This window comes from Suricata suricatta, chromosome 7, assembly GCF_006229205.1.
Source record: "Suricata suricatta isolate VVHF042 chromosome 7, meerkat_22Aug2017_6uvM2_HiC, whole genome shotgun sequence".
NCBI lineage: Eukaryota > Metazoa > Chordata > Mammalia > Carnivora > Herpestidae > Suricata > Suricata suricatta.
Genome location: NC_043706.1, coordinates 45,424,547 through 45,496,635, shown reverse-complemented (window position 1 = coordinate 45,496,635; position 72,089 = coordinate 45,424,547). Strand labels below are relative to the sequence as shown.

Here is a 72,089-nt window from a genome sequence, read left to right as displayed (position 1 = left end):
TGGATGCTTAACTGACTGAGCCACCCAGGCACCTCTAACTGACTTGGAATTTAACGCTTTATAAATCTGTGCTTTCATCAATGTTGGAAATTGTCAGCTATTAGCTGGTCAGATTCTGCATCTCTACATTTCTCTGTTGTTACCTTCAGGCACTCCCATTTCATATATATTGAAGCATTTTATGTTATTTCCCTGTTCATAGCTTCTTATATCTGCTATTCACCTTTTTCAGTGACTCACGTTTGGTCATCTCATCAGGTCTAACTTCATATTCATTAATACCTTTCCATTTTTTTCCTCCCAACTGGTTTTTATTTATTGTGTCTTCAAATTCAGTATCAATTTTTAGTAATTATATTTCTTTCTTTTTTGGTATATCTGACAATTTTTTAGTTATATATTTCTCATTTATATTTATAGTTCTATCTCATTTCTTTAAATATATTTGACACATTTATTTTATGTCAAGTGGTAATGTGAATATCTGAAATTTTATAGATCTATTCTGTTTGTTATTTTCAGAAGTTCTTTTTCATGATATCCTGCTTCCTTATATGTTTTGATTTTTTTAAATTGTGGGTCTTTAGAATTTTATCAGGATAAGTTTTGAAGCTTTTTTGAAGATGAATTCCTACAGAGGACATTGATTTTTTTGGGGTGTGCCTATAGGCACTTCCATTTAGCATCTCTTTCAGATAAACAAAAATTATGGCTTTTTTGGGTGTGGTGGAAGGCTTGAGGGAGCAAAGAAGCACTACCATTCTAAACTACTTTATGAAAAATTCTGACTGAGGTTCATAAGACTATACAAGTAGTATAAATAATTTTAGGGTACAAATATGCATAGGCTCAAAGGAGAACCTACCTCTTATTACTCAGTTCTGGCAAAGTTTAAACATAATTTGGGGCACCTGGGTGGCTCAGTCGGTCAAGCAGCTGACTCAGGTCATGACCTCAGGTTGTGAGTTTGAGCCCCATGTCAGGTTTCATGCTGACAGTGTGGAGCCTGTTTGGAAAATCTCTCCATCTCTCTCTGCAACTCCACCACAAAATAAATAAATAAACTTAAAAAAATATTTAGGCTCTTTCCATGATTTGCCTAAAATTCCATCACCTGAAGAATGGATTAAGAAGATGTGGTATATATATACAATGGAGTATTACACGGCAATGAGGAAGAATGAAATCTGGCCATTTGTAGGAAAGTGGATGGACCTCGAGGGTGTCATGCTAAGCGAAATAAGTCAGGCAGAGAAGGACAGATACCTTATGTTTGCACTCATAGGTCTAACAGGAGAACAGGAGAAACCTAATGGAGGACCAGGGGGAGGGGAAGAGGGAAAGAGAGTTGGGGAGAGAGAGGGATGCAAAACCTGAGAGACCATTGAATACTGAAAACGAACCGAGGGTTGAAGAGGGAGGGGAGAGGGGGGAAAGAGGTGGTGGTAATGGAGGAGGGCACTTGTGAGGAAGAGCACTGGGTGTTATATGGAAACCAATTTGACAATAAACTCTTAAAAAAATAAAATTTTAAAACATAATTTACTTGATATCCCCATGTATATGTCAAGCTATTTCTAGTTACCCTTACTTACTCTTCACTGAGGCTAGCAACTTCATTACAGATTTTCAAATCAGTCTCACCATATTAGACACACACAGGCTTTATATATGGTTTTCCATGTATATGTGACTATCAAAAGAGAAACTTCAACTTGCTTGTTTTCTAACCCTTTGAATTCCATATTCATTGTTTGCACTTTTAGTTAGTTTCATGAGGAAGGTGTTCAAGATATCTAAACTTCTGCTCAGGGGGCTCCTGGGTGGCTCAGTCGATTAAGCATCCAACTTCTGCTTGGGTCATGATCTTATGGTTCATGGGTTCAAGCCCCGGGTTGGGCTCTGTGCTGACAGCTCAGAGTCTGGAGCCTGTTTCAGATTCTGCATCTCTCTCTCTCTCTCTCTCTCTCTCTCTCTCTCTCTCTTTCTCTGTCTTAAAAATAAATAAATATTTAAAAAATATTTTAACTTTTGCTTAGAATACAGTTTTCTCCATTTTTAATAGGTATTTTTGTAAAAGGAGTACCTCCTAAGTCACAGACCTACATTTCCAAAGTGAGAAAAATGTTTTAAAGCAGACTTTCATTTTCTTAAATTGTCAGTCTGATGGCAGAGAAATTTTCAGTGAGAATATTAATGAACATTTTTTACAAAACATTTTTTTTCCTCTGCTCTTGCTCTTTTCCTCATGGAAAATAATCTAGAGAAACAAGGGCAGAAAGAACAGAAAAATCAGTTAGGAGGCTACTGCACCTATCCAGAGGCATGGGCCAGAGTGGGAATGGTTGGCTAGAGGAATTGCAAACAGGATATTTTTTTAAAATAGAGCCAATGATATTTTCTGTGTATTAGATTCACCAGGTGTAAAAAAGAGAAGATTCAGGGATGACTCCAAGATTATATGTAAGAGAAAAAGAACATGTTAGACAACACAGCTGCAGGGAATCCTATGACCCTCCTACTAAACTGGCTCTAATCCTTTTTTTTTTTTTTAAGATTTTATTTTTAAGTAATTTCTACTCCCTAGGTAGGGCTCAAACTCACAACCCCAAGATCAAGAGTTGGCATATTTCACTGACTAAGCCAGCCAGATGCCCCAAAACTCACTCTAAATCTTTTAACTTGAAGAGCAAATATATTCATATTTGTTCACAACCATAATAATTTTCTAAGATACAGAGAGATTTTCTTCAAAAGTTCTTTAAAGGGGCACCTGGGTGGCTTAGTCTTAAGCATCTAACTTTGGCTCATCTCATGGTTGTGAGTTCAAGCCCCACATTGGGTTCTGTGCTGACAGCTCAGAGCCTGGAGTCTGCGTGGGAATCTGTGTCTCCCTCTTCTGTCCCTCTTCATCTTGCACATGCACACACACACACCCTCTCCCTCTCTCTCTCTCTCTCTCTCCCTCTCTCTTTAAAAAAAAAACATTAAAAATTTGTTAGAGTAAAAAATGTGCTTTCTGCTTCAGGTTCTCTTTTCCTGAACCTGGAACTAAGTAGAAGGTTAAAAAAAAATATCATGGTACATTTTCACGTCGTAAGTCCAGTACAATTCTTACCCTCAGGTTTCTCTGTTCTGTGATCTGCTTCCTTTAGCTCTTGCCATTTGAAGTACTATTTATCTTCCTACAGAGTTAAACCACATCATTGCAATGTTGTACAGTCTATTTCATAGTGAACTCACCTCCTTGTGTAAAATGGTCCCCCCCCCCCCACTTTTGAGCAGGACATACAAAGATTTTTAAAAACAGCTACATTTGTTTGAAAAAGTTTTGCCAGACACTCACTATGTGCATTGAGCTTGAGGGGATTATAAAAGACAGTCTCTGACTTCAGAATCAGAGAAATGATTTTGTCTAAAAATTCAAAGTGTAGGAAAATGCAAAAACTGGCACAGAGAAATTAATGAATTGTGATTAATACTAATGGCTAAATTATATTGAAACATTTGCTGTGTATTAGTCACTATTCCAATTTATCCCTCAGGACCCTCTTAGATAAATTATTATATTTATTTAACATTATTAAGGAACTAAGGCCCAGAAAGGTTAAATTCACAATTTTATAGCTGAGTTTCTAGAGCCAGGGACTTCTGTTCCCATGTCTGTGCTTTCTATTGCACTTCTGTCTCTGAAAGATAGGAAAAATGGATACTATGATTTACCAAAAATGACTGAGTCACAACAGACCTGGAATATTTAGTCATACCTGTCTGTTGAAGTTGGGGTTTGCCATATCTCTGAGATGAATAATTCTAAATGATAGTCTTCCTAAAATCTGATGTCTGAGACACTTTCTGACAAGAAAATGGTTTTAAGGATATCTTAAGGTTTTAAATTCTATACTTCTATGATCTTTCCCTTTGAAGTAGGAAGCAATTTTCCCTTTGTCATTCACATGCCAGAGACATAATGGATTTTTTTTCTTCTGGAATATCTCATGCATCTGCATAACCACAGGACGCTCTGACAGTATTAAATATTCCTTTCTGCAGCACACAAAATGCAGTAAAGTTTATTCTTCACATTTTTAGCCAAACAAAAATAAAGGATAGCAACGCACAGAGGTTTATATATTCTAGATAGTGATGGGTAATTAATGGCTCTGCCTGTTCTAATTGTACAATGCACAACAGAGACATCAATCTATATTACAAATGTTTTATCTTAATTATTCCTCAGAGAGTTTTAATAAAAATTGGAGCGTATCTTAAAACAATCAATTGGCGCTCTTAAAGCTCTTTGTTGAGAATAAATTAATAACACCTGATATGCTGGCTTTTTAGCAAACACAGGAAATTGTAGCCTTTATTTTTCTCTAATTTAATTTATTTTTGTACTGCAGTAATAAAAGGCTTAGTTAATGATTGTTCTTATACATTTATAATATATTTGATTCCATCCAATGTTAAAGAAAGAACACTTACTCTTTCATAAAAATTGTATGATAGCTTTGTTCCTATTTCCTGAAGCTTTCCTGCCAAGATTTCTTCATGTGTACACAATATTTTAATCTTCTATTTCGTATGCAGTTGGAAGAGAAAACATTTGGATAGGAGTGAAAGTAAGCCTACACTGTCACCAAATTTACAAACTACCTCTGGCTGTAATCATCTTTTCTTCTTCTTAGGTGAGAGGAAGGATCCCTCTTCTTTATCATGGCTAACTCCTCTTTCTCTGCTCTGGGTTCCAAACAGCAGCAGACCTCCAGTAAAGTAAGTTGGATGTATGTATGTAGTATGTATGAATGCATCCTTTATTGCCCTTGTAAAAGGAGGCTAATTTGGGACTGTGTAATTTCAGCCAAGACCCTACTTACCAAGAACCACACGACAGATGTCAAAAATTCTCACATTCAAAGCAAGACGCAGAACTACTAGAGCCTGCTTATCAAGGAAGTGGCTTAAGACCAAGGTTGAAAGTTTCCCTGGGAGAGTACAAAACGGTGTGATCCAAGAGATCAGTGCATTAAGGCAGCCCTGGAGCCATTTTAAAGAAGCTTTGTACAAGAGGGCTGCCTTGGGGGGCAGTGAGGTCCCGATGTAGTGTCTGTGCAGAAATGAGCCACCAAGAATCCAGGCACTATAAACGTTCACTTGGAGAACAAACCAACTCTTTGATTTATTTGCAGCGAGAAGGCACCAGCAATAGGATAGAAGATATTTCTGAAGGGGTCCCACAGATTGATAGCAGAAATAATACAGGAGTCGAAGCTCAGCCTTTGAGTTAACGCCCTATAACATGTTCTAGCAATCATCCTCCATTATGAAATAGTTTATGTGTGGGAGATGGTTAACCACTATGGTTGCAGTTGATGCAATGTTTGAAAGTTGTCTATATTTTCCTGATGTAGGGATTCAATTTTTAAACACTTTTTTTTTAACAAAGGCACATTTTTTTTTTCTGTAAGGATTCTGTAGGAACTGTATACTCTCTTAATGTAAATGAAAGTTAGTAGTTCTGTAGATCTGGTTAAGTCAATCTTTAATATATATAATATTTATAAATCTCTAACATTTGATGTTAAAATGTGTAAGCCTAAATGACATTTAAGCCTAGGGTAGGAATTTTAAAGAAAAAAAATTTTAATGTCTATTTATTTTTGAGAGAGATACAGAGTGTGAGCAGGAGGGCAGAGAGAGAGGGAGACACAGAATCTGAAGCAGGCTCCAGGCTGTGAGCTGTCAGCACAGAGCCTGACGTGGAGCTGGAACTCATTAACCATGAGATGGTGACCTGAGCCTGAACTGAAGTCTGATGCTTAACTGACTGAGCCACCCCGGTGCCCCTAGAGTAGGAATTTTATCATTGGACTTTTCTCACTGAAATACAGCATGTACTATGTGGAAACATATGATTTGTTCCTCATAAGCCTATGATTTAGATCCCTTCTAAATTCATCTGTTAGAATTCCTACCGAAATTTGTTATCCAAGAATCATCTATATGAGGAGATAACTTAATGACATTATACTTACTTTCTAACTAACCTAGCTTTTCTAGAGACAGAGAAAGTAAGAATCAAGCAGTTATCTGTACAATTACTAGGTCATCACTCATTTCTGTGTCACTATGATATCAAAATTGACAGAAACTAAGCATTTCAAGTGACTATTATACTCATAAAATCAAACATAGTGTTTAAAATCCTGCTATTTAACAATTACATAAAAATGATGCTATCAAAGAAAAACAGCATCAGGACAGGAATGGTGAGATTTCTACTCTCCCTTCTTTGACATATTGTCAGTTTATAATCCGTTATTATTATGCATAGAGTGTATTAAAAATATATTCACTGTTGAATATTCAGGCTTTTGTTTTTACAGATGACACTGTGTCTCAAAATAGCTGAGTAATTGTTACTGTGCAAATAAGCCAAAAGATATTATTACTCTTAATCTGACAGAATTTGCCGTACAGCATTAATCTCTTGCAGTTATAAAACCTGAAGAACTGCATTGTATGCAAAAAAATAGATAAGGAGAAGAAATCATTGAAATTTTATTTAAAAGACTCAATGTTTAAAGGACCTGTAAATTGCCCTATTTGATTTTACTGTGATGAAAGACTTTCTTATTTAGCATCTTAGCCGTAGTTACATCTTGAGAATTGGTGACTTTGCTCATGCATCATCACATTTAAACCTCACAATAATCCTAGGAGGTAGAAACTATTATTAACCATATGTACAAAGGAGGAAGTTGTAGCTCAAAAGAGGTTAAATAACATGCACAATGTTGCACAACTACAAATTGGCTAAGATAGATCAAACTCAGGTTTGTCTTCTACAAAACCCTTGTTATACCCACTGTATTGAATGGGAAAACAATATATGAAAACCACAGATTTATATCAGAGCACAGATTTTCAATAAATACATGTAGTTCTTTCCTTCGTACCTCATGCACAGACCTTAAGCATGTTTTAAGTTCGTAATCTGTATCCAGCAGAAAGTTTTTGATGTGTTTTCAATATGATGGTGAACAGTAAACATATATATGGACTGATATCAACTTGCATTCTGTATGATTTTCACACTCTTCTCCATTCTGCTTTGGAAGTAGATCCCCAAACTGACCTCATCTTGTACATGTAAAGAGTAATAAAACATTATTCCTTAATTCCCAGGAAAGTCATCTCCAAGGAAGGACATTTCTAATTCTGTACAACAGTGGTCTCAATCGAGGGTGATTTTGTACACACTCCTCCCTCAGAAGATATTGGCAGTATCTGAAGACATTTTTGGTTGTGAAAATTGGGGGTGTAGATGTGCTATTGGTGTCTGGTGGACAGAGGACAGAAAGGTGCTAAATCTTCTATAAGGCACAGAATAACCCCAAGCAATGGAGCTATATCCTGCCCAAAATGTCCATAGTGCCTAGATTGAGAGCCCTGTGTAGAGATAGGAGTGGAGAACAGCTGGAGAGTAGCAGCCTCTAAACTAGCCACACAACACATTTTGTTTGTCAAAAACACCTTGGCTATAAACATAATATTGCGTCATTTTCTTAAACCTTCCACTCATTAAAAAAATGTTTTAGAATGGCTTACGTCAAAGATACGTGTGTGCATGTATATTTTTATTCAGTATCATTATTAAAATATAAGTAGGAACCCAGTTATGAATAATTAGGCCAGGTCTAGGCTTTTTGTAGTCAGGGAAGATGGGGAAACAAATGTTGCCCTTTCCCATGGCGATCTTAATGCAAATCTTTATGTGGAAACATTTTGCTGATGTATTCATTTTATGTTCACATTATCCCTGCGAAAGTTGACAGGGATGATAAAACTGAGACACGGAAACACAATTACATCTGATAAAACAGCTGCTGCTACACAAGGGCAGAAATAAACTTTGTGACTTCCATTGTGTTTTCCACCTTCTTACTCTGAGATAGACACAGACTTTGTATGCACATTGTATCTTATAAATCAGAGCTGACAGCTCTATAATTTGGAACATGAAAAAAAGAATGAAAAACGAGCATCCAGGAAGTAAGTGCAATTTAGAACTCAGAAAAACCAAAACCAAGAAATTATAATTTTGTATTTAGTGTATCATTTTTGCGGTGACACCACCACCCCTCCTATCACCCAACAACACCCCAAACAATCTGGAAATAAAGTGAATACCCATTAAATTGTGAATAAAATAAAAGAGAGAGACAGAGAGAGAGAGAGAGAGAGAGAGAGAGAGAGCGCGCAAGCCTGTTGGTATATTTGGAGAGTTTTAATGTGAGTGGCATGCAGTATTCTCTGGTATGAACTCAGACCTTCTCTTCTCTTCCCTTTTCATTCTATTTTCCAGAACAAGCAGGGTGGCCAGGGGCATTTGGCCTGCATATTCTCAGATAAAGCTTTATCTGAAGCATCACTAATATATTGAGGTATCAACAATAGATATTACAGTGTATAAGCCTATGATGGGACTAATGGGCTTTCTTTCTCCACTTAATGTGGTATCCCTTGCAATCCTCATTTATTGAATCTTACTCAGTATTGAGTGGCAGTATTGAGAAGGTTTATATTGGAGGACTGGCCTGGTAAAGAGACACAATAAATAAGCCTGATTTTGATCTAAGCTAATTCCTACTGCTTGTTTGATCAAAAACTGTCTATGAGCCCTTATTTAGTCTAGTCCTGTTAGCCAGGTCCCTACAGGGCAATTGAGTTGCATGAAAAAGAAAAACAAAAATAAATATGAATATCTGGCTTAAAATATTGCCAATAGTATTTATTGAGAAGGAAAGACTAATTGTTGGTGATGGAAGAATGTTATCTTTTTAAGTTGGAAATAGGAAGTTTTATAAAGATTATAACATAATGAAACATTTACGCTATAGAGAATAATTAGGGTTCAGTGATATGTAGTTAGAATTTAAAATCAGAGAAATAGATAAGCTTCCTTGGCTGAGTAATAGAGAGAGAGAAGAGAAAGAAACCCAGGACAGCTTTGGACATATCCCAGTATGAATATGTCAACCAGAGAAGAAGGTAGAAAAGCAGTTAACATAGTTAATATGAAAACCAGCAGAGATGGTCTTAAATATGCCATAAAAAGTATTTTCCACTTATATTTATTCACTAGCTATTTTGAAGAATAGAGATGGAAGCTGAGTGTGATATGAAAGGAATATTTTTTTGTATATTTTTTTGTTTGTTCTTCTTTAAGGTGGTAAGTATTATACAGTGATTGAGAAGGATGCACTAGAGACATAAAAATTGGTATTGCAGAATAGAAGAAAATTGAAAGAAGTTCCCTGCCAGAGGCATGGAATTCTAATCAGAGAAGATATGTCAGCCTTTGAGGGGAGCAGACACTGCACTCATCCCTTTGGTGTGGAAGCAGAGCTGTTACAGATGAAAAGGCAAACAGATGGGCTGCTAGGTGTATGATTACTAGTTGTGGTGCTTCTCTTTCTCTCATGAAAAGAGAGACAAAGCCATTTGCTGGGCAGGGAAGGAGGAAATGTGTGGTAGACTTATCAACTAAAGAGTTAGAAAGGGTTCTTTTGGACAGTGGAAAATTAAGCATACCAGGAAAATGTGCAGGGTTGCTAGGCAATGTTGTGGTCTTTAGTGATCCGTGGACATTGCTGAGTAGAAGAACATTTCATAGGTGGTGATGACATCAAGGAATTATGGACCCTACTCCATGTTTCCTAAGTAAGGTGAATAGATCTAAGTAAGGTTCTATGGTTGTATTTCTTTCCTCACTTGCCTTTCTGTTCTGTATTTTAACTGAATCTGTGTTTCCACTTCCTGTGTTTGCCTATTCTTGGATCTGAATCTACCATGAATTTCATGTATTTAGGATTTATTGTAAGAAATCTGTTACATTATGGAATGTGATTCAAGATCAAGGATATATCTGACAATATGGATGGATAGATAGATACAAAGACCCCTAGAAGTAATACACCAGATCCATCACAAGATACTATCTTAGCTATTTATTGAAAGAGAATCTGTACAATAACAAAACTCAGAATTCATTGCAATTATCTGACCAACACAAAAAAAACAAAATCATAAAAAAATGTCACCAACATTAAGCAAATAAACTCTGCATGTCAGATATTGAGTTTTTTCTCTTAATTTTTTAAGAGAATTCTCTATGAAATATTTAAAAGAGAATCATAAACAAGTTCTAGGAGCTTTTAATTTTTATCTCCTATTATATATGAATGCTGGTTTTTTTTTTTCTTAAAGAACAAATATGTTTACAGGAATCTCTAGGGGAAGGTCTTGGGAAAGTTGGAAATTCCTTTATTTGGAGATCTTGGATTTTTCTATTTTCCATAACTTAGTATACATGCCAACTTCTCAGCTTTGTCTTCAAGATTTAGAAAACTAAAAGCTGCAAAAAGTATACTATTCCTCCAACTCTAATCAGGCATTATCTGAGACATCACTGATTCAACTAGAGACAAGATAAGCTAATTTTATTGTTGCTACTTTTTTCTCAGTCTGTGACTTGTTAATATTGATGTTTAAACTACTTTCTACATTGCTTGTGAAAAAACCACTCTCCATAAAAATATGAAACTTGCCTAAGGAAGAGAATAACATGGAAAGAGTCATTACCATTAAATACTATATTAATATATAATATAACAACCATATATGGCAACATAACATATAATATATAAAATATATCTGAATAATTATAGAAGCATAAATCTCCATTAAAATTTCTCTTCTAACTCCCAGTGTTTCCAGAAATGAGGTTCTTCTTTGTCTTTTAAGTTGTTTCATTTTTATAAGGATGATCTTAGGAATATAGAGGCCAGCAAATTTCTATGTAAAATATGTGCCCTGCTTTCTGTATGGGCTGCAGCTCTATTGATAATCTGTCTTTATTTTTTTAATTTTTTATTTATTTTAAAGAGAGAGAAAGACAGCATGAGCAGGGGAGGGTCAGAGTGAGAGGGAGACACAGAGTCCAAAGACAGGCTCCAGGCTCTGAGCTAGCTGTCAGCACAGAGTGTGACGTGGGGCTCAAACCCACGAACCGTGAGATTTTGACCTGAGCCGAAGTCAGATGCTTAATTGGCTGAGCCACCCAGGCACCCCTGATAATCTATCTTTATATCTAAGTCTTCTCCACATATTTCTATGGACTCTGTTTTGTCCTAAAAATAGGATATTACATAAATTCTTTTTCTAGGAATAACAAAAGAAACAAATAAGTAAGGTGAAGAGCTGTATCATCCACCTTTCCTCGTTCGTAGCATCTAAATCCATGGCCCAATTTTCACCCATATGCTGATGACCATCTAGTAAAAATGTGCTAGGATTTTGGCTCAATAGTACCTTGAAGAATCTGGGTATTTCATAGGCCACTTGTGATAGTAGTCAGAAGCACATTCCCTGCTTCCATAGCCACTGGGGTATGTGTGGGCAGCCTGGGTTATAGCCATTAAAAATAATCATGTGAGTCACAGCTGCAGAAATGAGTGTGAAGGGGCACTTGGGTGACTCAGTCCGTTAGGCATCCGGCTTTGGCTCAGGTCATGATGTCACGGTTTGTGAGTTTGAGCCCCACATTGGCTTCCATGCTGAAAGCTCAGGGCATGGAGACTTCAGATTGTGTCTCCTTCTCTTTCTGCCCCTACCCCGCTTGCTCTCTCTCTCTCTCTCAAAAATAAATAAATATTTTTAAAAATTAAAAAAAGAAATGAGTGTGATGAGGAATCCTTGGAATCCATTTTTATTGGACTGGCCTCAGAATCATTCAGAGGCATCCTGAATTATAATGTTAGTATAACAGTGACCAATATCAGTGGTGCAAGTCATCATGATTTGAAATTTAAAATAATTTCAGCACCACTGGAGAGAAACAATGCTCTCAAAGAGCAAAGCAGCATATGCATTTGCAAAATATAAAAACAGAAGGAATAATATCAATGTTCCTCATCATGGGAAAATCTTAAAAAAATACAAATGAGAATTTGTGAACTATGCTGTGATTGTGGTGTCAAGAACAGGAGTCTCAGCAGTTTGGCAGATATCAGATCCAAGAGGAATTGTTGTCACCATCATTATTATTGAGAATTTTTGCATCCATGTTCATCAGGGATGTTGGCCTGTAATTCTCCTTGTCAATTTTTTTTTGTCTGTTTTTGGAATCAAGGTAATGCTGGCATAGAATGAGTTTGAAAATTTTTCTTTTATTTCTGTTTTTCAGAACAGTTTGGGAATAACTATTAATTCTTCTTTAAATGTCTGGTAGAATTCCCGTGGGAAGCCATCTGGTTCTGGCCTTTTGTTTTTTGGGAGATTTTTGATTATTGATTCAATTCTTTGTTCATTTATAGGTCTTGTTAAATTTTCTATTTCTTTCTGTTTTAGTTTTTGGTAGTTTGTATATTTCTAGGAATTTGTACATTTCTTACAGATTGTCGAGTTTGTTGTCATATAATTTTTCATAATATTCTCTTATAAGTGTTTGTATTACTATGGTGTTGGTCCTCTTTCATTCATGATTTTATTTATTTGGGTTCTTTCTCTTTTCTTTTTGATAAGTCTAGCTAGGAGTTTATCAGTTTTGTTAATTCTTTCAAAGAACCAGCTCTTAGTTTTATTCATCTGTTCTACTGGGGTTTTTTTCCTTGTTGTTGTTATTGTTTGTATATCCTTTATTTCTGCTCTAATCTTTATGATTTTCCTTCTTCTGCTAGTTTTAGGCTTTATTTGTTGTTTCCTGTCTAGCTCCTTGGGGTGTAAAAATAGGTTTTGTATTTGGGACTCTTCTTGCTTCTTGATGTAGATCTGTATGTACTTCCCTCTTAAGACTGCCTTTGCTGCAGTTTTGGACTGTTGTGTTTTTGTTTTTATTTGCTTCCATGTATTTTTAAATTTCTTCTATGTTTTATTGGTTAACCCATTCATTCCTTAGTAAGATTTCCTTTAACCTCCATGTGTTTGTGGTCTTTCCCAATTTTTTCTGATTGCCATCAAGTATCATAGTTATGGTCTGAAGATATGCATGGTATGATCTCAGTCTTTTTTTACTTGTTGAGAGCTGATTTGTGACCCAGTATGTGATCTATTTTGGAGAATCTTTCATGTGCACTTGAAAAGAATGTGTATTCTGCTGCCTTAGGGTGAAATGTTCAGAATGTATCTCTTAAGTCCATTTGGTCCAACGTTTCATCCAAAGCCATTATTTCCTTGTTGAGTTTCTGCATAGATGAGCTGTGCATTGTAAATGGGGTGTTAAATCTCCTACTATTTTTGTATTCTTATCAATGAGTTTATTTATGTTTGTTAGCAATTGATTTATATATTTGGGTCCTGACAATATGAAGTCATAAATATTTACAATTGGTAGATCTTGATGGATAGACCCCTTAACTTTGTTAATATGCCCTTTTTAATCTCCTGTTACAGTCTTTGTTTTAAAAAACTAGATTATCAGCCAGAGAAGGACAGATACCATATGTTTTCACTCATAAGTGGAATAGTTCTCCTATTCTCCTATTCTCCTTTTCCTTAACAGAGGACCATGGGGGAGGGGAAGGGGGAAAAGTAGTTGGGGAGAGGGAGAGAGGCAAACTTCGAGAGACTTTTGAATACTGAGAACAAACTGAGGACTGATGGGGGAGTGGGAGCGGAGAAGGGAGGTGATGGTCATGGAGGAGGACTTGTGGGGATGAGCACTGGGTGTTATAGGGAAACCAACTTGACAATAAATTATAAAAGAAAAAATAATAAAATAAAGTAAAATAAAATAAATCTAGGTTGTCTGAGAGAAGTATGGCTACTGTAGTTCTTTTGACGTCCATTAGCATGATAGATGGTTCTCCATCCTTCTATGCTCAATCTGCAGGTATCTTTAGGTCTAAAATGAGTGACCTGTAGGCAGCATATAGATAGGTCTATTTTTTGTTAATTCATTCTGGCACTTTAGATCTTTTGCTTGGAGCATTTAGTCCACTTATATTTAGAGTGATTATTGATAGATATGAATTTAGTGCCTTTGGGTTACCTGTAAAGTTAGTGTTTCTGGTAATGTTCTCTGTTCCTTTCTAGTCTTTTTTTGCTTTTTCTAGTGTTTTTTTTTATTTTTTCCCCCACTTACAGTCCCCTTTAATATTTCTTGCAAGGCTTGTTTAGGGGTCACAAACTTTTAGTTTTTGTTCATCTGGGCAACTCTCTACCTCTCCTTCTATTCTGAGTGGCAGCCTTGCTGGATAAAGTATTCTTGGCTGCATATCTTTCCTGTGTGGCAGATGGAATATATCATACAACTTCCTTCTGGCCTGCCAAATTTCTTTTTTTTTTCTTTTATAGTTTATTTTCAAATTGGCTTCCCTATAACTCCCAGTGCTCATCCCCACAAGTGCCCTACTTTATGCCCATCACTCCCCATCCCTTCTCCCCTTCCTCCATCAGCCCTCAGTTTGTTCTCTGTATTCAAAAGTCTCTCATGGTTTGCCACCCTCCCTCTCCCCAACTATCTTCCCCCTTCCCCTCCTCCATGGTCCTATTCCACTTATGAGTGAAAACATATGGTACCTGTCCTTCTCTGCCTGACTTATTTCACTTAGCATGACACCCTCAAGTTCCTTCCATGTTGCTACGAATGGCCAGCTTTCATTCTTTCTCATGGTCTTGTAGTATTCCATTGTATATATAAACCACATCTTCTTGATCCATTCACCAGTTGACAGGCATTTAGGCTCTTTCCATATTTAGCTATTGTTGAAAGTGCTGCTGTGAACATTGGGGTACAGCACCTCTGTATCCCTTGGGCAAATCCCTAACAGTATTATTGCTGGGTCATAGGAGAGTTCTATTGTTAATTTTTTGAGGATCCTCCACACTGCTTTCCAGAGTGGCTGCACCAGTTTACATTCCCACCAACAGTGTAGGAGGGTGAGGCCTAACAAATTTCTGTGGATATATCTGCTGTGAACCTGATCTGTCTTCCCTTGTAGGTTATGGACTGTTTTCCCTGCTTCTATCAGGATTCTTTCCTTGTATGTGTACTTTGTTATTTGACTATGATATGTCTTGGTGATGACTGGCTTTTTTGAATTTGGGGTTCTCTATGCTTCTTGGATTTTGATGTCTGTTTCCTTCTCCAGGTTAGTGAAGATTTTGGCTACAATTTGCTCAAATAAACCTTCTGCCTCTTTTTGTCTTTCTTCATGTCCTGGGACTCCCATGATATGAATGTTATAACATTCTAAGGAGTTGCTGAGTTCCCTAAGTCTATATTCATAGCCCAATACCTTTCTTTCCCTCTTTTTTTTGCTTCATTCTTTTCCAGAATTTGTTATTCTATATCCCTGAAGCCTTTCTCTGCTTCATTCATCCTCATTGTCATGACCCTCGTTTAGGTTTGCACATTAGTTACAACATTTTAAATTTTGGCCTGACTTGGTTTTAGCTCTTTTATCTCTGCAGTAAGGGATTCTCTAGTGTTGCTTATGCTTTTTTTCTAATGCAGCTAGTATCCTTATAATTGTAATTTTAAATTCTAGTTGAGATATCTTACTTATATCTGTATTGATTAAATTCCTGGCTATCACTTCTTCCTGTTCTTTCTTTTGGGGTGAATCCCTCCATCTTGTCATATTGTCAAGGTCAGAAAACCTGCAAAACAAACAAGGGAAGCTAGATCCTATTTCCCCTAGAGATAAAGCATTGCAGCACTTTATGGTCAGTAGACTTGAGGCATGTGAGTGTTTTGTGTTAATCTTCTGGGAGTGAGGCCTGTTGTGCTGATTGTCAGGTGGACTTGCCCTTTTGGAGATGTACCTGCAGGGCACAGGGGAATGGGGTTTGGTGTAAGCTGCTCTGGCCTCCACTTGGTGGCACTGTTTTGGTCACTGAGGTCCATAGTGCTGATGGATGGGGTGAAAATGCATCATCCTTCTCTATCATCCCAGAGTAGAGACCTCCCCTTGCTCTTCAGGAAGACTACACAGAAGAGAAAACAACCACCTGTCTTATGTACCCTGCTTCCACCAGATCCCTGCCTTTGCCCTCCTGTGTGTGAGCTGTCAGCCTGCCTGCAGCATAGCAGTATTGTGTTTTATCTCAAGTGCCTGGGTGGGTTTCAAAACTCCAAGTTTTAGAGATCATGTGACATGGACCCAAGCTGATCCTCTAGGAGAGGGTCTTGCTATACTCTGGCCAGTGCAGGCTTGTCCCAGAAGTTGGTTGCACAATTGTTCAGTGGGTCAGAATTTATAGTGGAGTGCGGCAGAAAGCTAGCACCAAGGCTTACTGCCCTCGGCCAGAATCTCTGTCCCCGTGCTAGTGAATAGAGCAGCTCGGGTGTCTGCTAGGTCTTTTGCTTCCAGATAGGCTGAGTCCCCTCTCCTAGATGCACTCCAAGCAGGGGAACTGTTGCTCCTGTGGGACCCAAGGGATCCACAGTCTCCCCTTCCACTTCTGGGTCTCCATCCTCCTTCCCCACTGGACCACCAGTAGGCCCACCAGGTATGACCCTGATGATGGCATGAACCTTTGAAACTTCAGATTCTGTGCTCTGCTGAGTATAAAACCTTGCCATGTTCAGCCCCTCTCTTTTTGCCAGTCAATGTTTTGGGGGAAGAGTTTTTCTTATGAAATTCCCCACACATGCTCTTTTACTCTTTCTCTTTTTTTCCCCTTTATTCTCTCTCCATGATCAGGGCTCCTTTCCCATCACAGCACCCTCACCTCTTCTTTCCCTCAAATCAACTCTCCATTGCTCCTACCTTCCATGATGTGGTGGTTTTTCACATCTATTTTTTGTTTGTTTGTTTGTTTATTTTTTGAGAGAGAGTGAGTGACAGAGAGAGAGCACACACAAGTGAGGGAGGGGCAGAGAGAAAGAGAGGAGACATAGAATCTCCAGGCTCTGAGCAGTCAGCACAGACTAGTATGGAACTCAAACTCATGAGTAGAAACATCATTACCTGAGCTAAAGTTGGACACTTAACCAACTGAACCACTCAGGCATGCCTCACTTCTATGTTTGTATTTTTGCTCTCTCAGTCCTCAGATCTATTTCTTGGATGTTCAAATGATATGCTATTTATCTAGCTGTGTTTGAGGGACGAAGCAGCTCTAGGGCCTTCCTACTCCTCTGCCATCTTAACTCCCACTGAAAGGTGTATAAATGTTTAAAGCAACAGGCTTTAACATTACATTGTACAATTTATAATGTGTATACTTGTATATAAAAATGAAAACATAAAGGATGAAAAATAATAAGTAAAGCTACATTATATCAGGTTTCCAGTATTTTACATATGACAGTACAATCTTAACAATAACTGAATTATAATTGTTTAGAAATGCATATTTTAATTCCCAGAGCAAGCACTGATAAAATAAGATGAATTACAAAAAGCCAAAGATGAATCAAAAGAGAATACAAGAGACTCTTTGATTATTCTTTAGAAGGGAAGAATGGAGGAACACAGATGAAAAGTTAGACAAAGGGAAACAGAAAGCAAAATGGAATTACTAAAACCAACCATATAGGTAATTACATTAAATATAATTGGATTAAAAACTTTAATTATAAGGTACAGAATAGTAGGCTGAACACAAAAGCAATCATCAAGTATATGTTCTGGAAAGAGATACACATAAGTTCAAACAAACAATATGCTACAGTAAAAATGTTTATACTAAAACATTACCATAATAATCACTACTATATTACTATCAGACAAAATGGAGAATCATTCTTGGAACTACATAAATCACTATTTACAATTTATTATTCATAAATCACTTAATAATAGTAGAGATTTCCTAACTCAATTATCTTGGTAACTGATAGATAAAATAAAAGAATAGAAATATATACATATGAAATATATATAACTTTAATGTTTATACCATGTATTTCGTGTGTATGCATTTCATATATATTTTTTAACATGCATTTATTTTATTCTACTCACATTGTACAATTGTTAAACAACCCACAAAAAGTACAAAAGCCTAGTCCATTTTCCAATGCCAGGTGAGAGCTAAGTTGCTAAAAAGGAACAGTACCATAAGTTACGAGGAAAGTTGGGGTGTCCTATGCAAGTCATACTGCCTGTCACATGATGTATTTAGAGCTGTAAGTATTGCCACAGGAGAATCTCTTGTGTTTGCAGCGATGATATAGTTCCTGTTGATGTGGCCCCTTAGATCAATGTGTCTTTTATTTTGAGGACAGGAACAAGACCTTGAACATGTCTGACATTGGGTTGCTTCTACTCATTAAATGTTAAAACTCTTTTGGCATTTGCAGCACAGTTCTTTGAAATAAACCTTATTACTTCCAGAAATGCACCATACATAAGCACTCTCCCATCTCGTCTTACAATATTTCCATTGAAAATAGCCATATATTGGTTCAGAAATCAGGAAGCTGGGTCTTCCAAGAAGATTGGTTCTGCTGACTCCCTGTGTCTGCTTGCTCTTCTGATCCTAAGGGCTTGAGGCATCTTCCTCCCCCAACTCATACTGGCAAAGCTCCTTCTCTTTGTACTCTTCAGACCTTGGTGTGGGTGGTGTCCTCTGCTGCTGGCTGGCCTCAACAGGACCCAAAAGTGCCTTCCCTTCCTGGTCTTCCACCTCCTTCCACAGCTGAGTAAAGCCCCTACAATCTATCACTTGTGAATATATATGAATATATATATGAATGTATATGTGAAATATGTACATATGAAATATATATTGTAAACATTAAAGTTATTTAACAAATATAAAAAATACAAAATGTATGTGTGTATTGTTATGAAAATTGACTTTGTAAAGTTTATAAAAAAAGTCTCAATAATGCTTAGAAAATCATAATTTTCATGCTTTTTTCCAGTTATTTTATCTACACTTAATGCATAGTAGTAGCCCATACCAGCTCCTTTTACTATGTACCATGAAAGCAATCCTTTTTACTGACAAATATAAAATAACTGCATCCAGTAATAAAATATACATGTGTCATATACTTTATGACTGACTCGCAAACAGTATAAATATGTAACCCTCATTGCCCTGAATGAATAAGTCAATCAATAAATCAACAATATTTATTTTACTGCTATTATGTATGTATCATCACGGTATGAACTATCATGTATTCAACACAGTGCTATCAGTATTGGACATTAGGTTCGAAAGATTTACAATCTACTGGGGGATAAATCACTAATCATGGTAAATTAGATAGCAGTGAAGCAGATCAGTACTGTCCAAAACTACATTAAGGATTCAAAAAAAAGGGGAGGGGGAACAACTAACATGAATGATGTTGTTAGATTATTTCACACAAATATATGAAGGAAATGTGGGAGTGAGGATCCTTATGTATATGTATACCTGAAGTATAAAACCTGTAACTTGGCTGCTTTTTCTTTGGTAAAGTAGTTCCTTTAGTCAAACTGCTCTTTGGCTGCTTTTCTCCCTGAGCTACGAGAAGCTGAAAGACTTGTCAAATTGCCTTATTATAAAGGTAGCTGTGTTATGTTGGGGAAAATAATGAAATCAGGAGAGTTGAATTTAGCCTTTGTTCTTTCACTTTATACTTGCAAAGCCTTGGATAAAGCATTCACTTTTCTGAGACTTAGCTTCCTTATTTTCGTAATGACCCAACAATATATTCTTTCTAAGCCATAAAGCAGTTTTAAAGTATGAGCTGTGATCTTCATTAGTTATCTGACTCAAATATTTTCAATTACATATAATGCCAAAAGTTGTGGGCTGTATTTCTAGGTCCTTAATTCTATAACAATCTTGAGATGTTATTTGAGAAGCCAAATATTAAATGAGGGAAGACACAATGAATTTTTAACTTAGTGTTATTTCAAACCAATATAGAGTTTTCTCATTTCTTTTTGTGTTTAAAAACATATCTCTTTGAGTGAATATTCTGAAGTATTTTGTAATAATAAGAATGCTGAGTAAATTTATTTTGAATAATCATGAATGATATCTCAAGCTTATTGTGGTGTTTGGAATAGTATAATTATTGTAGATTTTATATAGAACAAAATAAAAAAAGAAAGAAAAAGAAATGACATTTTTCTAGTATGCAGCTATATTGGATTGATAAAATTCATCCAATTAATTCATAATTATGTTTGAGTTCTTCAGCATGTAAATAATGTTAAATTGATATTTCATATAACTAAGCCATTAAAGAACTTACAAGTTGATTTTAACATAAAAATTACCAAGATTGATGAAGCCCAGAGGAAAAACTAATGGCAAAAAGTGACATAAAACATGACTATTATTTTACGGTTAAACAATGTTATGCCATGAAATGGAAAAGGTCATTACCAGCTGGTTGTTAATACCCTAAGAATGCTTTTGTGCAATTATTGAAATGCAAAAGCCAGTCATTCCCATTTTATTGGGTAGAGGAAGCCATAATGTAGATTTTTATAGAAACATTCAGAGTTACTGCTGTTATCCATAATTCTTCTGTCTTTTAAAAATGTAACCAACAAAGGTAAATTGTTTTCAGTTGGGCTGATTTATGACCTAATCACAGCAATTAAGGCAGGGCAAGTCCTATTTGACAAGTCAGTCAAACACTTTTAGCCTGACACTGTTGAATTACTGCTTTCAAAATGTACCCTTGGGTCTTTAAAGTGTCTATCACCAAACCTTGAGTGAAACTAATTTTATAAACACAGCAGAAATTAGGGGTGCTACTACATATTAAGCTGTCACTTTAGAAGTCTGTGCATCAATTCCAACACATCTATCATTGTTCAAGATTATTTTGTGACTTTAAGAATTATTGCAATGGGCTATTTTAAATATTCTCAAGGGCATCCACATATTCTATGTGGATGATCATAATATCTAAAAACAGATGTAATTGTTTTGGAGCCAAGATGGTAGAATGAATATATGAATATATATGTATGTTTCTATCTATTTATCTATCCCTCTATCTATCTATCTATCTATCTACCTACCTACCTACCTATCTATCCTTCTATCTATCATCTATCTATACTATCTGGATAATATTGAAAAAATACCAACTTTTAAAATAAAGTAATATTTTCAGTGGCATATGATCTACTTTGGTGGCAAAAGTATTTAAGAGCCATTTTTTAAAGAATTATTACTGAATAGTCCCCAAAGAAGATGTTTCTCTGAAATACAAAGCATAATATGATATGAAATTTATGGCATATTTATTATTAAAGTATCTCACTCTTTTGTAACTACATTGTAACTAAGAAGGGCTTTAATTAATTGTAAGAATGATTTGCTTTTTGTATATTTTTAACTTTTAATTTTGAAATAATTTTGGACATACATGAAGAGAGAACTGAAAGAAAACTGAAAAGTTGAAAAAATAAAACTGAAATTTCACAAAAATTAAGTTTCTTTAACTCAAGTTCAAGGATTAAAATAAAAATTAACACTGATGGAATACGATTACCTAATCTATAGACCTTGTTCCATTGCCAGTGTTCCAAATTGTCCCATCTAGGATCCCATATTGCATTTAGTTGTCATGTCAGTCTTTTTTTGTCTTTCATGATCCTACATTTGAAGAGAAATAGCCAATTGTTTGTAGAATGTCTCCCAATTTGGATTTGTCTGATGTTTCTCGATGATAAAATTCAGATTATGCATTCTTTGTAAGAATGTCACAAAAATAATACCATGTCTTTCTCAGGACATTATAATAGGAGGCACGTAATGTTTATACATGTCATTAAGGGTGATGCTAGACAACCTGGTTCAGGTGGTGCCTAACAAGTTTCTCCATTACAATGCTACTATTTTCTCTTTGTAATTAATAATTATCATGTAGGAAGATACCATTAAATTATGCAAATATCCTGTTTATTATTATGCTTTTGCCTACTAATTTTAGTATTCATTGATGAATCTTGCTGTGACCATTTCTGTGATGTTTGCCAATAGTGACTTTATTTCCATCATTTTCTTCCCCCCACATTTATTATAGAAAGAAGAACTGCCCATTTCCCCCCTTTATTTCTTCAATGGTATATTTATACTGGCATTGACTCATGGATATTTTATTCTGTGATTCATAGTTCAATTATTACTATTTATATTTTTTGCTCAAATAATCCCAGATTTGGTCATTTGGAATTCCTTAAAATTTATTTCTTTCTATATCTCCAATAATTTGTCTTAAGCATTCACATACTTTCTGGCAACATGAAATGTTCCTTTATCATCTAGTACTTTTCCTGAAATCAGTCATTTCCTCAGAGCCCTTTCATTTTTATTGCAAACTGGTATTCAGAAAACAAAACATAGGCACTATTTATGTCCATTGCTGCTGTAGTGTTACTGTTTTAGGTTTTAGTGGAGACAGACATCAATACCAATATCTGTATTGATTTCTATGTATTTGTTAAGAATTGTTAATACGTACTGATTCATCTGGTTATAGTCTGACACCCAAGGTTCATTCTAGCCTTCCTCAGTTTATATTTGTAACTTCTCCTACAATAAGAAAACCACATCTCATTATTCACATTCATTTGAAGGTGAATAATAGTAACTTTATAATTACAAAAATCTTAATTTTATAATTACTAGTCATACTCTTGTGACAAACATGCTAAGAGTAAAAGAGCTGTGTGTAGTTCATTTTGTCTTTAGCCTGTCAGCTTATAGTCAAATAATGCAAATCGTGTTTTACTGAGTTAAAAGATTATTTTCTTTCCCACACAGTTTTGTGTGGTTTTGTTAGGCATTTGTAATATAGCTTGTTTGCCTTATTACTGCTTGTAACTCATTTTGTGTTTCCCCACATTCTGGATACTTTTAATTACTTAAAAATTATTTCTGCATATGTATATCAAGCTCTACTGTGGTGCCAAAAGTCAGAACTCTACCCCGAGGCAACCTCAGAGCCATTATTTCTACCCCATTTTAATTGCACTGATTTTTCTACCATACAACCACGGATATCCTGCAAGTTAGCTAATCATATTAATTTCTCACTTATCTTTATGCCTTTTATCTCTTTTCTTATCTTTTTTCCCTTCTACAATCTACTTTGTACTTGTCTATTTCTTTCTGGAGTCTCCAGGATTATCAGTTTGCTTATTTTAACGTAAAATACCAGCTGGAGCAATCAATCCACTGTCAAAAATAAAAGTTTAGGGGCGCCTGGGTGGCTCAGTTGGTTAAGCGTCCGGCTTTGGCTCAGGTCATGGTCTCACAGTTCGTAGGTACCAGCCTTGAGTCGGGCTCTGTGCTGACAGCTAGCTCAGAGCCTGGAGCCTGCGTCGGATTCTGTGTCTCCCTCTCTCTCTGACCCTCCCCTTCTCGCGCTATCTCTGTCTCTCAAAAATAAAATAAAATAAATTTTTAAATAAAAAAATAAAAGTTTAAGTTAACATTGCCCCAAGGATGACATCATTTTTAGCAAAACTGAAGAGATTTGCATTTATATGAAAACATGAGAATAACCTGCTAGAATGCAAAAGCGTATTATCTGCAGCATGACAAAATATGAGCAAAAACAAATGATGAAAATGAATACATTGTGTATTCGCAGAGCCTGCACTATAGTATTTACTGTTCTCTGCCCTTTTTCTAACTCTCTTTTTAAACATTCACCCACTGCTAGAAATTGTCAACTAATGACTAATGTAGATCTGAAATTTTGAAAGGGTTTTAAAGCAAAATATTTCAAAGATAAGATTAAAATTATTACTAACTTTTCATAATTTCATTTTTAATGGACTATTATTATTAGGGCAGTTTTGATTTACAACAAATTTGAGAGGCAGGTAGAGAGATGTCTCGTGTGCCATCTTCCCTTATGCATACATCATCTCTCCTACTATCAAAATCACTCACCAAAATGGTGTTTGTTTATTTCTTTCTTCAAATTAAGGATGAACACATATTGAAACATAATCACTAAAAACCCGTAGTTTTCTTTAGGGTTCATTCTTGGTATTGTACATTAGCTGCTTTTGGATAAAATTATAATGACATACCCATCATTATAATATTATACAGAGTATTTTCACTGCCTTAACAATCCTCTGTGCCCTGCCTGTTTATCTCTGCTCCCTGCCCCCCTCCACCACACCCCAGGCAATCACTGATCTATTTTACTGTCTTCAGTTTTTCCCATTCAAGAATGTTGTGTAATTGGGACCATATAAGATGTAGTCTTTTCAGATTGTCGTCTTTCACCTAGGATATGCAATTAAGTTTAATCCATGTCTTTTCAAGGCTTGAGAGCTCATTTCTTAGCACTGAATAATATCCCATTATCTGGATACACAATAGTTTATCTATTTGCCTACTGAAGGACATCTTGTTTTTCCCCAGTTTTGGCAATTACAAATAAAACTGCTATAGATAACCATGTGTGGGTTTTTGTGTAGATGTATTTTCAAATGCTTTGAGTGAATAACAAGAAGCATAATTGGAGGATCATATGATAAGAGTATGCTTAGTTTTGTAAGAAACTGTCAAGTTTTGTAAGACTGCCAAACTGTCTTCCAAAGTGGCTGTGGCATTTTATATCCCCACTAGGAAAGGATGACAGTCCCTGCTGCTCCACATTTCATGTCGCCAGTGTTCTGGATTTGGGCTATTCTAATAGGCGTGTAGTGGTATTTTATTATTGTTTTAACTTGAATTTCATTGATGATATATGTTACTATGTATCTTTTTAAATGCCTATTCCCATCTATATATCTTCTTTGGTAAGATGTCTCTTCAGCTCTTTGGCCCATTTTGTAATTGGGTTGCATGTTTTCTTATTGCTGAGTTTGAGAGTTCTTTGTATATTTTGGATAACAAGACGTTACCAGGTGTGTCTTTTGGAAAGTTTTCTCTCACTCCGGGCTTGTCTTATACTTCTCTTGATATTGTCTTTCACAGAGCAGAAGTTTTTAATTTTAATACAGTCTAGCTTATCAACTATTTCTTTCATGGATCATATTTTTAGTGCTTTATTTAAAAACTCCAAGGTCATCTAGGTTTTCTCATATGTTACCTGCTAGGATTTTTATAGTTTTGCATTTTACCTTTAGCTCTCTAATTCATTTTGAGTTTATTTATGAAGAGTATAAGGTCTGTGCCCAGATTAATTTTTTGCATGTAGATGTCCAGTTGTACCAGTACTGTTTTTTGAAAAGATGATCTTTACTGCAGTGTATTGCCTTTGCTCCTTTGTCAAAGATCAGTTGATCTGTGGTGGTCTATTTCTGGACTTTATATTCTTTACCATTGGCCTATTTGTTTATTCTTTTACTAATACCACATTCTCTTGATCACTATAGCTTTATATTAAGTCTCAAATACAAGTAGTATCATCCTCTCTCCTTCTCCTTTAATAATGTGTTGGCTATTCTGAGTCTTTTGCCCATCCAATACAATCTCTAGAGTCAGTTTTTCTATATCCATGAGGTAATTGCTGGGACTTGGGATTGCACTGAATCTACAGATCAAGTTGGGAAAAACTGATGTCTTGAAAATATTGAGTCTTCCTTATCCATGTATGTAGAATATTTCTCTATGTATTTGTTTGTTTTTATTTTTAAAAATGTTTATTTATTTTTGAGAGAGAGAGAAAGAGAGAATAAGCAGGGGAGGGGTAGAGAGAGATGGAGACACAGAATCTGAGCAGGCTCCAGGCTCCAGGCTCCACACTGTCAGCACAGAGCCCAACTGGGGGCTTGAACCCATGAGATGTGAGATCATGACCTGAGTTGAAGTTGGATGCTCAACCAACTGGGAGCCACCCAGGCGCCCCTCCATTTATTTTGTTTTTGGATTTCAGTCATTGAGTTTTTTAGTTTTCCTCCTATAGAACTTATACATATTTTGTTAGATTTATAACTAAGTATTTCATTTTTGAGGTGCTATATAAATGGCATGTGTTTTTAATTGCAGATTCCACTTGTTTATTATTGGTCTATAGGAAAGCAATAGAATTTTGTGCAATAACCTTGTATCCTACAATTTTGCTGTGATGCTTATTAGGTTCAGGAGTTCTCTTGACAATCTTTCAGATTTTCTATATATGGAAAATTACATCATCTGTGAACAAGGACGATTTTAATCTTTTTTTCAATCTGTATATATATTATTTTCTTCCTTGAATTATTGCTTTAGAAAAGACTTCAGTTTAGTGTTGAAAAAGATGGGTCAGAGGAACATTCTTACCTTTTACCTGATCTTAGCAGGAAAGCTTTGAATTTCTCACTGTTAAGTATAAGGTGAGCTGTAGATTTTCTGTGCATAATCTTTATCCAGTTGAGAAATGTACCCTCTAGTCCTAGCTTACTGACAGTTTCTTTGTGAATAAGTGTTGGATTTTGTCAAATGTATTTTCTGTGTCTATTAGTACAATCATGTGATTTTTTCCCCTTTTTCATCTTGCTGATGTAATGGAATTCAGTTCTATTAGTTTCTGTCTATTGCAATTTGATGCTGTGTTGTTAGATACATACATATTAAGAATTGTTATGTCTTCCAGAATTTGCTCCTTGATTATGTAAAGACCTTCCTTATCCCTGATGATTTCCTTACTTTGAGGTTGACTGTGTCTGAAATTCATATATCTACTCCTGCTTTATTTTGATTAGTGTTAGCATGGTATATTTTCTTCATCCATTTACTTTTGATTTATATTTGTCTTTATATTCAAACTGGTTTTCTCATAGTCATATATGGTTGGTTGTATTTTCTGATGCAGTCTGGCAATCTCTGTCTTTTAATTAGTGCATTTAGGCCGTTGACATTCAAAGAGATTATTGATATGATTGGATTAATGTCTACCATATTTGACACCATTTTCTGTTACCCTTGTTCTTTTTGTTGGTCTTGTTCTTTCTGCCTGTTTTTGTCTTCCACTCTTTTCTTCCTCTTCTGATTTTAAGTGAGCATCTTATACCATCTTAGTTCTCTTTTTTCTTAGCATATCACGTTATACTTTTTAAAAACTTTTTCTATTTGTTGTTCTTCATAAATCAACTTTAGTTCTCATTTCCATAGAAGAGACCAGACTGCTTAGAATCCAGAAGATTCTGTCTGGAAAACGTTTATTTAAAAAAAAAAAGAAATTCTATTGTCATGGAAAACTCTTTTAGTGTACGACTTCCAGGAAGAATCATTTTTGCTGGTATGAGGTGTTAAACATGGAAGAGAAAGGATTGATTTAATTTCAAGGAATAGGAAACTTAATTGGCATGGACTAAAAAAATTAGGTGGATTTTAAATAGGAAGGTGAGGTTATGATTGGTAAACTGTTACTGGGCCTCTGCTGGGTTAGAATTAGTGATATAATGTCTTCCTATGAATAAATAACCCCATCCATGATGTAAATAATCACCAAAACTTCAATTTTAGAGGCCAAAACTAGTCTGAAATGAAAATATCTACTTCCCTATATCAGTTTCTTCATAGTTTTTTACTTTATCTTCCAAAGTTAGTGGATCATTGATTACCTACTGAAGTAAAATAACTGTCATTGTTAATGTGAACAAATTCAAGATACATAGTAAAGACATAGCTCTATAAACTTAAAAAATTCCAGGAGTTCTAACCCCCTATAGAAATTGAATTTTTTTTTTTTTACAGCTCACAGCATCAGTCCTTGTCAGACACATTGAAATATATTCCACCAAAATACATATACATGTGTACATATATAACACATCTATCTATCTACCTATCTATCCTCTATCTTGTATTTAAAGTGATTACATGTTGTATGTATGTTGTGTAGATATGACATATTATTGTGTGACTTGTTTATTGATGTTAGGATAAGGAGTGAAAAGCATCTGTGTATCATTCTCATTCTGCAGGTTGTGTAAGTACTGAACAAGAATTTAAATTACATATCCATCTGTTCAGTGTTACTCTAGTCACTGCCTACAATCAGTTCCAATCACTTTTGTTGAAATAATATTTCTAAAGTATCATTGACTGTTTTGCAAGGGTTTGATGGAAGTATTTAGCTGAGTACCAAGTTATCAAGATGCCAACATCTAATTTTGCTTCAATATTAAATATACTTTCTTGGGAGCATCTGAGTGGCTCATTTAGTTAAGCATTGGTCTTAGGCACAGGTAATGATTTTGCAATTGTGGGTTCAAGCCCCGCGTAGGGCTCTGTGCTGACTGCTCAGAGCCTGGAGCCTGTTTTAGATTCTCTGTCTCCCTCTCTCTCTGCCCCTCCCCAACTCACACTTTGTCTCTCTCTCTCTCAAAATGAATAAACATTAAAGAATTGTTTTAAAATTATACCCTCTTGCTGTTTGTTTTCTATTTAATTCAAGTGCGATTTGTTTTGTCTCTCTTGCCTTTTAAAAAACTAATAAAATATTTATGAGGGTTTCTTTTTATTTTTTATTGATGCTTTAGCTATGTCTCTGTGAATTTTTTTGTAGTGGTTAGACTACAGAATGCAATATGTATACTTAACTTATGACAGACTAACTTATTTAGCATTATATCATTCTATTAACACATAAGAATCTTAAAATCTTATAATTCCCTTCATTGCTCCAAATACCTTTATCTATTGTAATGTAATTTACTTATAATATTTATTAATGTTTCTTGTAGTGCAGGTTTGCTGCCAATTTCTTGTAGTGCAGGTCTGAGCTTTTGTTTGTTTGAAAGTGACTCTTTCACAATTATTTGTGAAAGACACTGTTTGCAGAATAGAATTATAGGTAGGTTGCAGGTTCCCCTCCCCCCCTTTCTAAAGCTGTCAATCAATTACATTTTTATGTCAATTATTTTTTAAGAGAAATAGACATCTAATTTTTTCCTCATAAATGTAATATGCCTGATTTTCATGGCTACCTTTAACATATTCCAATTTTATTTTATTTTCTGCAGCTTAGCTATGATTATGCCTAGTTCGGATTATCTTTGTATTTATCCTGCTTGATTCTTGAACACATTGTTGATGACTGTCATGAATTTTGTAAAACCTTTCAGGCATTATCTCATGTGGCTATTTCTTATTTCTCTCTGGATATTGATTACACATCTACTAGATATTGATAGTTTCAAACCAGGGTCTGACTCAGTGATCCTGTGTCCTTCTATGGGCCTTCTACTGTAAATTCTATCCAATAAATTCTTAATTTCAAATATTGTATATTTCTCAGTTCTACAATTTCCATTTGGTTCCTTTTTAGAGTTTCTGTTTATTTTTATAAATGCTCTAACCCCTTTCTCACTCTGTGTTTTTTTCCAAATCTTTTAACATATAAAGGATTTAAAAGTCCTTATCTGTGTTTTGGACACATGGCTTCCCTTGATGGTTTCAGTCCCTGATTATAGGGAACATATTTTGCTTCAGATATCTTGTATTTTTTAAGGTTTTATGTCAAATGTTATATGTAAGATATGGTTAGAGATAGAAATGTATACCTTTTTGTTTTTATAAAGAAAGCACACACTGTTTTAAATCCAAGGTATCCCACAATGAGAGGTTATCTCTTTGAGCAAACCGGGATTGAACTGTGTTGGACTTGGGTTGCTCCCTCACCTAGTTCGGTTCACCTCTAACATTAACTGTCTTTAGGATGGGATTCGGATCCTTCTCCCAAAAGTCTTTGGATCCTTAACATTGTATGACAAAAAATATTTTTCCATTTTTCATTCCAATTATCAGTTTCCCAGGCTTTTGACCTCACCACCCCCCCAAAAAAATCGATAAGCTTTGTGTTTAGGGCTTCTTCAACTTTAATTTATTATGTCAACCCACGTGGTTTTTGTTTTAAGTTTTTATTTAAATTCCAGTTACTTACCACAGTATAATATTGGTTTCAGGTGTACAATACAGCGATTAAACACTTACATGCAGTACCTGGTGCTCATCACACGTGACTTCCTTAATCCCCATCACCTATTTCACTCTGGCACCATCAGTGTGCTGTCTACAGTTAATGCTGTTTTTGGTTTGCTTTTCTCTTTCCTTTTTTCCACCTGTGATCATCTGTTTTGTTTCTTAAATTCCACATATAAGTGAAATCATATGGTATTTTTCTCTCTCTGACTGGCTTATTTTGCTTAGCATAATATTCTCTAGCTCTGTCATATTTTTTTAAAAATCAGCTCATTTTTCCATGTTATAGTAGTCTTCTAACCTTCTTAAGTGCTAATATCCAGACAAAGAATTAACTCCAGAAACAAAGGTTCAACCCTTCTCTGTTTATCATTCCTACCAATGTCTTCAATAAAAATTGTGTTTTAAAAAGGTTATACGATGTTTCTGATTTTCATGGTAAGAGCAGTGCAATTTGGCAATTTTCTGTATTCTAACTGGAATTGAAACACTGATTTCTTTAATCTGAATTTTGAATTGATGCTTTTGTTGCATTACTTCTATAGTTGGGAAAGTGATATGGTCAGCAGTGAAGTCTTACTAACATTGAACTATGGCAGAACAATGTGCTAGGAAACATTTGAAAACACACTGCCTTAAAGGCATTATATTAGGCAAGATAGTGGTTTTAATTTATTAAATTGTCCTTAAGTCTAACAACATTAAACATTCATAAAGCAGGTAGACCTTGTTTCATTGTTTGCATTATAAACTGTTTGGATTCTTGTCTGTACTTCATAGCACTGTCAGGAAGGGCAAACCTATGACAAATAAATACCATTGCTCGTTTGGATGAATAATTAGGACACAGTGAGAATATAAGGAATTGGTAAGCAAAATTCACTTTGAAACCTTGGTAAAATGATGGCAGATGATATTAGGCAATTATTTAATAAATACTCATTGACTGGTGACCACATCCAAGACACTACAGCAAAGATTATAACGAGGAAATACATTAAAATTTATATACCAATGTGTAGTTGGACACCAGATACAAACTAGGAACTCTTAGTGTTGGAGATATAGATGAAATAGGATCTTAAAGGAGACCTTGTTTCTCTCTTTGCTCCTTGAAGTTTACCTCCTTCCCCTTTTTCTTTAAAGACTGCATCAGAAAATGTAAATGTCATTGAAAATAAATCAGACCATTGCTATTCTATTTGTGAAGCACTTATTTCTAAAAAGATCATTTTTATGGATGTATTAAAAGGCAATTGAAAATACGTATGTCACTAGAAATTCTTGACTCTTGCAGCGTATCCTCTGTTCTCTAAATTAGGTGGAAATGCAAGGAAAAGCTAACAAAGGTCAATAGAAAAAAAAGTAAGTGACTTGAAAAAGTGGCTTGAAAAATAGAAAATATTAATGTGAATTTATTTTAGGAGACTTAAAAGTCAATGTTTTTTGAATGCTATAAGTGAAAAACTGACTATTTTAGAACATTGTGACCCTACTCATCAGATATGCAGATTGATGTGACTTTTAAGAGTGAGCAATTAGTACCCTCAAAAAGGACATTAGAGTAATTCCTTCACAAAATAGCATAAGCCCTCTTACTTTAATGCTGCAATTATAAGATACTACTTATTATTTCAAATGTCAAATATAAGTATGTAAGTATTTTAACAGACATCTATTTTTTTAATCAAGTAAGTCCCAGATACTATTTGAGTTGTTAAAGATATATTAATGACCAGATGGGTGACCAAATATTTCATAACCAAAATGAGACCCTTTGGAAAACAGCTCTAAATAATTATAACTGAATAATAAATATAAACTGTGACCATGATCACTTAAAGAAAAGCCATAGTCTCTTTAAGGTTTGTTGGGAGAAAAGAAGAAATAAAGCCGTGGATGTTTACAATACTATGTAATGACTGTTAAAGACTTGTGGGCGAGGTGTAAGAGCAGAGAGCTGATTGTGGTCGTTAGCCTGTAGGTTGACCCTCTCTTCCAATACTTCTGTCTCCTGGTACTTATGCCCCTGTGGAGTCCCATTTTCTCATTGAATTAGTGCTGGCCCCGGGTCACAAAGAGTACTCCCTAAAAGTACTTACAGCAATCTGCTTGGTCCCTTGGAATACTTGTTCTTAGGGCTCTGAGCAACCGTGGAGCGAGTTAAACCACTCTAAGGGGCAGGATAGAAAGAACATGTGGAGAGACCCCCGGAGAGGCCTTGAGACTACATGACAGAGAGATTCCCAAGAAGCCCCAAGTTGTTGTAGCTGCCCCTCCGCCCCCCATTATTTGCAGTCAGCCTGGCCATATCACATCCAGCTTGGACAAATCCTCCTCAGCCGAGTACCACCAAGCTGCAGATTTGTGAAATTAAAAAAAAAAGTTTTCCTTCTGATTTAAGTGGTGACATTTGGAACCATTTGTTATACAGCAGTAGATAACTGGAACAGAATTTGGGATGCTGCCATAAAGTGGAATGTTGTTGTAACACAAAACTTGTACATGTGCCATTGGTTTAAAGACCAGTGACAGAAAAATCTTGAAGAGCCACAGGGTGATGATTAGAGAAAGGTAGAAGAGACCTAAGAAGACTGGTGAAGACTTGAAGGACAGTGAGAAAGCTATTATTTTAGGCCAGAGAAAACTTACATTCTGGGAAAACAGTGACACTGCAGTACCATGGGAAATAGAAATATTATCTAATGATCTCAGGCTCTTGCTGAAGAGCTTTCCAGATAGAATTCTAAAATTGCCAACTCTCTAGGAGAGAATATGAGATGAGCCAGATGGATTAAAGAAGAAATATTTAGTTTTCAAACAGAACCTAGAGAAAATACAGAAGTCTCAAAACAGTTGTTTTTTTTTCAAACAGTAAATGTTCTCCAAAAAAATGGCCTCAGGGCAGAGATCAAAATATGAAGTATAGCCATAGTATATTTTGCCAGGTCCTCAGAAATGTGTTAAGTTTGCATCCTCCATGTAAATAATAGGGCCACTAATTATATTTAGGGTGTGTGTTATTGTGCTTCTGAAGAATATTAGGGGTATTTGCTCACATTGGCCACACATACAACCCAGATATAGAAGAACATGTCTTAGAAAGAAACGGGGATGTGATTTTTGCCTAATGGTATGAATGACAATTTGATACATAAGAAGTCTATAATGTTTTTGAAAGAATCATATTACATTGGGCTTTGGGTTTCTTAATTTCCAGTGATTAATAACTGGAATAGCAATCTGAACAGGAATCCCTTCCTTCTACCTTCAATGCCAACTACCATGGCTCTTGTGAGCCCAGAAGCTAGAGAGAACTTCTGGCTTCTACGTTTAGATGAGTTTCCTTTTCTTTGAAGAACTAGCTCAGAGAATGTTCCCCTGTGTGCTGAAAAACTGATTGGAGACAGATACAAAGTCTAAAGGCACGGACCAGCAAGTTTAATCATAGGAAGTTCTTGTGATTTGGATCTATGTGTGGGGGAGAAAGGGAAGGGAGGTTGTTTGATAATGGCTTGGTGTGAGCGTCCATTGCCCTGAGGCACAAATGGCTGGTGAGAAACTGAACAAGTGGGGTGAGTCTTCCCTGACAGGTCTGAGGAGTGTGGGACACGTAAAAGCAGACAGGCTTCAGATAGAGTAATAGTACACAAATAGTGCACAATAGTGCACACAATCAGAGAGCATGTTGTCTTTCTCCACTGCAGGATTCTCTTTATTAACAGTATCCCAGCTATCAGATATAAACCCAATGGGCACACAGAGAAAACAATCACCCATCAAAACTGATCCATCTTTGAAAAAGAGGAGATCCACAGTAAATAATTGGAATATAAGAATAATCAAAATCTGTCATAGGAAGGAGGAATGAAAGTAAAAAGAAAAATGAGATCACACAAGGAGAACCAAATGTAATGTAAAATAAGACAGTTTTGGGTTCCAAAATCATGATTTTTAAAATGACATTCAGTAAATCAAAAGAGATAACCACTTGTGAGAAGTTCACATGCAATAAAGAGCTCTGGACAAAGCGGTCAAAGAGAAGGGGAAAGAAATCACAAATGAAAAGATAAAGTACTTGAGAGATCACTTTAGGAGATTCAACATGAGTAAAATAGGTGTTCCAAACTGGAAATCAAAATAAGGAAAAAGAATAAAGGAGGAACAATAATTAATAGTTAGAGGGAAAGAAACTTCCCTAAGCTGAAAAAAGACCTGAGTGTAAAATTAAAAAGTTTTACCAATTTCAATTCCAGATGATAAAAAAATATGTGAATCTGAATATAGCCTGACACATGAATTGGACATCCAGCATGAATTCCAAGAATGAAGAGAAAATTCATACATTTCAAGACAAAAAATCATAAGCTTTTGTGTAGAGAAAAATGTCTGATGGTGCCGGATATCTTATGTGCAATGCCAGTGTCTAAAATACTGGAACAAACCGGCAGACTGCTGAGATGAAAGGACAGACGTCCTTGACTTGGCCCAAATAGCATTCTTCCGTTCTAGGAGAAAGACAAACATTGAGGATGTGCAAGAAATCTGAGACTGTATTATTCACATTCTCCATGTACAGAGAACACCTATGAAATGACAACATAAATAAGTGAATAAATAAGGTAATGAAGTAGGGAAAAGATAAAGAAAAAGGAAATAATCTTGGCACCTGAGCCTGGTGGCATAAGTCATTGGCAGATAATAATACAGTCACCTGGGGTCTGTAATATGAATGCAATCAGGAGCTGTTCAAATACATGAGAACATGTCTGGCAAGTACTAAATCGTCTCAGAAAGACTTGGGAATGTGAGGGGTGTGGGTGGAAATTAGAAGGATTCCAGAAGTCTTAGCTGGGAGTGGGGCAAAGGAAGAGAGAAGGTCGAATAAAATATTCTAAAATCCTAATCTTATTGGGAGGAAAAAAACAAGGCTGGAGAGAATCTGCACCTTTGTGGAGAAAACAGTGATTCTCAGTATGGAAAATAGTATCTTGTTTACAAAACGTTAAAGCCATCAGTTTCTGATCAGAAAGTTACATAAGCGGAATAGAAAATAATAAAAATGGGAAGAATAAATCATGTATGGCATTATTACAACTAATGTGAAAAAAGGGTTGTTATACTGGGTTCAAAAGAAAAGCCCTAATCTAAGCTGTTCAAACAAATGTGTACGTGTGCACATTTAAGTGTTAAAACTAATGGGATGGATAAAGGAATACCCAATCCAGATAAAGAACAAAAAAGGAGAAATGATGATATAAATAATCAGAAATGATAGAATCTAAGTTTAAGGATATTAAATGAGATTAAAAAATATTGTGCAAGGATAAAAGGCAAAACTGAAAAAAGTTTAATAGTATTAGGTTATTAGATGTGATTTCATTTAGAACATACATACTCATTGAGGTTACATCTTTATTTTTTTCAGTTTTGCCTTTTATCATGCTTCTGAAAGCAGAAGATGGATGCCCCCACTCAAACAGAGAGTAAAATCACTGTTCCTTTGTGTTTTTGTTCTATCGTCACCCTCAGCAGATTGGATGAAGCCTACACAACCTGGAGAGTGTCTCCTGCTTTATTCCACTCACTGAGGCAAATACTTATGTCTCTGGAAACACCTTCACAGACACTACAGGGATACTGTTTTACCAGTATTCTGAGCATCACGTAGACAGTCAAGTTGACACATAGGATCAACCACCACAATCCTGTTTACTCAATCCTAAGACTTACTGTAAAATAGACCACCATTTTAATTACAGCTTCTTGGATGAAGGGGAGAAAACTGTGTTAAATGCACACATTTTAAAAACATCAATGTGTGGAAAATATGCCTTAAAACTGAATAATACAGAAATGCCAGGGACACTGGGTGGCTCAGTCAGTTAAGTTTCTGACTTTGGCTCAAGTCACCATCTCCGCAGTTCAGGAGATCAGGCCCCACATTGGGCTCCTCTGCTGTCAGCATGGAGCCTGCTTCAGATTCTCTGTACCCTTCTCTCTCTGTTCCTCCCCTGCTTGTTCTCTCTCTCTCTCTCTCTCTCTCTCTCTCATAAAATAAACATCGGGGCACCTGGGTGGCTCAGTCAGTTAAGCATCTGACTTCAGCTCAGGTCATGATCTCACAGATTGTGGGTTTGAGCCCAGCATTGGGCTCTGTGCTGACAGCTCAGAGCCTGGACCTTGCTTTGGATTCTGTGTCTCCCGCTCTGTCTCTCCCCCATTTGCACTCTGTCTCTCAAAAATGAATAAACATTAAAAAAATTTTTTTTAAAATTTAAGATGGTGATATTTGGGAATTTCTAAAATCAGGATATATCTAACTGTTACTATCCGCCAAGTGTGGTTGGGGCAAGATTATGAGTCAGTGCATGCATACATTAAGTCAATTGTAGAATAAAAGGCTCTGTTTTACAATTGACCATAGTCAAGAAGAAAGGGAACACACTTTTTTTTTAACTTCTAACAAGGGAATAACATTTGGCTCAGAATCAGCTTTCAGAGCAGGAAGAAACCCTGTAAGTCAAGAAGCCCAATTCTCACTATTAGCAGATGAGTAGACCACCAACCAGATATTGTTCTGCCTGAAGACCTAGAGCCATTTAGTGGCAAAGCTAAGATTAGAGTCTGATGCCTTCATGGTCCTCATTTTAGACTCTCCCTTAGTGTCTTTTGCACTTTTGCAATGAACATCTATCTACAAGAGTTACTATTGCTTCTATGTGTCATGAAAGGCAAAGAAGATAACTTTCATCCCATAAATTAACATATAACCCTTGTTTCTGATTATAATATATATGTCTGAAATGCTTGGAAATTTTAGAGACCAAAAATTCTACAAGGAAGCCTAATACTATGTTTTATACATAAATGCATTCTTTATTAGAGATTAATTAAAATACTAATGATAACTTTTATATCATTAATTTTAAAAGATAATAATGCCTGCAATAGAAATTATTTATGGGGCTCAAAATCAGAAGTATAAGCCAAGTGTGTTGTTAAGGACACAAAATAAAGCTTATTTAGCACCCTCACTGGCAATGATTACACAGTCTGTCAGATGTGTTTCTATTTCTTGAGATGCTGAACTAATTCTTTGTGGCATCCATCCTTGGTGATTTTACTATCTCTTGTTTTTCCTTTGGCTAGGAATCAATATATAATAGCAGAAGAATGTCTGCTAAGCTCCAAGGAAATTGAGACTTTGGCAATCAGAAACTTGAGAGAGAAAAGGCACTCTAGTAAAAACTCATTTCAGTAACAAAACAAAACTGTAAATTTGTTTGAAAAAATTTTTTTAATGTTTTATTTATTTTTGATACAGAGAGAGACAGAGCATGAGAGGGGGAGGGGCAGAGAGAGAAGGAGACCCAGAACCGGAAGCAGGCTCCAGGCTCTGAGCTGGCTGTCAGCACAGAGCCTGACGCGGGGCTCCAACCCACGAAGGTGAGATCTGACCTGAGATGAAGCCGGAGGCTTAACCGACTGAGCCTCCCAGGCGCCCCTGTAAATTTGTTTTAATACCAGAAAAAATTTCAAGGTCATAAGCCAGCAAAGCAAAAGCATTTAATATTTGGGTGTATAAAGAAAAATTGTTTATAAATAGCATGTGATGCCAAGGAAGTTAGTTCTTTTTGCAAAACAAAATAGTGATTTCAGCATAGGTATATTTCCAATATGTTTACTCCTAGATTTCAAGTATATGTCATGAAAATCCTCACCATAAAAAGATACAGAATGAGTGCTACTCTTGTTTGTTTTTAATTAGCTTACCTAAAAACAATTCTTACTTATATCATCAGTTTTATAACTTTTGGTTATAAAACATGGTATTCTGACTTTGATTTCTGAATTAGAAGTTCTTCCAACATTGACAATTGGTTTCTGTGCTAAATTATTAAATGTGTGAGTAAGCTGAGGTTAAATTATTTTCTGTATTCAGCTTACCAAAAAATTAAACCTTCTTGAGAAAAGAATTGAGCTCAGCTTCTTCTGGCCATTGGAAGGTGTTCAAGGGATGTCCAGTAGAGGCTGCAGCAGAGCCCCAGGAGGTGGCAAGGAGGCCTTGCAAACAGGTCATTGCTAGCTACTTTCGCAAGTCACAAGATGTGCAACACGTTTGCCCCATTTCTTAGCATGGAAAAAACGTTTTTTTCTTGGACAGATATCATCAAAGTATGTCTTTATCGATCATCATTTTCTTTTTCAACAGAATGCTTGTTTGAAAGGGCCAGGTAAGGAAGGCACATAGGCTTAATAAACGCAACCTAAAAAACTTGAACCTACATTCTCTCACCTGTTTCCCACCTCAGCCAGTTTCCCCCTACCCTGTCACACCTTTGTAACTGCAAGCGTACTTTGCAGTTAAGTGGCACTTGGAATTCTTTTGCATTCTATAGAAAAATCATTATCATTGAAGCATAGTTGACATACAGTGTGCACAAAAAGTGACATTTATATGTATTATTCCGTGCTCACCATGATAAATGTAGTTACCATTTGTCACTATACAAAGTTATTACAATATTATTAACTTTATTCCCTATGCTGCACGTCTCATCGCCATGACTTATTTTATAACTGCAAGTTTGTACCTCTTAATCTTCTTCAGCCTTTTTACCCATGCCCCCCCCATTTTGTATTCTTAAAAATAATTTAGAGACAACCTTAGCAAAAAGTTACTATGGGCAAGACACTTAATTTTGTGTCCTTTGTCTCCACCTGTCCTTCGATATCACTTAATGTTTGACTGGGACCCCAGAAAGAGGGCTCTAAAATAATTATATACAGTGAGAGAATGAATTCAGAATTGAAAGTCATAGTAGCAAAGGATTATGGGACTGACATAGAGAAAGGGTAATAAATCAATGGGTCTGAACATAGAAGTAGTGTTTGGGAAGGGAAGAAATGAGGATTGAATTGCAGGAAGATGAGACTAATATGGTAGTATTATATATGGTAGTAAATTGGGTAGATAAATTTGACACATTTGGAAATCTTTGCAGAACATAATTTCTTTCCTGGAAAAGATCTGAAAAATATATCCAAGATAGAAATCCTCTTTGGCATTTTGGCAGAGCCTAGTGAATGGGTCTCCTCTCTCGTTAATTTGGCCATAAGTAAGAGATGCACCTCTTCAGAGTCAAAGTGCTTTTAAGGAAATTGCATGCTAAATCTTCTTTGGTGAGTCTTAACCAGAGGTGCCACCCATTTCATATAGGTTATTTTGGACGCTATTGCTTTTATTAAACTCTGTATCCAGAAGGGATCACCTGCTTCTGCAGAGGTTGTTTGTAATCACTGGGAGTAAATCTGCTGGCTAAGAAATTATTCTTACATGATTGTTCTTGTTGCCTATATCCTAAGTGGATAGCTTTCATACTGTTTTGAGACTTGCAGAAAACAAAAGATACAATTTACATCTTAATGCAGTGTACTCACACAGGCAGATAACACAAGCTTATTAATATATGTATATATTTAATTTTTAAAATAACATAGGGGCGCCTGGGTGGCTCAGTTGGTTGAGCATCCGACTTTGGCTCAGGTCATGATCTCATGGTCTGTGGGTTTGAGTCCTACATTGGGCTCTGTGCTGCTTCAGATTCTGTGTCTCCCTCTTTCTCTGACCCTCCTCCACTAGTTTCTCTCTCTCTCTCTCTCTCAAAATAAATAAACATTAAACATTTTTAAATAAAAATAATAATAAATACTTACCCTGCAATACACCTTAATATTTTCTTTCCTATTCTATTTCATTAAAAATATTCCAAATTGACTTCAGTATCCACTAATGTATAGAAGAATGTCTGCAATTTGAAACACCACCTGATTTTAGTTTTAAAATAAATTTGTGATTTTTCTTTGAAGCTCTTACTGGGTTTCAACCAGGAGTTCTGGGTGCAAGTACAAATAATTTTCCATGGATACCGACTGAAACAAACAATGAAATATACACATAAGAAAAGCTATTTCAGGCCAACAAGTAGTGAATCAAACAAGTTATTTAACAAATGTTTGAGGGTTCTATTCTGAGCCAGGTACTGCTAGGAGCTCAGAATACCACAACAAATAATATGTAGAAGATTTATGCTTTTAGAGAATTTGGTCTTTTAGAAAAAGAGGTAATTTAATAAGCAAGCAAATAGTGTGTGGTGAGTCTAATAATTATTAGAGGAAGTCTATTCTCTTAGATGCACAGAGCATAAAGGCTTCATTTAGTTTAGAGAAGGGGAGAGTCCCTGCAGAAAGAAAGGCTTGAAAAATGAGGACTGAACAGTATGTTGGAGTCTTTAGGAACAGAGGGATGAGTGGGGAGGATTAGAAAAACATTTTAATCACAAAGGATGATGTATTATAATGTTTGGAAGTCAGATTCTGATTTCAAAGACTGATCAGAAGTGGTAAAAGTATATGGTTTAAAAACTCTCCATTATTGATACAGAGTACAGAGAGACGGCCTCATCCGGGCCAGGAGTCCACAGATAGATGTGGTGAAAACAGCTTGAACCATAGGCAAAAAGCCAGGAGAATAGAATATTACAGAGCCAAGATTGGAAAATGTTGGGAATGAATAATAGAGTGGAGGAGATAAAAAGTTAAGCATAGTAAGTAGTAAAAAGGAGCCATTAAAATTACATATATGCAGGTCTTTGCTAAGATTAGAATGTACAGATTGAGTGTGGTGGTAAGAGTGAAAGCAGGTGATGAAAAGTTGAAAGGAGACTGAATGAAGGTAGAGGAATTGTAGTATTAGTCTGGATAGCTTCGTCATTTTGTTGGGATGGAAATGTGAGTTTAAAGCTACATGTGGAAAATGTAAGGGAAAATATGGAAAATTTCAATTATATACAAAAATATGTAAAATAGTGAACTCCCATGTACTCTTCATACTCAGCTTAAAAATATCTGTTTTCTGATATTGCTTCACTTAAACCAATTGCTCCTTCATCTGCATTTTTTTTTAAATTTTATTTATTTTGAGAGAGAGAGAGAGAGAGAGACGGTGAGTGTGAGTGGGGGAGGGACAGAGAGAGAGGGTAAAGAGAGAATTCCAAGCAGGGTTTACACTGTCAGTACAGAGGCTGATACGAGGCTTGATCCCACGAACCATGAAATCAAGACCTGAGCTAAAATCAAGAGTTGGATACTTAACTAACTGAGTCATCCAGGTGCCCTTCTTCTGCACTAGCTTTTTAAATTTTTTAAAATGTTTATTCATTTATTTATTTATTTTGAGAAAAAGAGAGAGAGAGAGAGAAAGCAAACGCAAGCAGGGGAGGGGCAGAGAGGAGAGACATTCCCAAGCAGGCTCTAGCCATTATTGCAGAGACTAAAGGGGGGCTCAAACTCAAAAACTGTGAGATCATGACCTGAGCCAAGATCAGGAGTCAGACGTTTAACTGACTGCACCACCAAAGCGCTCCTCATCTGCATTATTTTTAAGCAAATCCTGAACACTCTGAAATTTCATTCACACATAATTTAGCCTATGTCCCTAAAAAGTCATCTGCTTTTTAAGTTAATCACAATATGATTATACTACCTAAAAATTGATGCTAATTACTTAGTATTGCTAAATATCCATTCAGTGTTCAAATTGTTTCAATTGTTCCATAGTTTATTTTACCATTCATTTATTTAATTTTGGATTATAATAAAGCCTTTACATTGTCATTGATTGTGAGATAATACAAACTGTAAGTTCTCCCTGTCCCTGTTTCCTAGCACAGGGCTCCTAAAGCCCTCAGCATTTCCTAAGTGATAAGAAAATACAAGGATCACCTTTTGTTCTATTGAGGTGACTCTGGGTGAGCTCCTGGACAGAGGTTTGTCACCAGAAAGACCAAACCATGATTGGAAACAGAGTTTTCAGCCTACCCTTCTATCCTCCAGAGAGGGGAAAGGGGCTCAAAATGAAGTTAAGAATTGATCACACTTATGTGAGGCAGCTTCCATAAAATGTCAATAGTAGAGGATTCAGAAATCTTCTAGGTTACTTGCTCACTAACCAAGTAGAAGTATGGAAAAAGTGGCATGCCCAGAGAAGCTATGGAAGCTTCCTGTCTTTTCTCACATCTCTTACCCTGTGCATCTCTTCATTTGGCTGTTTTCATCTGTATCCTCTGTCATATTCTTTAATAGACTGGAAAATGTAGGTATTTCCCTGAGTTCTATGCACTCTAACAAATTAATAAAATCCAAGAAGGGAGCCACTGAAACCCCCAGTGTGTAGCCAGTTGGTCAGAAGCACAGGCGATAACCTGGACTTATGACTGGTGTCTCAGGCGGAGGGGGTGTGGAAGCAGTCTCGTGAGACTAGCCCTTAACCTGTGGAGTTTGACACTATCTCCAGACAGTGTCAGAACTGAGATAAACTGTAGGACATCCAGCTGGTGTCGTGGAGAATTGTTGGTGTGAGGGAACTTTCCACACACAGAATGGAACTGAGTCCTAGAATCACTCTTTAATGATGTCTTTTGTCATGTATTTATGTAGGTATGTATTTATTATTATTATAGTATAGTTGACAATGTTGCATTAGTTTCAGGTGTGCCACATAGTGACTTGACATGTCACTCTGCTCACAAGTACAGCTGCCACCTGTCACCACACGGTGTTATTATAGTACACTTGACTATTTGCCTATGCTGTACCTTTTATCCTCATGACTCATTTATTCCTTAATTAGAAGGTTGTGTCTCCCTCTCCCCTCCACCAATTTTGCCCATTCATCCGCCTGTCCTCCCCCAGCAACCATTAGTTTGCTTTGTTTACAGGCTTACTTTTTAGATTTCACATATAAGTGAAATCTATTTCACTTAGCATGATACCCTCTAGGTCCATCTATGTTATCACAGATTGCAAGATCTCATTCTTTTTTTGGCTGATTAATATTCCAGTGTGCGTGTGTGTATGTGTGCCATGCCACACCTTCTTCGGCCATTTATTCTATCCATGAGCACTTAGACTGCTTGCATATTTTAGCTCTTGTAAACAATGCTGCAATAAACATAATGATGTATATGTCATTCTGAATTAGTGTTTTTGTTTTCTTGCAATAAATACCCACTAGTGGAATTACTGGATCGTATGGTATTTCTGTTTTTAATTTTTTGAGGAAGCACCACACTGTTTTCCATGGTGGTTGCACCAATTTGCATTCCCACCAATGGTACACAAGGATTCTTTTTTCCCCACATCCTCACCAACACTTTTTACTTGTCTTTTTGATTCTAGACGTTCAGACAGGGGTTAGGCGATACCTCATTGTGATTTTGATTTGTATTTCCCATTATTGATGTTGAGTATCTTTTCATGTGTTTGTTGGCCATCTTGATGTCTTCTTCAGAGAAATATCTATTCAGTGCCTCTGCCCATTTTTTAATCAGATTATTTGATTTTTTGATGTTGAGTTGTATAAATTCTTTATATATTTTGATATTAACCATTTGTCAGATATATATCTTATCCCATTCAGTAGGTTGCTTTTTTGGTTTCCTTCACACTGCAAAAGTTTTTTTTTTGTTTGTTTTTGTGTTTTGTGGGTTTTATTTATTTATTTATTTTTGGTGTGGTCCCAATAGCTTAGTTTTGCTTTTGTCTCCCTTATCTTAGAAGATGTATGTAAGAAAATGGTCCTTTGTGCTCAATGTCAAAGAAATCACTGCCTATCTTTTCTTCTAGAGTGTGTGTGTGTGTGTGTGTGTGAACGCAATGTAGGAAAGTGTTCCAGTTCCACTGTTTTGCATGTAGCTGTCCAATTTTCTGAGGACATTTTCAAAAGACTATTGCAGCCACTCTGGAAAACAGTATGGAAGTCCCTCAAAAAGTTAAAAATAGAACTACCCCACTATTCAGCAATTGCACCACTAGGTATTTACCCAAAGGATAGAAAAATACTCATTCAAAACGATATGTGCACCCTAATGTTTATAGCAGTATTATCTACAATATCCAAATTATGGAAATAGCTGACTGATGAATAGATAAGGAATACACACACACACACACACACACACACACACACACACACTGGAATATTACCCAGCCATGGAAAAGAATAAGATCTTGCCATTTGCAATGATATGGATGGAGCTAGAGAGTATTAGGCTAAGCAAGTCAGTCAGAAAAAACAAATACCCTATGATTTTATTCATATGTAGGATTTAAGAAAAAAAATTGAGCAAAGGGAAAACAAAAAAGAGAGAGACAGACAGCCAAGAAACAGACTCTTAACTAAAGAGAACAAATTGATGTTTACCAGGGGAGAAGTGAGCAAGGGAAGGGGTGAAGTCAGTGATGGGATGAAGCGGTACACTTGTGATGAGCACCAGGTGGTATATGGAAGTGTTGAGTCACTACATCGTACACCTGGAACTAATATTACACTTTATGTTAACTAACTAGAATTTAAATAACTTAAAAGAATAAAAAACATCTACATCTTTAAAAAAAGTCTGTGTTTTCCCATTGTATATTCTTGTTTTTCTTTTGTTGTAGATTGATTATACCAATGTGGGTTCATTTCTGGACTCTCTATTTTGTTTCGTTTATCTCTGTGTTAATTTTTGTGCCAGTGCCATACTTTTTTGATTACTACAGGTTTATAGTATATCTTTCATATGGAATTGTGATGCCTCCAGTTTTGTTCTTCTTTCTAAGGATTTATTTGGCCATGAATGAATACGTGGTCTTTTGTGGTTTCATACATATTCTATTATTATTTGTTCCAGTTATGAAATAATGCTGGTGGCACTTTGATAGAGATTGCATTGAATCTGTAGATTGCTTTGGGTAGTATTAACATTTTAACGATATTGATTACTTCAGACCATGAGTATAGAATATCTTTCCACTTGCTTGTGTTGCCATCAATTTATTTTAGCAATGTTTTATAGTTTTTAGAGTATATGTCTCTCACCTCCTTGTTAATTTTATTCCTAGTTATTCTAGGTGACTTATAAATAGAATTGGTTTCTTAATCTCTCTCTCAGCTACTCTGTTGTTAGTGTATAGAAAGCAACTGATTTCTGGGTACTAAGTTTATATCCTGCAACTTTACTGAATTTATTTATCAGTTCTAATAGTTCTTGGGTGGAGTCTTTACGATTTTCTTTTTTTTAATTTTTTAATGTTTATTTATTTTTGATGGGGAGAGAGACAGAGAGTGAGTGGGATAGGGGCAGAGAGAGAGGGAGATACAGAATCCAAGGCAGGATCCAGGCTCTGAGCTGTCAGCACAGAGCCCAACGCAGGGCTTGAACAGACAAACTGAGATCATGACCTGAACCGAAGTCGGATGCTTAACTGACTGAGCCACCCAATTGCCCCTAGAGTTTTCTATGTATAGTATTATACCTTCAAATAGTATGCGACTTTTTTTTTTTTCACTAATTTGGATGACTTTTATTTCTTTTTCTTGTCTGCTTTTTGTGGCTAGGACTTCTAACACTCTGTTGAATAAACATACAAGAGTGTACATATCCTTGTCCTGTTCCTGATCTTAAAAAATTGAGGAACTTTTTTTTTTATCAATGTGTATGATGTTAGCTGTGGGCTTTTTATATGTGGCCTTTATTATGTTAAGGTACATTCCTTTTAAGCCCATTCTGCTGATGGTTTTAATCATTAATGTTGGATTTTGTCAAATGCTTTCTCTGAATCTGAGATGATCATGATTTTTATTCTCTGATTTGTTGATGTGGTGTACCACATTGATTGATTTACAAACACTGAACTATTCTTATACCTCATTTTAAACTCCCTCTGATTATGGTGAATGAACCTTTTAAGGTATTTATAAATGTGGTTTGATAGTATCTTGTTGAGGATTTTTGCATCTATGTTCATCAGGGATATTGGCCGGTATTTTTGTTGTGGCTGTGTCTTTGTCTCATTTGGTCTCAGGGTAATGCTGGCTTCATAGAATGTATTTGGAAGCTTTCCTTCCACTTTTATTTATTTATTTTTTTGAAAAGTATTAGGAGAATGTGGTATTAAGTCTTCTTTAAATATTTGGTAAAATTTACCTATAAATTCATATGGTCCTGAATTTTTGCTTCTTGGAAGATTTTGTTATTACTAATTTAATTTTGTTACTAGTAATGTGTCTATTCATATTTTCTAATTCTTCCTGATTTGATTTTGGGAGATTATGTGTTTTTAGGAACGTATCATTTCTTTTAGGTTGTCCAATTTGTTGGCATATAATTTTTCATAGTATTCTCTTATAATAATTTGTTATCTGTGGTGTTGGTTATTCTCTTTCATTGCTGATTTTATTTATTTTTATCTTTTTTATGATTCTGGCTGAAGGTTTATCAATTTTGTTTATCTTTTCAAAGACTCAGTTCTTGATTTAATTAGTCTTTTCTATTGTTTTTTAATCTCTATTTCATTTCCTTCTGCTCTGATATTTATTATTTCCTTTTCTATTCTCACCTTGGGCTTTGTTTGTTCTTTTTATACTTTCTTTAGGCAAAAAGCTAGATTGTTTATTTGAGATTTTTCTTTTTTGTTAGTGTGTGTGTGTGTGTGTGTGTGTGTGTGTTATGTATCACTATAAATTTCTCTCTTAGAATTGCTTTTGTTGTGTCTCAAAGATTCTGGACCATTGTGTTTTCATTTTCATTTGTCTGCCTATATTTTTTTTTAGTTCCTCTTTGATTTCTTCATTGACACATTGCCCATTTAGGGGGTATGCTGTTTAGCCTCCACATTTTTATGTTTTATCCCAGGTTTTTCCTTCTTATTGTTTTATAGTTTGGTTCTGTTGTGGTTGGAAAAGGTGTATGACATGATTTTCATCTTCTTAAAGTTATTGAGACTAGTTTTGTGGTTTAATATGTGATCTATTCTAGAGAATGTTCCATGTGCACTGAAAATAATGTGTGTTCTGTTGTTTTTGGATGGAATGTTTTGTATATATCTAAGTCCATCTGGTTTAATATATCATCCAAAGATAATATCTCCCTATTTGTTTTCTGCCTGGATTATCCCTCCATTGATGTAAGTGGGGTGTTAAAGTGCTCTACTATTATTGTATTACTGTCGATTTCTTTCTTAGGTCTTCTAATATTTGCTGTATGTATTTAGGTTCTCATAGAGCAGAGATGTGGGTGCAGAGATATTTATAATTGTTATATCCTAGTACGGTAGCTGGAAACAAGGCAGATACAGGCTGGGGGTCCTTGGGTTATTCTGCACAGGGGAGCACCTTCATGGGGCAGCAGGAGTCAAAGTGTAGGCATCAACCAGGAGGTCTCAGAGTGCTGAGGGTTCCCTAGCAAGCCACCTGGAATACAAGTGCTGTGGGCCTGGGGTGTCCTGGTATGCCTCATGCTGAGGATGCCTTGGTGGGATGGCTGGGGCTGGTGTGGGCTAGCTGAGGGAATAGGCTGGCTATAGTACCTGCCCTTTTCTCTCCTTCAGACTATCAGAGTGGATGGAGAATGTAAACCTTGGTCCTCACCAGCTTTTCCAATGAAGAAAGAATTTTAGGAGCTCTCCTGCCATTTGGCAAAGTTCTAGAGCTATTTCCTTTATATTCCCATATCTCTTTTAAACCCTGGCTCTTTTCTGCACCCCATGGCATCCAGGGATAGTGTGCACTAGGAGCCTGGGGTTCACTGAGGTGGCAGCCCAGCTATGACATCTGGGCCCTGCTCCATCCCATAGATGGAGGAGAAGACTAAACTGATGTTCACCAGCCACTTCAAACTGGAGAGACTTCCAACAGCTCTCCCACTGTTTGGTGGAGTTCTAATGCTAGATATTTACATAGTAGTGGATCTTTAAAAAAATGTGTTAATGTTTTATTCATTTTTTGAGAGAGAGAGAGAGAGAGAGAGAGAATTGAAAGCAGACTCCAGGTGCTGAGCAGTCAGCACAGAGCCCAACACAGGACTCAAACTCACAAACCAAGGGCACAAAACCTGAGCTGTAGTTAGACATTTAACAGACTGAGCCACCTACTAGTTGCTCTTTTAAATCACAGGGTTTTTTGTTTTTTTTCTCTGCCTTAGGGCAGACGAATCTGTTCACAGTCCCTCAGTTCTATCCCTCCCTACTGTAGTCACAGTGTCAAAGATGAAGGTTCTTTTCCTTATCATTATTTTGTCTTGCTTGTCATTCTCGACATGTTCTCTTTTTTATATATATTTTAATTTTTTTTTAATTTCAGAGAGAGGGAGAGCAAGCACAACAAGGAAGAGGGGCAGAGGGAGAGAGATTCCTAACCAGGCTCTACACTAAATGCAGAGCCCGATGTGGGGCTCGATCCCACAATGCTGGGATCATGACCTGAGCCGAAATCAAGAGTCAGACACTTAACCCATGGAACCATCCAGGTGCCCCTCAGTGTGGTCTCTTAGTCTTTTGCTGTCCAGAAGCTATTAAGTCAGACCCGAGTTCTTCAGGAGGACTTGCTGTAAAAATAGGTTGTGGATTTGGCATATCTGTGGAGGAGGTGAGGTCTTCTCCCACCGCCATCATGGAACAGAACCAGGCCAGGGTCTATACGTTTACTGGCCACTGCAGACACACCACCAATGGGCAGGAGCGTTCCAACTGGATGTCCTCCTTGGAGCATAGAGAGGAATCCTCCCATATCTCTTTTAAAGTATAGGTTTCTCCTCCCGCACCCTTTCTTCTTTTTCTTGTTATTGATTTTTTTGAGCAAATAGACCATTTGTCCTGCAGAATGTTTCATGGTTTGGACGTTTCTAGTTGCTAAACTGTGCTATACAATATGTTTTCTATTCTCCACATTTTCTTTAAATTGGTACTTAGAAGTGGACTCTTGATCCTATTGTAGTTCAATTATTTTTTGAAGACTGCTTCATGTGTGGTGGTTTGTTCTTTCATCTGGAGGCACAAAATGTCCTTTGGTCTCTTTTATTGTGAAATCAGTGAGCTTTGAGAAACTTTGCCTCGATCTATTACTTTACTAAGAGTTGCAAAATGTGAGATTACCTTTCATTCATTAGCTGGAATAAGTCTGTAAATGAGACTTTTCATCATTAACTGTTTGGATACTCTGAGGTATAATTGGTATAAACAGTAATTAGTTTCACTTATTGACCAGTTTCAAAATTTTGAGTTAATTATCTGACATCCTTCAAAGGAGACCAGGGCATTTTTAATTTTCATCAAAAATGATTATTATGAACACAAAAATTTTAAATGGCTTCCTTAGTTTCTACCTATTATAGCTATTGTTCTCAAATATGCTTAAACTGCACCATGTTTGGACCCTGAGAACCTCTTAAAATTATTGAGTCATGTTGATAAGTCCTCAGTAGTCATTGATAATTTCTTGTTTTCAGATACATAAAATGTGACAGACTCATTTGCTATATTTTCTAGCCCAGACTTGGATTTAAAAAAAAAAAAGGGTATTTGGGTGGCTCAGTCTGTTGAGCATCTTACTTCCACTCAGGCTATGATCTCATGGTTCATAAGTTTGAGCCCCACATCTGGCTGGCTGCTGTCAGTGTGGAACCCACTTCACATCCTCTGCACCTGCTCCTTCAATCTCCCCATCCTCCAGCCACCAAGCTCTCACAAACATAAACATAAAAAAAAAAAGATTTATAGGTAAGGACTAATTAAAACAACAACAAACAGCCTCAAGAGGGATAAGTTGAAGATGCCAAAGGAGAAGGAGGGACCATACATAGAAGGCATTTTCTGAGAAGGAGCGGTGTGCATGGAATCCCAGAGTTTGAGGTGAAGGCTTAACTGTTGATGGAGGACAGGAGGTAGGCATGGAAACAGGGTTAAGTTTATAGGCACAGAAGAAGGAATTTGAGGAGTTTCAGTCCACTAAGTATTATTTTCTCTCTCAAGTGGGTGGTACTATCCCCTGTTGAATATGAGGGAGAAGTGAGGGTAGAATTTGTTGAAGAAAAAAGGAGGAATCTCATCATCTTAATCCCTATTTACCTAGAATCCTAGAAGAATTAAAGCTCCTGACTTGCTGATGATTTCAGTTGTCATTTTTTCCCCATGATTCTCTGCTTTTCTTTTTTCTTCTTTTTATCTTTTTTCTTTTCTTTTCTCTTTTTTTCTGGAGGAATAGGAGAAAATCATGATTTCCTTTATCAATTTACATAATCTTAAGTAACATAGACTTATAATTTTATTTTATTTTTTTATTTTTTACAAGTTTCATGAGCATGCTTTTTTATCCATCAAGATTTGCTTTGGGGTCCGTACAATTCTGTCAGAAGAATAGCTCAGGCCTGCAAATGTCCAAGGTGGACCCACCCTTGTGTCTGTGGGACAGGTTGAGCCAGAGGGGCCATGGCATTTTGGTTTCAGGACTCCATGGACCTTCAGAGCCTTAGGCCATTTGAAGGGGTCAGGTGGAGAACTATTTGGGTGGAGGCTGGGCCACCCACATTAGCGGGGAGCTGGCCTCCTTGCTGGGCCTAGGAGCAAAGAAGTTTAACATGCCCTTTTCACATTGGTCACATGTGGAGCTCCCTTTGGTCCTGGCTTCGGCCAGTCCCGTTCGCTGACTGCCGTTCTGACTCAGACTTACAATTTTAATAAATAGAGCAAATGTTGTGTCTGTAAGACAACAAATACCTTGATAAAGTTTGAAAAATTTGGTCATCATCTGGCTGTCTTATCCACGTGATAATGTCTATATAGGCACTTAAAAACGCCTTTGATGTTTGGATTTTTCAGAATTGTTCCAGATGTTTTATATTTGTAGACATAACCATGCCAGGTACAGAATATACAATAACAACAGGCCATTTATTTAATATGGTAAAATTTTTAAAAAGCTATCTTGCTACAGAGATAATGTGTGTAGAAGATTCTAGCTTCAACATTATTTTGACTTTTCTACTTTTAGGTTTGCGTATATTTTACTTATATTAAATATTTTTTTATAAACTCTTTTCTTACTGTCTACTATATTTGCCTGGAACCACATATGATATTACAGGCATAGTCACAACCCTTATTCTATATCATGTTGCTATTTTAATTTTTCTACTTAAATATATTCATATGTATGTGTATTTATATAAATATAATTTTACATAAAGGCACGCTCAGAAGCAGATCATGTCTGCTGTTATATAGTTATTATTAGTGGTATTTTTCTTTTTCTTTTTTACTTGGTTAAGTTCTTTATCTCCTCCCATGCTCCACCTAGATAACTCTTCAACTCTGTTGCATATGTTTATACCAGCATTTCTTCTTACATATTTTCTTCACATTTATATAATTGTATATAAGCATATGTATGTGCTATCTATGCAGAAATGTGTTATTGTTGTCCCAAATGGGATGATCATGTATGTTTTTTCTGCACATTTTTTTCACTCAAAAAGTTATGAAAATGCTTTAATTGGTAAAATTTTACTTTTTTTTATAGTGGACTACATATTATTCAAAAACATAAATATAACATAATTTAGCCAACCCTCTTCCTATTAATATTAAACTTTCCCCCAGTTTTTGGCATTATAAATAATATTGCAATTCATAATCTTTAGTTACATTCATACATTTTTATTAGGTTCCTAGGAATGCCATTTCTAAGGTAAACTATATATTTCAGATTTTAAAAGATGCTGCCCGATTGGTTTTTGAAAAGGATATAGAACTTGATATTTTCACTACTGGGAAAAGAATATCATTTTGCTGGGTGTCTCATTTTAGGACATATACCTCTCTTTTTAGAAAAGGTGTGCAGGTCTAGTAAATAAGAAATGATATTTTATTATTAATTTAATTTGCACTTTGCTTATGACTGAGGAGGTTGAAGATCCTTTTATGTTTTTTTCCTTTCAATTTACTTCCTATGAATTATGCCAAAATATCCTTTGCCCATTTATTCATTTGGGCTTTATATCTCTCTTGTGTATTTGTAAGGACTATTTGTGTGGTCTGTGTGTATGGAATGCATGTGTTTGTATACATGTCTGTGTTTGCCAACTATATCACAGACATTTTCTGAATGTTTGTTTTTTAACTCTATGTTTTGTTAACTAAAAATTGTATTATTGAATAAGTATTTTTTCTTTTATGATGTATAATTTTTCAGTCATTTTTAAGACTGTCTCCCCCGCTCTGATGGATATATATTCTCCTTAATTTTTTTACCAACTTTATTTTATTTAAATTTAAATTCAATTATTTGATGTACCTAAAGTTTACTCTCTTTTTTTATTTGAGAGAGAGAGAGAGAGAGAGAGACAGAGCATGAGCAGGGGAGGGGCAGAGAGAGAAGGAGACACAGAAGCCAAAGCAGGCTCCAGGCTCTGAGCTGTCAGCACAGAATGAGGGGCTTGAATCCACAGATCACAGGATCATGAGCTGAACTGAAGTCGGTTGCTCAACCAACTGAACCACCCAGGAACTCATACTTTCTGTTTTAAATGTGTCAGATTCTGTGGGTTGGCTTATTCTCTAACAATGCCACAAATCCTGTCCCCTGGTATTTCTCTTTTATCAAGAATCAAAGCTAGTATTTGATATCTCAAGCTACTTTGCAGTTTGGGGGCCATATGACCTTGACTGGGCTATTGGCAAAAGTCTCTGGGGAAGCCATCCTTTTCTGAATAAAAATCCCAAGTCTGTTAAAATCAAACAACCCCCCCCCCCCATGAAACTTCTTTTCCCTATGTCTTCTTACCCTTCTTTCTTGCCTCTGGATATTATGCCTTCAGTTTTGGTAGCTATCTTGCCATGATGAAAATGAAACCACACACTGACTATGGTGGAGCAAAAAGATAAATAGAAAGGAGATTGTGTCCTTGAGTAGCTGGCACATGCAGACTACACTTCACTAGGCTTATGTGAAAAAAATAACCCTACGTATATTTAGGTTATGGTATCACAAAGCTTCTGTACTTAAAGCTGGAAAACAGTCTGAACAGGTACAGGGGTCAGCATATATTTTCTTCCATAAGTATATGACCAGCTGTGCTATAATCTGTGTCATTTATCAAATTATCATATATATTGAGATCTATTTTTGGATTCTTTGTTCTGTTTCATGAGCAGCCTTTCTAGTTCGATGTCATTAGTACATTGATTTGACTACAATGATTTTATTTGTACACACACAGACACACACACACACACACACACACAATATTCCATTACCTTGGATGTAAGGTGAGTAATTTAAAGCTATTCCTTCTTCCAAGGAACTTCCAAAGAGTTCAACAAGGTAGTTTTCGGAGCTCAGACGTAGGTATTCCTGGGATGGTGTTTCTGAAGAAATAAGTTAAAGAAGGTAACATAATGATGGAAGCACTATTTTGTGGCCAGGATTTTTGTTTCATTTTAATCTATCAAGGTTTTGAGTCTACACATGTTCTTTCACTTTCCCAGTCTCTTAAGGGCTCATCTAAATCAGTAGGGTTGATAGTAGATGATCCCTGGTGTCCCACAGAGCAGTGACAGTCTCTGATACCATGAATTTCGAGACTAGGGCATTTCTCTGTTACTATTACATTCTTTCTCCTCATAGTAATGAAAATTTCTGCATTTGGAATCATCATCTTCAAATACAATGAGTTAACTGTACACTTCTGTTTAGTCTTAAAATCAAAATGTACACATTACCTTTCATTTTTCTCTCATTGATTGGAAACCTTGGTGACCTTCTGAATAAGGAGATGCATTCAGTCTGTCTTGACTCACCTGTGGGCAACTTCACACAGGACTTAACCTTGGCACAGAGAATGGACAGGCAGCTAGGAAGAGCTGCATTTCTCAGAACTATTATATTAGAGAAAATGTTGGGTTCTTCCTGAGGTGAAAGTAAACACCTGGGAGTAGAATTTACATAGCTACACATGGACAGCTGTACCATAGGAACACTTAAGCTATTTTCACGTAAGCATATAAAGATGCAAAAGGTCAAAACATATACCCTCCCAACAGTCCTTTTCATCTGTAGTATAAAAAAAGTATAGTCAGATGTTAGCTTAAAATGAATGTCTAAAAAATCATCAAGAATTAAACGGGGTACTCTTTTTCCTCCCTTTCAACCAGCGTCACAGGTTGATTCTGGATTTTCTATGTCATGTTCTTCCCAACAGTTAAGACAGACTGACCAGAAGACAGTCATTTGAAATTTATTTTCCTTTGTTTAACTTTAAGTTAGCTAAAAAATTTTGGCTATCCTAATTTATCTTCAAATTTAATTTAAAAAGTTTTTAACATTTATTCATTTTTGACAGAGAGAGACAGAGCGTGAGCGGGGAAGGAGCAGAGAGAAAGAGAGACATGGAATCCAAAGCAGCCTCCTGGCTCCGAGCTGTCAGCATAGAGCCCTATGCAGGGCTCAAACTCACTAACCATGAGATCATGACCTGAGCCAAAGTCAGACACTTAACCGACTGAGCCACCCAGGTGCCCCTCTTCAAACTTAATTTTTAAAATGATAACTAATGACCTCAATTCAAATCATTTGCAGAACCTCACAGCCCTTATATATATGGATTATAACAAGAATAATTATTTATAAATAATGGACTCTTTGTCTTTCTCTTGAATGCTCTTATGGCTGAAAGAGTATGAAAGTTCAGTTCTGCTGGGTTCCATATGTGTCATCCTTTCTTTGTGTCTGTCACTTTTTCCATGATTTTGTTTAAGTCCTTAAAGTTACCACTATCCTAGGAAAATGTAATTCACTATAGATGGCATTAAAAGTGGAAATATCAGGATTCAAACTTGATTACAACCTTTTTTCTTATTACAGGGCTAAAAACTATGGGGGTAATTTTCTGGTTTCCCTTTCTGAGTTCCATTAAAAGCAAAAAAATATATATCAAATGTCTTTGTTTATCTTCCACCAGGTCTGTGAAAGTCTGTGGAAATGCATACTATTATGCACTATTTGAAAAGGAGGAAGTAAGAACCTGAACGTGAACAAAGCATAAAATTGATAGATGTGATGTTCACGGAACTGCCCCACCATTGTCTTGTAAAGCAACTTTAGACAAGCTCCAGAAACTGAACAAAATTTAATGCAAAGTAAAGGGAATCATTTAATGGGGCCAGTGATGCTTTCCTGGACCTTCTGGCAGGTGAGAGCATCCTAAGATCCCTGACTCTGGATGCTTCATGCTATTGATAGTTTTGTGACATTAGATAGGTAATGTGAACTCTTCTTATCTGTGAAATAATGTTAAAAGGAGAGTAATAAAGGTATCTACTTTATGTAGAGCTTATGAAGGTCAAATGTCTACACAGAGTTAACACTGAATAAATGTTGGCCATCATCATCAGACCCAGACATGCTTGTTTCAGTGACTTAGAAACAGGTCGAGTAGAAGTTACCAAGAAGCTTTCTTATTAATAGTGAAACTGCAGATTTTGCCTTCCCTCTTATGAAAGCGGTACAATATTCTCTATATTCTCTGATTCTTGCTTGTCTATGAAAAAAAGTAAGGGGAAAAGCAGAAAGGACTTGTTCTAATGTCTTCTCCTCCAGCTAACAGGAGCTCCCAGTAGGGTGAATCACAGTACAAAGGACTAATCTGAGGTGTAGGAAATGACTCATAAACTGTACCTTTTCTTCTTTTCTATACCAAGCTGTTGAAAGCTTATAAAGTGGATTACACAATACATAGTATATGTAGAACTAAAAAAGGTTATAAAAATTATTATCCAATGGCATGATCACAACTTTAGTCACAACTCTCTTCTAGAAAGCCTGTACAAAGTGCTACATTCTTTGACATTTTTTTTTTGAGGCATTGTGTGTGTGACTTACGCTTAAGAAAACAGAAAGCATGAGGCAGAAACTTAGCATATCTTGATCAACAACACAGAATGATTGAGAGTCAAATAACAGTTCCATTAATCAGCACTGCCACTAATGAGTAGCTAATACTTTAATAATCATTATGTCTGCTTTATATTCCTTGTGGAGGATGCTGTCTAGGATGTTTCTTTAATCATTTACCTTTCCTTGGCATAAACACCTTAATGATGCATAGAATGTCTTTAAAATTTCAGAGGCTTAGGGAAAGATTTCATAGCTGAACGCACTTAAAGAGCAGCACATATTTTTTCCTATTCTCCCCCTATTCTACCAAAGTGATTACTTTTTTCAGTTTGTAGGAAGCTGCTTTGGATTGACACAGTCCTAGATTTTAATTTATTCTAAGCATAAACTTATTCTAGGAACGAGATTCCTTATATCCATTAATTGTAGGAAAAAGGATCGTAAATTATATTGCGAAAATTGGAACAGGGTCAGGAATGTAGAAAAATGGTTGTAAATAATTTGAGACATTTTAAAACATTCTATTATACTGACACTGGTAACAAAATACAAAATAAAGTAATTTGGCTATTTTTATTGCCTTAGAGAATCAATATTAGAGAAGTTCTTTTTTTCACTACCTTTTCTAAGGATAACAATTTTAACTAGTCTACAAAAGAGTTGGATCCATTAATATTCCAATTATAATCAATAAATGGATGGCTGCTTATGTATACTAATTTTGACTTACAGAATGATAAAATGTAATATTTACTTAAGGTAAAAATAAGTACTTCAAAACAACTATCTTTAAAATTTTTTTTAACATATATTTATTTCTTATGAGACAGAGAGAGACAGAGTGCGATGGGAGAGGGACAGAGAGAGAGAGAGACACAGATTCTGAAGCAGGATCCAGGCTCAAGTTTTCATCACAGAGTCCAACATGGGCTCTAACTCACGAACCATGAGATCATGACCTGAGCAGAAGTCGGATACTAAACCTACTGAGCCACCCAGGTGCCCCAACACAACTATCTTTTTTAGTCTTGAAGCAATTCATTAGGAAAAATGACATTTGTTCATAAAAATAATCAGTGAAGTATGCAGTACTTTTTGAAATTATTCTTTAATCAGCTGTTGCAAATGATCCAGAGTTCAGAAATGCTATATTAATAGCATTGTTACAAGTAATTAACTTGAAAGTTTTATGCATTCTGCTAAGTAACATTTAATAGTACATAGCTCTGCAATGGTTAAACCACAAATAGCAAGTAAAAATAATGTGTGAGGTTCTATTATTCTATAACAAAACAGAATAGATGAAACAGAAATAAATAAGTTACTGTTTGAGACAATTTCAATAAGAGTATCCAAGGTGAATTAATCATTGTTACAAATGGGCCAAGAATCAAGGCTTGATTTGCTAAATATCCTTTAAATGGCCAACTCCTCCATGAAATATATTCTCTTTTTTTCTTCCAGTTTTACTGAGAAATAATTGACATGCAATACCATATGAGTTTAAGGTATACAGAACGATAGTTTGATTTACATATATTGTGAAATGATTGCCACAATAGGTTCAGCCCATTTTCTCATATGGATACAATGAAAAGAAAAGAAAAAATGGAAAAAAGTTTTCTCCTTGTGATGAAAACTCTTAGGATCTACTCTCTCTCTATTTTTAAGTTTATTTATTTTAAGAGAGAGACAGGGGGAGATAGAGGGAGGGGGCAGCATCAGAGGGAAAGAGAGAAGGAGAGAGAGAATCCCAAGCAGGCTCTGCACTGTCAGCACGGAGACCAATGCAGGGCTCAGTCCCACAAACCATGAGATCATGACCTGAATCTGATCTTAACTGACTGAGCCATCCAGATGCCCCAGGGTTTATTTTCTTGAGAACTTTCCTGTATACCATACAGTGATGTTAGCTGTACTCATTATGTGAGTACAACAAACATCTGTAGTGTTTGTTGATCTTATGACTGAAAGTTTGTCTCTTTGAATCACCTCCAGTTGCCCCTCCCCACACCCTCCACCTCTGGTAACCACAAGTCTGATCTCTTTTCTGTGAGTTTGTTTGTTTGTTTGTTAGTTTTAATTCTTTTTGGATTCTACATATAAATGAGATCCCATAGTGTTTGTCTTTGTCTGACTCATTTCACTTAGCATAATGCCTTTAAGTTGATCCATGTTGTCACAAACAGTAGTATTTCTTCATTTTTTGTGGTTGTGACTGAATTATATTCCACTGTATCTGTACACCACAACTTTGCCATTCATCCATCTATGGACACTTGGGCTGTTCCCATGTCTTGGCTATTGTAAATAATGCTGCTATGTACATGTGGGCACAGATGCCTTCTTGAATTAGTGTTGTCGTTTCCTTTGGATATATTCCCAGAGTGGAATTGTAGGATCACATGGTAGATCTTTTTTAAGGTTTTTTGAGCATCCTCTATACTGTTTCCCATGGTGGCTATACCAAGTTACAATTCTGCCAACAAGGAATGAGGGTTTCCTTTTTTCCACATTCGCACATAACACCATTTGTTATCTCCTGTCTGTTTGATGATGGCCATTTTACAGCTGTGAGGTTATAGCTTACTGTGGTTTTAATTTGCATTTCCCTCATGACAAATGATGTTGAATATCTTTTCAGGTGCCTTTTATATATCTTCTTTGGAGATATATCTTCAGGTTTTTTGTCCATTTTTTAAATTAGATTATTTGTTTCTTTGCTATTCAGTCATGTGAGTTGTTTATATTGTTTTGATATTAATCCCTTATCAGGTATATGGTTTGCAAATATTTTTTTTCCCTATTCAATAGGTTGTCTTTGTGCTTTGTTGATTGTTTCTTTTGCTGTGAAGAAGATTTTTAGTTTAATATAGTCTCATTTATTTTTATTTTGTTGCTTCTGCTTTAGGTGTCATATCTAAAAAACAATTATTAGGGTGCCTGGGTAGCTTAGTCGGTTGAGCATCCAAATTCATCTCAGATCACGATCTCATGTTTTGTGAGTTCAAGCCCCGCATCAGGCTCTGTGTTGACAGCTCAGAGACTGGAGCCTGCTTTAGATTCTGTGTCTCCCTCTTTCTTTGCCCTTCCCCAACTCATGCTTTCTTTCTGTCAAGCTCTCTCTCTCAAAATAAATAAACATTAAAAAAATTAAAAAATAAAATATAATAAAAAACAATTACCAAGCCTCATTTTTATGTTTTCTCCTACTTATGGTTTTTTGTTTTGCATTTTAATCCATTTGGAGTTCATTTTATAATCCATTCGTTTATGTGTGAGGATCCAATTATGCCAGCACCATTCATTGCAGTGTCTTTCCTCCATTAAATATTTGTGGCTCCCTTGTCAGATATTAGTTAACTGGAGATGCCTGGATTTATTTCTGGGCTCTCAATCTGTTCTGTTGATCTAGTTATCTGTTTTTATTCCAGTATTATTCTATTTTTCTGACTATGGCATTATGGTATTCCTTGGAATAAAGAAGTGTGAGCCTCCTGCTTCATTCTTCTTTCTCAAGATTCATTTGATTGTCCAGGGTCTTTTTAAAGAGTGTTTTACATCTGTAAAAGAATGTAAGTGGAATCTTTATAGGAATTTTATTAAATGTGTAGATGGCTATTATATCATTATTTTAAAATTAGCAATTCTTCTAATCCAGGGACACGAGATGCCTTCCCATTTACTTGTATTGTCTTTATTCCTTTCATCAATGTCTCCTTAGATTTATTTCTGAATATTTTATTGTTCTTTATGCTTTTGTAAATGGGATCAATTTTGTTATTTCTTTTTCAGAAAATTTCTTGTTAGTGTATAGAAACACTACTGATTTTGTATGTTAATTTTGTATCTTGCAACTTTGCTGACTTTATTGATTAGATATACAGTTTTTTGGTTGTGTCTTTAGGGTTTTTAATATATAAAATTATGTCATTTGCAAATAGACTTCAATTTTACTTCTTCCTTTACAATCCTGATATCTTTTATTTCTTTTTCTTGCCTGATTGTTTTGGCTGGGATTTCTAGTACTATACTGAACACAAATAGTGACAATCTCCCTATCTTGTTCCTGATCTTAAAGGAAAAGTTTTCAGCCTTTCACCATTGAGTATGATGTTAATTGTGGGTTTTCCACATATGACCTTTAATATGTTGAGATATATTTATTCTATGCATAATTCCTTAAATTTTTTAAAACTATGAATGGATGTTGAATTTAGTCAAATGTTTTTTTATGTATTTATTGGGATGATTATATAATTTGCTTCTTTCATTCTATTAATGTAATATACTACATTGAATGATTTGCAAATGTTGAACCATTCTTGCATCCCAGGGATAATTTCCACCTGATCACAATGAATAATATTTTTAATGTGCTGTTGAATTCAATTTGCTAGTATTTTGTTGAGAATTTTTACATCTATTTTTATCAGGATATAGGTCTATAGTTCATTTGTTTGTTCTTTCTTTCTTTCCTTCTTTCCTTTCTTCCTTTCTTTTCTTTCTTTCTTTCTTTCCTTCCTTCTTTCTTTCTTTTTTTACTAGTAGTGTCCATTTCTGGTTTTGGTATCAGGATAATACTGGCCTAATAAAATGAGTTTGGTAGTAGTCCTTTCTCTTCAATTTTGGAAGACTCAGCAAGATTGGTGTTAATTATTCTTTAAATTTTTGGTAAAATTTATCTGTGAAGCCATCTGGTCCTGAGCTTTCCTTCTTTGGTAGATTGTTTTTATTACTGATTCAATCTCTTTACTAGTAATTGGTCTACAGAGACTTTCTATTCCTTCCTGATTCAGTTTTAGTAAACTGTTTTTAAGATTAAAATTTTTTTCTAGGTTGTTCAATTTGTTGGCATATAATTGTTCATAGGTCTCTTACAATCCTTTAATTTTTGTGTTACTAGTTCTAATATCTCCTTTTTCATTTACAATTTTGTTGATTTGGGTTCTTTCTCATGTCTCCTTGAGTTGTCTAATGAGGATTTGTCACTTTTGTTTATTTTTTCAAAAAACAAATCTTAGTTTGGTAATCTTTTCTATTTTTCTTTACTGTTTTTATTTTCTTCTGCTAACTTTGAGCTCAGCTTGCTCATTCTGTGTCTTTTTCCCCCTCCTAGTTCCTTAAGGTGTAGAGTTAGGTTGTTTATTTGAGATCTTCCTTGATTTTTATGTAGGTGTTTATCACTATGAACTCCCATCTTAGAACTGGTTTAGCTGTGTCCTACAAGTTCTGGTATGCTGTGTTTCCATTTTCATTGCAAACTCTCCAGAAAAGTTTCCCCACATTTAATTTCTTCTTTGACCCATTAATTGTTTAGAAGAGTGTTGTTTCATTTCCATGTGTTTCATTTCATAAATTTTCCAACTTTCCTCCTGCTTTGATTAATAGTTTTATGTCGTTGTGGTTAGAAAAGACATTTGATATGATTTCAATCTTCTTGAATTTGCTAAGACTTGTTTCGTGGCCTAATCCATAGTCTATCCTCCCAAAAATGTTCCATATAAGCTTGAAAAGAATATGTATTCTGCTGTTGTTGGATAGAATGTTCTATATATATCTATTAGGTCCCTTTGGTCTAAAGTGTTGTTCAAATCCACTGTTTCCTTATTGACTCCCTGTCTGCATGATCTATCTGTTATTGAGAATGGAGGAAAGCCCTCATCTGTTAATGTATTACTGTTTATATCTCCTTTTAGCTGTATTAAATTTTTGATTTATGTATTTAAGTGCTGTAATGTTGAGAACATAAATATTTACAATTGTTATATCTTTATGTATTGACCCTTTTATTATTCTATAATGACCTTTGTATCCTTTTACCATTTTTTACTTAAAGTCTATTTTGTCTGATGTAAGTAGAGCTACTCCTCCTTCTTTTGGTTACCATTTTCTTGAAATATCTTTTTTAATTCCTTTGCTCTCAGCCTATGTGTATCTTTAAGGACTAAGTGAATCTCTTGCAGGCATGATATTGTTGGTTCTTGATGTTTTTTTTTTTTTCTTTAATCCATTCAGCTAACCTGTGTCTTTAGATTGGATAATTTAATACTTTTATTTTTAAAGTAATTATTGATAGATTAAGAACTTATTATTGCTATATTGTTAACCATTTTCTGGATGTTTTGCAGATCCATTGTTCATTGTTTCTTACTCTGTTGTCTTTTGTGTGTGTTGATGTCTTCTGGTATGAGCATCCTTTGGTTTCTTTATCATGTTCTTTTATGTGATAACTACAGGATTCTTCCCTTGTGTTTACCATGAGGCTTACACAAAATGTCTTAAATTTATAATACCTTATTCAAACTGATAATAACTTAAGTTCAATAGAATTCACAAACTTTGTACTTTCATTTCTCCTAACTCTCATATTTTAAGTTATTACTGTTACAAAAAGTATTGTCGGGGCACCTGGGTGGCTCAGTTAGTTAAGCGTCTGCCTTGGGCTCAGATCATGAACTCACAGTTCTTGAGTTTGAGCCCCATATTGGGCTCTCTGCTCTCCACACAGAGCCTGCTTCAAATCCTCCTCTGTCATCCTCTCTCCTTGCCCCTCCTCTGCTTGCATACACACTCTCTCTCTTGAAAATAAATAAATAAATAAACGTAAAAAAGTATTGTGTAACTCATAACAGATTATTATACTTTTGGTGTCATATTTACTTGATTTTCACAATTCTTACATTTGTCCCTGCATATTTGAATAATTGGGCTCCTGTTTCAGACTTTACAGATTTCCTGTAGCAGAGATAGCTTTTCACCAGTCATCTATTAGTTTCTGAGTGTATCTACTGGTAACGTCCTTGGGTAAGTGTGGCCTACTATTATGGTCAGATTTTCAGTGAGGCAACTATTCAAGCTCCAAGCGTGGGGGATGAGAGAGTGTGGCACTGGCTGAGATAGTTGGATAGGACTGCTAGCTTGGTTCCCTACCCAAGGCTGAAGGACGGGTTACACAGTTGCCTGGATTTTCTGGTCAGGCTTACTCGATTGTTGGGATTAGGTACTGTATTCAGTGGGCCATGACTTAGCTTCCCGGCCCTGGACCCAGAATCTATACAGCTTGTTGTTTGTTGTTTGAAGACCCAAATCAGTCCAGAATGCTGAATTACCTGGTCAGGTGAGGCCACTAGTTTTGCTCCATAGAAGAAGGAAGCCATGGGCTGTGTTCTCTGTTCTCGTGCTGTTGTACTTAGGGTTGTTGAATGGGCTACATAGCTTCTCACTTCCTCTGGTTAGGTTTCTTGGATGGACAGGCTGAAGGCTGTATTCAGCACTGAGTGGGGCTACGAATTAAATTCCCTACTTTGGTTCAGCAGAAGCAGTTCTAGAGCTGGTAAAGCTCTTTGCTGTCTTAAGACAAGCTGACCTGCCCTTCAAGTTCCCTGACCAAACAGGGCCAGTGGCTTTGCTCTGGAAGTTGTTAGCTCTACCCACCTCTTAGCTCACGTGTCAGCAGCTCAGCTTCTGGGTGATTTTACCAGCTCTTCTAGTCAGTTGGGGCCAGAACACACTCTCCATGGTAGTGGAGGCTGCATCTCAGCTCTTTTACCTGGGCAGGAGGGAGGAAGTTCACTTCTGGCTACTCTCATTTTCCCAAGAAGTCTCTCCAGTTGGGAGGAGCTGGAAGCTTCCCTAAGCCTTGGCTATTAATTATCTGTCTGTCTGTGCGTAGCATGGGAACACACTGTACCCGATACTGGCTTTGCTCTGCAGGAGATTGGCCTTTCTTGTCCACTACTCAGCTCAAGTGCTCCTGGACCTCACAGCTTCTAGGACTTGTTTCTAGCCCTTCTGGTCAGACGTGGCCACAACAGGTTGGGCTGTGATTCAGCTCCTTGCTCAGGCATGAAAAACCAAGTTCTGTTGCCAGAAAAAACCCTTATTTGAGGATCTGCATCAGACAGATCTGTACCCAGCTGAGTTTCTTGGTCAACGTGTGCTCTTAACTTCATTCTGCAGATGAGCAAAGCTGGTTGGGATTACTACCTGGGTATTGCCAGTATGAAGTCAGGCTTCCAAGATCCTTGTGCTGGTTGTTGCAAGCCCTTTCCCATTTCTCCATCACAGTCAGATTCCCCATGGTTAGGCCCCACAGATTACCCTGAAATTTCAATGGTGTGAGATCAGAGTAGAGGTTCTTGCAAAGCAACACAAAATGTTGGTGGTGCTGAGCGGGGGGTGGGGGGATGGTTTTCTGATTGTCTCCTCAGGGTTCTCTTTTCCCACTGAAGGAAACAAAGGCTCAGGGGAGACCTCTCCACATGGTACAGTGCTGGCTGGGGGAGGGGCAATGAGGTCAATGTGTAGACACTTCTCTTACCCTTTAATGATGTCTTGGTCTCTGTGGTACAGGAATGAGACTTCAGCCTCACCCCTGTATTCTAAGATTCTCTCAGGGTGTTTTCTTCTTGAGTAGCTGTTAGTTGGTCTTGTAAGGGAGAGTTAAATCAGGAACAACCTGCCTCACAGTCTTGGGGACATCACTCCTAGTCTCAGTTTAAACTAATTTTTCCTATTTTGTTCTTTCCCAGCACTGCTTATGCCTCTATTTATCACTAGATTAATTTGGCTTTGGGTGTTAATTGTTTACACATCTAGGTCTGTACTAGCTTATAAATATCTTGGTGGTAGAGGCAATGCCTTATTTGACTTTACATGCTAAACACGCCAACAAGAAACACCATGTGTTATATTTGGCATATTAAAAGAAACTAATAAAATCAAGTAAGTAAGCAAATAGATAATATTTTAACTGTACATTTTCACTCCAGTTTATCAAATAAAAAATAAATAAAAGAGGAAATCATCTCAAGAAAGCATGTTTGCCCTATCTTCTAATTAAGATAAAAATAATTATATAATTATACTAGTATTTTCCCTCAATATTCCTCTTTAATTTCTTGATTAACCCATTCATTCTTTAAAAGCATGTTCTTACTCTCCAAATATTCATTGTCTTTCCACATTTCTTTCTTATGGTTGATTTCAAGTTTTATAGTGTTATGGTCTGAAAATATGCATGCTATGATCTTGAACGTTTTGTACTTGTTGAGGGCTGATTTGTTCCCCAGCATATGATCAATTCTGGAGAATGTTCCATGTGCACTTTACAGGAATGTATATTCTACTGCTTTAGGATGAAATATTCTGAATATATCTGTTAGGTCCATCCAGTCCAGTGTGTCATTCAAAGCCATTGTTTTCTTGTTCTGCTTTGAGGATCTGTCCATTGCTGTAAGTGGGGTGGTGAAGTCACCTACTGTTATTGTAGTATTATCAGTGAGTTTCTTTATGTTTGTGATTAATCGATTCATATATTTGGGTGCTTTGTGTTGGGGACATAAATATTTCCAATTGTTGGATTGTCTTGGTGGATAGACCCCTTAATTATGATATAATGCCCTTCTTCATCTCCTGTTCCAGTCTTTATTTTCAGTTTGTCTAATATAAGTATGGCTACTCCAGCTTTCTCTTGACATCCATTAGCATGATAGATGGTTCTCCATACCCTTACTTTCAATATTCAGGTGTCTTTAGGCCTAAAATGTATCTATTGTAAGCAGCATATAGATGGGTATGTTTTCTTATCCATTCTGATACCCTATATCTTTTGATCGGAATGTTTAGTTCATTGACATTTAGAGTGAGTGAAAGATATGAATTTAGCACTATTGTGTTGTCTGTTAAGCTGGTGTTTCGGGTGACGTTCTCTGGTCCTTTCTAGTCCTCATTGCTTTTGGTCTTTTTGTTTTGTTTCATCTTTTCTCCACTCATAGTGTCCCCCTTAAAATTTTTTGCAGGGCTGGTTTGTTGGTCACAGCCATCCTTTAGTTGTTGTTTGTCTGGGAAACTATCTCTGCTCTATTTTGAATGACAGCCTTACTGGATAAAAAAAAATTCTTGGCTGCATATTTTTCTGATTCAGCATGTTAAATACATGTTAAATACATGTTAAATAATTGCCACTCCTTTCTGGCCTGCCAAGTTTCTATGGATAGGTCTCCTGCAAACCTGATACGTCTTTCCTTATAGGTTAAGGACTTTTGTTGTCTTTGCTGCTTTCATAATTCTTTCCTTGTTTGTGTATTTTGCAAATTTGCCTATGATATGCCTTGTTCATGGCTGATTTTTGTTGGCTCTAATGGGAGTTATCTGTGATTTTTGGATTTTGTTATCTGTGCCCTTTTCCAGATTAGGAAAGATTTCTGCTATAATTTGGTCACATAGACCTTCTGTCCCTTTTTCTTTCCATCTTCTGGGACTTTTATGATTTGGATGTTATTCCTTTTTAATAAGTCACTGAGTTCTCTAAGTCTTATATCATGCTCTTTTGCCTTTGTTTCCTCTTTTTTTTCTGCTTCATTATTTTCTATAGTTTTGTCTTCTATATTGCTGATTCACCGCCTTGCTTTGTCCATCCTCACTGTCATGACATCCATTTGAGATTACATCTTTGTTATAACATTTTTAATTTCATCCTGATTAGGTTTTACTTCTTTTATCTCCACACAAAGGGATCCTATGTTTTTTTTTTCAATACAAGCAAGTATTCTTATTATCAAGGTTCTAAAGTCTAGTTCAGACACTTGCTTATATCTGTGTTGATTAAGCCCCTGACTGTCATTTCTTCCTGTTCTTTCTTTTGGAGTGAATTCCTTTGTTTTGTCATTTTGGAGAAGGAAAAAAATAATAAAATTAAAAACAAAACAAAAATCAAATAAAGGAAGCTAGATCCTAGTTGTGTTTTGGTCTGCTTATTGAAAGAAGTGTGATAGAATAGAGAAAAAGAGAAAGAAAAAGGTAACAAAAAAGTTAAAAATTAAAACATATATAATAAAATAGAATAAAAGAAAAGAAAATGAAGTAGAATAAAAAATGTTAAAAAATAAAGTAAAAAATTAAGAAAAACTGAAAAAATATTTTAAAAAGAAAATAAAAATAAGTTTCTATCTTTCTGTATCTAAGAAAAAGAAAAGAAAGGAAAAAATTTAAACAAAAACAGAACTAAAAAAATAAAATGAATTAATAGGTGGACCAGCAAATGGAATGAAACTGCAATGAAGCTATATCCAGTTTCCCCTAGAAACTATGAAGCATTCTATAGTCCATACACTAAGCAGGTTGAGAAACTTGTGTTCGTTTTCTAGGGGATGTGCTTGGAGGGTGCAGTTGGGTGGGGCTTGGTGTAATGGCTCCATTGTCCACTAGGTGGCACTGCTTATTTTATAGGGGTGGATCAGTATGATGCACATGAGCATGTGTGGGAGAGGTGGAAATGGCTTCCCCATTTCCTAACCGCTGAAGCAGGTATTTCACGCTCTGACCGACCCATGATCAAGCAACCTTTTTTTGTCTCAGGCCTCCATCAACTCTCTGCCTCTGTCCTGTCCATGTCCACGCCATCAGCCTGCCAGGAAGTACCTCCCTCCAGAGTTTTACTTCAGATAGGGCTGTATTTCAAAACCCCAAGCTTCAGAGACCCTGGTGGCTTGGACCTGTGCCAACTCTGGGGAGAGAGTCTCACTGAGAAATGGCAGGGTGCCAGCTTGCCCCGGAAAACATTCATGCAACCATGCAGTGGCAGAGGTTGAAATAATGGCAAATCACAACACACAGCCAGCCCCAGGTTCTACCACATTTTGGTGTGTTGGTCCCAAAAGCAGCAAACGTGGCTGTTCTCTGGGATCCACTGGGACCTTTGCCAGTGAGGAGGCCATATGGCCTTACCAGGTTGCTCTCCAAAAAGGGAAACTGCTTCTCCCCATGGGGCACAGGGACCCCCTCAGACCCTGCTGCCTGCTCCTGGGGATTTTCCCTCCTTCCTCACCAGAGCAGCACCAGGGACTGAGCTCCAAAACATCAGACTCTGTGCTCCACTGTTTATATTAATCCTGTTTGTATTGAAAACCTCTCCTTTCTTCCCATCAGTGGTCTTGTGGAAAAGATTTCTTGTTCAGTCCCCTGTGATTGTTTTCTCCCTTGATCTCTCTTTCTCTCCAGCTACTTTTGGAGTAGTGTTTTTCCAGCACTCTCCCAATATGTTACACTCTCCTCTTTTCTCTCTTTTCTTCACAAAAACAGCTCCCTGCCCTCCACAGCTTCCCTCTCCCCAGTTCACCCCTCCGCACTGGTACCATGTACCTGCTGAGTTCTCTGGCTCGAGTTATGCAGATTGTTGTGTTCATCCTCAGATCAATTTCCAACGTGTGCAAAACTGTTTCGGTGCTGATAGCTGTGTTTCAGGCATGAGACAAGCTGAGGATCTTGATGCAACTCTGCCATCTTAACTCCTCTTTCCCTTCAATATTCATCATTTCCAGTTGCATCTCATGTGAGCTGAAGAGGTTGGGTCTTTTTCCCAAGTGTCAGTAGTAACAGATATACAATTAAGTATAAAGAGGAATTATCAAAAAATAAGTGAGATCCTCACACAAAATGTCAAACTACCTCATTTGAATTCCTGTGCAATGAATGAGAAACAATATTATTAGGACTTTCTATAAGCAAGATACTGGTGGCAGACACAGAGTATAAGAAGGTATCAAAGATTTTGCCCTTTTTCTCATGTACAGGAAGGGAGGTTGGTATATATGCATAGGCCAATGATACGGTACTATAAATGGTTGTAATTGCAAACCTTGACCTGTTGATGAATTGAAGAAAGACTGAAGTGCCTTCATTAATCACACACATTTGTTAAAATCTATAAAAATATTGATGAATTCCTACATGAATATAGAGAAAGCAGTAGTGAATCATGCCTGAGCAAGGAAAGTTTCAGTGAAAAGGAGAAATGTGAGTTTAGGTTTAAATGGTGACATGGATTTTATCAAGTCAGAGGGGTAGAATTTCAGGCAGAAGGAATTATATCACAATGGTGCTGCAACATAGATATATTGAGAACAGTAAATAGAGATCTGGTGCAACTGGCAATGAACTAGAACTACAGATGACTTCAGAGCAGATGTATAGGATGATATGGAAAGGGTTATACAAATAAAATTCTTTTTTTATACTTATTTTTTAAATTTTTAATGCTTTTTATTTATTTTTGAGAGACAGAGAGAGACAGTGTGAGCAGGGGAAGGTCAGAGAGAGAGGGAGACATAGAACCTGAAGCAGGCTCTAGGCTCTGCTCTAGCTATCAGCACAGAACCCGATGTGGGGCTCGAACCCACAACCCATGAGTTCATGACCTGAGCTGAAGCCAGACACTTAACCAACTGAGCCACCCAGGCGCCCCTAAAAGTAAAATTCTGATGCACAGGGATGAATATACTGCTGTTGAAGGACACAGGAAGCAGGGACTAGTGTTAGAGGCAATTGTCTGGTGAGAATTTGGGGGGAATAAAATAGATTAGAAGCAGTGAAAATAGAGGGAAGACGAAATGAGAAACTCTAAGAGGATAAAAATATTTTTAGTGGTAGTGGCAAATAATTATGCTGACTTAGCTATAGGGAGCATAGGAGAAAAAAAATTATTAGGGAGTGGTGATAAAAACTTTCAGTTTGTGGGAGTTGACTTTGACACAACTGAAAAATTTGAGAAAGTGATTGAAAACGTTTATCTACATGGCCCTGGGCTTTTGTAGAGGTTTTAGGATTGGAGACAGATTTGCAGCCTCCTAATGGAGATAGGCATTAATTGCTGGTGGTGAATAAGCCCACAAAGGGTGAGAGGAGAGAGTTTGAAGGAAAGGAAGGAAAGAAGACCTTATTTATGGTCTATAGATGCTTTGTCAGACTCTTCATCTACATTATTTAAACAGGGCCAAGATTGGAATCCCAGAGAAAATTAGCGTTTCCTGGGTGAAATGAATGCGAAGAAAGGAGAAACACACAGAAGAGAAGAATCTCTGTAGAGCCACAGAAAGCAAGACAAATTTTCAAAGGGAAAAGTATCAAATGCAACAGTAGGATGAAGACCATGTATTTATCATGGGGGGGAGGTCATAAACACTTTTCATTTTTATGTGAATAGATAAACTGACTATTCCCTTTTATATCACTGTTGTTTCTCTAGTCAGCCTGGAACCATGAAATAATCTTCAGTCCTAAACAGCCCACGCAGAATTGGAAAAGAACATTTAGTTGATTGCTGCATCCTGTGTCAACTGATTACCTCCTCCTCTATGCAGATCAGCTGCTGGGGACTCCAAATGCTTGAGGAGCAGCTGTTGCTGCTGAATCTGCCCCAGGCAATAGCAGAGGAAGCGTCTAAACTTGTTGGGGAGAAGGGAACAGGATATGGAGACTGAGGGGAGGCACAATTTCACCCCTCCCTTCTTAGGGTCTTTCAGCTGGGCCATGGAATTCAACAGCCATTAAGACAGATCAACAGGAGAAAAGCTTCCATATCTATGTAAGATTCACCCGACACATGGGTGCCTTCATTAGGAAATGAGGACCCAAAGGCATAGGGAAACCTAGAGATCTTTATACTAGGTTTACAAAGACAGACAATTGTGAAAAGGTGACTAAAATAAACAGGGAGGCTAAAGGAAGATAAAGATTGTTTTAACGAAGTCTGTACAGAATTCTCTAGGCTTTGACTCGCCATCAAAGAAATGTTCCTATCCTCTCAGTACAGAGAGGGTGGCTTTCACGTGGGAGGTTTTTAATCTCCTTTCAGGAAGAAGAGGGAAATTAGAATAGCCTTCTTGTAGCTGCTGATTTTTAAGTGCCTTTAGCTCAAAGTAGTCCCTATGCCCAACTGGCCTATTTGGGGGTGGCATATTCTGCCATCCTTCAAGCTCATTATAAGAAATGATGACAGAGAAATCACTAGTAGAAAGGAGAAATCACTAGTAGAATCACTGCCTGTTAGATAAATACAAATAAAACAGTGGATGTGAATATCGGAGGGGTTTTCCTCATGCTCTTCTCTGAGATTCATTACAGTTTGTGTTCAGTTAAGAAGGAGAGTTGGTGGTCAAGGTATACTTAATTATTTTTATTTAAAATAATATATTTTAGAGGCACCTGGATGGTTCAGTCAGTTAAGGGTCTGACTTAAGCTCAGGTCATGATCTTGCACTTTGTGAGTTTGAGTCCCACATTGGGCTCTGTGCTGACAGCTTGGAGCCTGGAGCCTGTTTCTAAATCTATGTCTCTCTCTCTCTCTCTCTGTCCCTCCACTGCTCACACTTCATCTCTGTCTCTATCTCTCAAAAATAAAAAACATTTAAAAATTTAAATAATATATTTGAGATACTTCAAAATATAATTGTTGTGCTGCCATATTACAGGTCCTTTCTGTTGAGATGAGGGGTGGGTGGTGAAGGAGTACATAGAGAGAATTCATCTTGCTCCGAGGAGTGACATTGAGGATGGAGGTTTCCAAATCCCATGACATTCTTATCCCAAGAAACAAACCAGAGATAAACAAAAACAAACACACAAACAAGGAAGCTAACAAACTCCTGCAGGTTTATGAGCCTGAGCTCAAGCAGAAAATTGGGTTTATTATCTTTTGTAAAAAGTCTTTACTATCCTTTAGAATCACATTTTATTTCTGCCTTTCCTAAGTCGATTCTATGCACTATGCATAATTATGCTTGCCTTAACAAGCATCCTTCTGACTATCGGGGGCTACCCTCTCCTAATGTTTCTTGGAAAAGTAAAAGTCATGAACCTTGTTAAAGAAATTGTATTTTTCTTCCCTGCTAAGCGTATTTATAAATAGATGCATTGCTCTGCTCTGAATGATCTTGGTGTCCCAATAGGATGAAAGTAGACATTAATTATGCTTCCCCCCACCCCAGGCCCTATCAAGCTATTTGCTCTTATTGCTCATAACAATATTCCAGCTCACTTTAATTTAGAATGCTAGGGTTCTTAATCCCTAAAAGTAACAATGTTCTTCAGGAAAACAAGAGTAAAATGATAAGTCTTCCTGTCTTAAAATACAAGAAAAATATAACTGTCGTTGCCTAGTTTCCCTAGAAAAGAGAGTCTCAGGCAATGATAAAATTAATAATTCAGCAATGTCAATGGCAAAACCCAGCCAGTGCAGCGTAAGTGAGAAAAAAGAAGGGAGACAGTAAAAGAGGGGAAGCCACAGGAATGCATGGCCACACCGGCTTCCACTTCATGGCCCACTGGATAGAGAGACAGCTTCTTAGCAAGAGCATTGCTGAATATAGGTGCTGCTCTAGAGGATGACAAGGAGAAATCTTGTCAATGGCAAAGACTATGACTTTGGGCATCTGTTGGAGAGAGGAAGGAGAAAGAACTTACTTGCCTCACTAAGTTTTTGCTTCCCGTAAGTCAACATTTAGCCGTAGTGGCAGTGAACTCCCGTATATTCTGTGATGCATCATTTGGCTCTTTTTGTAGAAATTCAGACTATCAAGTCATCTCGTGATGTGGTGTTGGATCAGACGTGGAAGTTAGAAGGAGGAGACAGAAGTTCTAGCCTTGGAGCAGATTGCCTAGGTGTGCACAGTCTAGGGCG

General features: G+C 36.4%; 1 pseudogene; it reads right to left on the bottom strand.

The window, feature by feature from the left end:
- Positions 1-18,121: 18,121 nt before the first annotated feature.
- On the bottom strand, positions 18,122-63,713 carry LOC115295236 (annotated as a pseudogene).
- Between the last annotated feature and the right edge of the window lie 8,376 nt (positions 63,714-72,089).